Here is a 72,089-nt window from a genome sequence, read left to right on the forward strand (position 1 = left end):
ACATGAAATATAACAAAATATTAAGTACAGCAGACAACTTCAGAACGAACATGACTTTTTTCTCTCTCGCTCATGTGAAATCAGGTAGTTTGTAATGTTATGGTATGGTAGCTCAAACAAAGACACAGGGTGAGTTGTGTATCATGTACGGTCCGGTACAATATTAGGAAACTAAACCAGAGAGGGAACAAACACATGTGCACAAAAGCATAGTGGCATTACCACTGTAAGATATCAGAGTCTCTGTGCTTTTACTAGAAGTGATTGTTTCTGTTCTGCTCAACAGTTTGTCTACTACCAAAAAGCCATAATGTTACTGCAAAGGAATATTAATAATATTTGATTAAAATGTCGGAGTGTAATCTTTTAAAAATAACAATATGCTAACCTTCATTCCCTCACTTAGTGTAGCTACAGCAAACCTTCACAAAAGCCATGTCAGCGTTTACACACACAACCATCAGAACATGAGACTACAGGCCAGTATGACTCAAAGCTGAAGTAGATATGGATGGTCTAACCAACCTTTGTTGGTTCATTCGGCTGTTCATTAGTATTGATTTTTCATTTTATTTCAAGCAAATGACCAAAAGTGACATTAATCATGCTTTACAGGTATTTGACCAATCGGCTCACATAACAAAAATGTCCCTAAAAAAACCTCCATTCCTACCAAATAAAAATAAGTTAAATGTTTTTCAGATGAAGAAAATTCATATCGTTCTTGTCATGACTCTTATCAGCTTTGTTTCGCTTGTATACAGTAAAGTGAGACAGTACAAGGCACACATTAAATGTCTTTGAAATGTCACAGATGCATAAATTAACTTCATCTACTGTGCTAGAAATAGGGTTCCTAGTGCGAATGGCTGAAACTTGGTTGCTTCCGTGTTTTTCAGAAAAAGTATTTCATCTAATGCTGAACCACTAGGCCCGGTCAAGTTGGTTTTGAGGTTTTTTATAAGACTGTGGTCAAATCCATGCAACTGATGACCCTTATAGTTTGCGCCAACAGTCATAAGCAGCCCAGTCCTACTGATCTCTGCCACTTATCAATCCAAACTATTAAGTTCAGTGTGATATTTTCAGTGAAAGAGAATTCAATATCTAAATATTATGTTCTTAGACACCATGTGCATTAGATACTGTCAACAAAGCTGCCAGGAAACATTCCAGTTCGGCCGTTCCTCTGTAGTGTTCCTTTAAACCAGCCGTCCTCTCGTTTTCTGTGCACAAACACAATGTCTCCCTCCTTGAGCTCCAGCTCTGCTTCGCTTTGGGGAGGGTAGGACACCACCACACGGTACCTGGAGGAATGGTAAAATAAGATGTTTAGAAGTCAGGTAATGTTTTTTCTCAAGTTTGAAGTCTGAATGTTGATTTGTGGGTGTTAAGGACACTAAACACAATAACTTTAACGATCAAGATATAGTTTTAGAGTAGAGTCCACACAACTATAATGATAACGGCACAGAAGAATGATATCACTTTCAGAACTTTAATGCATACGGAGTAAATGTCCAGAGCTTATCATTATAGACACACCTTTTTTTCAACCTTGATATAATTTATTGCCCAGCCCTAGTATTATTATAGTTATCATTCTTAGTGTTTTTATTAAACATGCTTTTATTGTACCTTTCACAAACAATTGGTCGGCTGTCATGCTGCATGGAGAGGAGGGAGGAGCATGGCTGTCGTGGAGGCGGGGCGATTGGGGCAGGGTTGTCCTGGGAGCTGCTTCTGTGTGACACTGCATCTGTGTTCGATGAAGAGGAGGATGCAGAGAGCTCAGGATCCATCGGACAAGTCCCAGAACGGCCGTTGTGTCCTGCTGCCACTGAGCTGGCTGGAGCCATTTCAGGTCCGACTGCCCCCTGGGGCACTTCCATGGCAACAGACTGCTCCGCCTCCAGTGTAGGGGAGGATGGGGGAGATGGGCGGAGCTTCTTTTTATTAGACAGCAGTTTCAGTAGGCCTTTCTTTTCTCTCTGAAATGACATTTGATTCTGTATGAATGAAGAGATTAAATGCAAACAGTCTTTCCCACAAAACATGCAATTATCAGCACAAGATCTTTGAAGATCAATGAAAATGTCATCAACGGAAATCAAATGACATATTTGAAATATTTCCAACTAAAGTCTGTAACGCACTACACAAATTTTGAAATCTGAACGGATTTTCAAACAATAGGCACCGTACACAAATCTCCCAGAACTTTGAGCCAAAGTGAATAACATTCAGGGCTGTGTCCTCTGGGTTTGCAGAACAGTCTGAATCATAGACAAAAATGATGATTTCAGCTCTATATAACCATCCAGCTCAGCAAATGAGATGAAACTCAGAGAATTTCCAATTGCCAAATGCCTTACCACAGCACATTATAATAATACTGATGGGAGGGGAAAAAAAAGCTGTAGAGGGATCCAGGAGGCCATGAGACCTCATTTGTAAACGCTTCATTTCAACACCTTCAGTTCTTTAGTTCTCACCTTGCAGTCTTTATCCAGTCTACATGCAACACCATGATTCGAGGCTGAACCGAGAGATTTTGTGCTGCCAGGGTTCACAGGAAGTGCTACCACAGGGACAGGTCTCATAGCATCACTGTCCAAAGAAGCAGCACTAACATTAGGAGGGGTCAAGGAGGCGGCCGCACAGCCCATAGCCACACCGACCCTGACTGAGGAGGATCCTGGGCTGGAGCCGAGGACAGGTGACGCCTGAAGAACCACAGTTGTGCTAGGAAGGTAGGACACAGGATTGTGGGATTGGATGGGCATCACTGCTGCCGTAGGCCGGTCCTGACTGTGACACACAGCTGGTGGGGATAAAAGGTGGCATAAAAGAAAGATGATTTAGTTGATGACAAATTTGAGTGCCCATGATAAAGATGTTTTTTAAACTTGGTAAAAAGAAAAATAAGCCACGTTTTTAGAAGTATACTGTATGTGTATTCATGTTTCACTCTCTCTCTCTCTCTCTCTCTCTCTCTCTCTCTCTCTATATATATATATATATATATATATATATATATATATATATATATATATAAATTAATTAAATATAAAAAAATATATATATAAAAAATTCAATAATTAATTTTTTTTAATCATGCTTTTCAGGAGAGTTGTAATCTTTCTTTTTACTTTTGAAATATTTTGCGTAATTCCTCAAATGAATTTTAATTCAGAAGTTAAAAACATTTAAAAAACAACTATTTAATTATATCATGTTTTTTTAACTAATATTCTGAGTGCTGTTTGTTATTAAGTGTGTGTGTGTGCGCATGTAATTCTACCTGTCCTGACCGCACTGCGTGCCTGGTTAACGGTCATCTGTGACGTCACATGCATGAGCACTTTGGGGTGCTGTCCAGTGGATATATGTGCAGCTGATACTACAGCAGCAGGAAGTGGACAAGACGGGGTGGGATTTGGGCAGACTGGAAGGGATTTGCTGGGGTCGACACTCCCCAGGGTGGCTCCAAGAGGAACAGAGGAGGGGCTGATAATGGTGACACCACGTCCAGCCTGGGAGCAAAGGGTCAGGGGAACTTTTGGCTGACTGCTGCCAGAAACAGTTCTGCAATAAACCAAAGAAGTGTGAGCTTTTAAACTCTCTAAACTGACACTGCTATTCTTGAATCTTTTGACATTGCAACAAATATTACAGCAAATCAACAGAAACATCTGTACATAAAACATCCAAAAGAACATTTTAAGTGAATGATCATACTGTATATTTTCAGGTAATGCGTGACAATAACAAGTGAATGATTATATGTATGTAGTTCTCATTCCTGCCACAAGAGAGTGCTGAGTTTAAAGGAATGTCCCAAGTGGAAAAGAAACTTTATTGACAGCATTGTGGCCAAATGTCTATTAGCAAAAAAATAATTAAATATAAAAACATATATACACACACACACACACACACACACACACACGCACACACACGTATATATATATATATATATATATATATATATATATTTATATATATATATATTTTTTTTTTTTTTGACTAATCTCACATTTAACATTAGTTTTTTTTTCAGTTGGTAAATCAACATTATGATTGACGAGTTCTGTCAATAAAGTGTAAGTTTTATTGAACCTGAAACATTCCTTTAACAATTCCATGTGTGAACGTGACCAGCTCAGATTTATCTGTAAGTGGAGACTTTGTGTGTGCATGTGCCTGTAGGATATACTTCACTGGAAACACAGAGGACAATCTAATCTTTCCTTAGCTTACAGGGTGTATGAGTGATAACATGTACAAGAGTGTGTGTGTCATACCTGTTGACAGGACTCATGTAGTTACCAGGGAACACTCCAATCTTTCCGGTGTGCATGGATGTTCCTTTAAACCAGCCGTCCTGACAGCGCTCCAGCACCAGAAACATCTCCCCCTTCCTCAATTCCAACTCATCTTCTTTACGGGGCGTGTAGGGAAACATTGCCACATACCTGAGAGTGAATCAAGTTTCAAACATTGAAATAACACAAACCAACAAAATAAACCACTCATTTAATTCTGTTAAGTACTATTAACTGAATTATTCATTCATTCTTGTTTAATTTGTTAAAATTTACATTATATGCACATTTTTATTCAATTAAAAATGTATTTAATTTTTTTATTATGCATGTATCAATATTTAGTTGCCTATTATGCATCATAACAAATCTACTCTCAACACTAAACTGCAAAATAATTTTTAAGGACACAAAAAAAAAAGCATACAGTCTTAAAAAACTGCCTTGAAAATGACAATGTCATGAATTACGGCCATAAACATTCTCCACCCAGAGCACTATGGGCGACTCCAACAGAAATCAGGTGTGTTTAGGGCTGTGTTTAGTTGATATGCAGACAAAAGGTGAAAGGTGAGAAGTCAGGGCTCAGCTTAAGTCTCCAGAGACAACCCTATTCCCCTTAGACATGACCTTTGACCCCTCACCTGTGTGCTCAGTCACGCTCAGCTGGCATTGGGTAACAGCAGAGAGGTGAGTTAGAGATGAAAGGATCCTCTCATACTCTTTTTTTACAGTATGCATCTCTAAAGTGAATTGTTTGAAAAACAAAGTTGCATATTTAAAATGTGTGCATTTTATTTCATACTCACACTGTGGGTCTGTGACGGCCGCTCTGGTCACCCGCAGTGGGAGACGGCCTCTGACCAGCATTCAAGGCAGCAGCGCCCACAGCTGAAGACACTGATTGAGGTGGAGGAGGTGGTGGAGGAGGAAGAGCATCCTGAAATAATCAAACACACATTTATTAATATTACAACTGCAATAAAATGATGTATGCATAAGCAACAATACAATTAAAGTACATGATATCTTGAGACACTGCAGTTCTCATAGCAGTCCATATTCATTGTTATTTTGAAGTCCATTCAAATATATGTAACTCAGATGGATGTGTAGCAGGAAAGGATGTCAGAGACATCCATACAAAGTTCAGACAATGCCATAAAACCATAATCCCAATGACTGTGACTTTCCAGCTTGTGCGCTGGTTGCTAACGAGTGGGTACTTTGGCTGTGTTGGTTCCATATGGACCGAGGCACACATCTGCAAGCAGACTTTATGAGCCCCGTGGCACCACTATGAAAACAACTCACACACTGTAAAGCTCGTTTTGTTGCTTCAAGTCACCTTTTTGTTTGTTCATTTCAAGTTCTCCTAAAATGTTTTCTCTGCTGATGCTCTTGTTGAATTTGTATTAATAATTAATTTGTCTGTAATCAGAAAAAAGAAACTTTCAATCCTGTATATGAGATAAGAGAGGAAACTGATGCACACTAAGCCCACCATTACAAAAACAATGCTTTGAAAACAAAAGGAAAGAGTACCCACACAGCACTACATACACATCAATCTCAGAGAGCCATTAGTGTCCAGCCTGAGGACCACACAACTCCCTGAAATGGTGTGTGTGTGTGTGTTTGCGATGAGGGAGATGAAGGGCTATCAAATGGCAAACTGTCCTCGTTTAGCATTAGCATTTGAGTGTGTGTGCATGAGAATACAAATGTTTATGAGAATGTTAGAGGGAGAGCTGACATTCTGCTTTGGTTATTTGAGTGTGTGTTTTGACAGATTACTATTCAAAAGTTTGGGGTCAAGATTTTTTATTTTATTTTTTAAAGAAATTAATACTTTCTTTCAGCAAGGATGCTTTAAACTGATCAAGAGTGACCGTAAAGACTTATTTCATGTGACACCTGAAATGGACACTTTCATGGCTGCCGAAAATGTAGCGTTCCCAATAAAGGAATAAATTACATTTCAAAATATATATAAAAAAATGGAAAAAGTTATTTTTTATTGTGAAAATATTGATCAATATAACTGTTTTACTTTTTATCATCAAATAAATGCATCCTTGATAAGACTTATTTTTTCCAAAAATTTTGAACAGTGTACACAGATGCTCAAACTGAGGCAGTTTGCTTACCCAAGGAGAAGTTAATGTTGCATTCACAATTAAGGAGTCGGATTTAATAATGTTTTGCTGTGCTTTAAAGGAGATGATTGATATTCTGCTGCTACAGGCATGTCTGTTTTTAAGAGAATGCATTTAGTTAACTTAAGAAAATGATAAGATAAAAGTGTCAAGACTAGGACTGCCACAGTATAAGATTTTTATTACATGATTATTTTGGCAAAAAATGAGGGGGGAGGGTCTGGGGAATGCTGTTAGTCACATTCTTTTTTAACATTGTTTATTTTGTGTTTTTACACAAAATAAAATACAAAATAAAATAATGGTTATAGTCAATACCAGTATATAGTCAAGACCCCTGCATATTATATAGGGCTAAAACTTGATTCATCCCGACCCAAGAAGGAGCTTAATAATTCTGTTCATTCACTGGTTATCAATCAAACCAGAAATTCTCAAAATGGCCTGGCTGACATTTCACACAGTTATATATATATATATACACAGGTCAGAAGAATGTCATATGAATAAACTGGACAGGATGATGAAGATTTTTGACAAACTAAATCAATTTCAGGACTTTGTCAGACTCACCACTGGAATCGAGGCATAGCTGGTTTCTGGAGGAAATGTGTAAACTGTCGCTGTGGTGACAGGACTGCTGGGTGGAGGAGTAACAATGAGCCCTGCTGTGCAAATATGAACCTAAGAGGAGACAAATAAGAATGACAAGTTAAATCAGCCTTTCCTGAGCTATTCCCACTCCTATATCATCTGGCAAATGGAAGCACGTTATAAGACAGTGAAATTCTGCTTAAGGGATGACACAGAAAGGCACTGAACCGAGAGAAATTTGGGCAGATAGCCATACACTTATGTGCACCCGATGACTTCTGTTTAAACAAACAAACTTTAATAGAACAAGACAACTTTAGAGCCACATGTCAACCTACATTTGTTCTTCATGCCTGAAATCAGTTCAGCAAAAGAACAAGATTGACGGCCGTAAAACATCACGACCAATGAGAACCTGCCTTCGGGAAACTTAGTCAAGTGTCAAAATAATATACATCCCTAATCCTATCCAATACCTAAACGTAATAACTACCTTACTAACGATTAATTAGGAATTTATTGAGGGAAAAGTCTTAGTTAATAGTGAATATGTGTTTCCAATTCTAAAGTGTTACCACTGGTTGCTATTGCTATATATTTAACAGATAAACACAGCTGTTAAAATGCATAAGAGAATAAGCATAGGAGAAGCAAAAGAGAAAAAAAACTTTCAAAGGCTAGTGTAATCAACACAACTAAAAACAGAAATAAACTGTAAATTGCATTCCTTGTGTTAAATTGTAATTAAAAAATATGTGGAAAAAAAACAACAACACAGGCCTTAAAATCCCATCCTGCCTTTTTGAATGGTTCAATAGAACGGACTCATAAGAGTCAACTGTCAGCAAAACCAATAATATACTTAATCATTTCATATAGCAGATTCTTAAAAGTGTGACATGAACTTGTTTTTCTCTCTGCTGTTTTTGTTCAGTGATCAATCACATGGTATGTATCCATAACCAAATACCCATAAAACAAAGATGGCACCCTTCAGGGGGCATCCCTCCACCTTTGCAACTGCCAGAGTCTCTAGCTGTTTTAGCTTTCCTTCATGACTAACAAGAGGTCATACATCAGGAATAAAAACTGGAGCTTTATGCCCAGACTTTGTCAGAAAACATTAACAGCACATGGATAGACCACCTAGAGCAATCAGGAGTGTGGGTGGTGTATCTCGTGTATGTTATATTAGGCCCTCAGATGTTGGGATCACAGGGCTTCATACTGAAACCACAGAAATAAACACACATTTTCAGGATAAACCAAACCTCTGAGAGACACTACAAACAAGCCAGAATCTCACAGATTTGTAGGTTCAAAGGGACGCGCTGCTGAAATGTTCTGTGCTGTGACATTCAATATCTGGATCAGGTCCTGAGCGACTAATGTGCTCTTTTTGAGTGAAAACACTTCAGCTGTGCTACAGCAAATCAGACACAAGAGTCTTCAGACAGACATTCCACAAAAAAAAGAATGAAAAACTCTGCACCTTCTAATAGTATCTAGAGAGGAGCTCAAAATAGTCGTAGTCGTCATCAGAAAATATGGACATAATTATACAGAAATGATAGCATCCGTAATTAACTTTTAAGTTTGATTCAAATTTCTTTTATCTCTGTCTGAGGGAAATGCAACCTTTCTGCATATTGTACAAAGGTGGGTAGTAACGAGTTACATTTACTTCGTTACATTTACTTGAGTAATTTTTTGGGGTAACGAATACTTTTCGGAGTATATTTAAAGATGGGTACTTTATACTCTTACTTGAGTAAATTTTTGGGGAAAAATCTGTACTTTTACTTCGTTACTGTGGGCGACGCTCCTCTCGTTACTTTATCTTAATGCAATAAATGTTATAAATGCTTCAGTTTATTCCAAACGCGCCGTCTACTTTTCTCTGGGCAATGAGCGATGCCCATTCGCGAATGATTCATTCTTTTGAGTCAATTCTGTTAAAAAGGCTTGATCAAACCAATTGGCAAACGAGTGAATTGGTTCATGAATCAGTTTGAATGAGTCGTTCAGTTCCCTGCCGCACGCGCTGAGCGTCTGAAGTGGTTCACTCGGAGTTGTAACGTTTAACATCAGCAGCGTTGAAAACGTGGCTGGAACTGCACTGAATTGAAATCTGCAAAGGTTATTATTTGCTAGCGATGGAGATCCTTATTAGATGAACACCGCGTGTGCTGTCTACTGTTTAACAGGTAATAACTTGGGCTACATTCGATTACAGTACACGATACCACTGTGACATTAGTTTGTTGTACGTGTGTGGCTTATAACAGAGGGGAGTCAAGTTGAATGCAGCTTCCAAAAGACAAAACATAGCCGATTAAGATTTTATTAATTTTAATACAATCTCACTGATGCAAGTACGTTCAGCGAGTCATATTATCAGCTGCTAAATTCAGATCTGTGATTGCTTGCTGGCGCTGAGCCAGAGATAGATGCGTTTATACAGCGCTGCGCATTATAACCAATCACACATGATTCTTTTGAGCTGATTAAAGCATTGGCCAATCAGAGGCGTTCAGATGAGTCATCGCTAAAATACCGGTGCTTCCTTCACTCGCTCACTGACTGAATACCTCTTTCTGGCGAATTCTCTCGCAGGAACAACAAAGTGCAGATATGTGTACGAATCTTTAATTAAGATATTGATTTCACAGTGTTAACAGTTTCAGTGATTTTAATGGGAGTTTCTGAGAGTGATTGAAATCTAGACTGTCAGTGAAAATTATCTTTAATAATGTAAATGTTATTTGCTCTCTTTCTGAACAATGAAAGATTAGTAGCAATATTTATATCACATTAACTTTCAATGTTAAATTCACATTTAATATAAAGTCAGTCGTATTAAAAATATGTTATGGCATGACACCTATATCTGTTACTTAAGTAAACAGACAGGGTTTTATAATAAATTACATAAATTGGAGTAAAGGCTGATGAAATATATACATTTATACACGCACACATACATTACATACATTTTATCTATATATCTAAATAAAAATAGGCTCAGTATATATAACCCAAAGTAACTAGTAACTAACTACTCGAGTAGATTTTTTATCCGATACTCTTTTACTCTTACTCAAGTAACTATTCAAGACTAGTACTTTTACTTTTACTTGAGTAAATATTTCTAGAAGTACTTTTACTTTTACTTGAGTACAGTTATTGGGTACTCTACCCACCTCTGATATTGTATAAGTGTCCTGGGGTAAGATTTGTCATTAATGATATGACTTTCAACGCTTTTCACCTCAGGTCCAGTCCAGATTTAGATCTGTACTTCTCACTTCATGACCTGAACGTCCTCAAGCCAAGAAGCACAAACAACAGGCTTCTGCCGCTTAGTCTGCTAAATTCATTACCATGAAATGAAATGAACATGAAAAAAGGCCAAACCATTTACAATCTGAAAGAACTGACATAGCTCTCCATGCTAAATAACGTCATGTCATTTCACTGGAAGATTGAGTTATGATTAGAAAATTCAAAAGGTCAAAAAAAAAAAAAAAAAAAAACCTGGATAAATAGTACACAATAAGATCAATAACGTATTTAGAAAATAGGAACAATTTTTATATCATACCAACTTTAAGATACTTAAAACATGAGAATGTAATGACCACTGTGATACATAAAAATATCAAATCAACAAATTATGCATTTCTGCACTAACTTTAGCAGAAAGTGTCTTCTCCATGAGCATGTTAACCTGGGAGCTAAAGCGGAATGTTTTCTCCACAGAAATCTCTAAAAAAGTAAGTGCTGGAGGAGTGTGTTGCAGTACACGTGAATCTGTGTGTGTGTGTGTCTGTGCAAACAGCATATCTCCCTGCCACAGGCCCACTCAGCTTCAGGGTACATCTCCTCTCAAGTCGCACCCTACAGGTTTGATTGCACAAGGTACTGAGTGAGTCAATGTGTGGGATATGAACAAACTGGAGGGCTCACAAACTCTCACAAATACGGTTATTCTTGTTGACGCACCACTTCCTGCAGGTGATAATGACATCAGCGACTGCTGGATTGGATCAAATAAGCCAACAGCTGGATGATAAATCACAGCTGCGTACAGGCCTCCATTTCCACAATGCTTAAATCATGCATGTTTCCTTTGCCAAATACTTGTAGTAGTAACACACTGTAATTCAACCCCAAAAAGCCATATAAGATTAAAGGCTCAGTTCACACAAAAATCTAAATTCTGCCAGTATTTACTCACTTTAATGTGACTGACATTCTTCTGTGGTAAATAAAAAGAAGATATTGTGAAGAATGTTGGAAACCAAACAACAATTCCTAAGTTAATCTTTAATGATCCACAGAAGAAAGCCAGAAAACATGAGAGTGAGTAAATAATGACAGAATTTGCTTCATTTTAGAGTGAACTATCTCTTTGAGGTTGACAAATCTGAACATTAGGTATGTAGTACAGTATCTGTATTATTTTACATGCTCAATTCATAACTGAAACAATTTCTATAGCGCCGCAATTCATGACGTTCAGTCTTGCTGACCTTTTCAAATGTGTTCAAATGAACTTGACATTTAATTTGATAACTTCATTCCTACATCTGCCACTGTCAGTCCTGGGATTTTGTCTCATCAAACTGCAGTTTTAAGATCTACAACAATAACAGGAACATATTTGCATTTGTTCTATGATTTTTTTTTTTAAGACAGAAACTTGGAGGGCAGGTCGAAAACTGTGTGCTGAAGTGAACACTGCTGCTGTCGTTTTCTGCCACTGATGACAACCGCAATGACCGAGTAAAACATTAAAACACACTCTAACGAAATAAAAACTCCTGTTCAATAATCAGAGACACATCCCTGCTGTGTTTCATAAAGCAGTTGGGACAAAATCAGGCAAAAAGCGAATGTAATAGGCGCCTATGCTTCTTACTCTCTTTCATCACTAAACATCTACACATCCTCATCCTTCAAAATGGCCTCTTTCCCTCCAGTTTCTTTCCCTCAAACCAGAAATATATGAGAAAGCAATAAGTCTGTGTTTCATACATTCTAAATGCGTCACAAAAATCATGTAAATCGATACATCACTCTCATAAGAGGGCATAACTGCTGCCACATAGGAGGGGGATCACTTTACAGGCTTAAATAGGCTTTTATGAGTTCTGGATAATTATTAGTGCTAAAATGCCTAGATGGGAATGTTAAAAAGAGCGTGAGAGAGAAAACATGGGCATGCAAGAGAGGAACAAAAAGGGAGCAAGAATGAGAGAGAGAGAGCAAGAATGAGAGAGAGAGAGAGAGAGAGAGAGAGAGAGAGATACCTATATTCATACTAGATGACAAAAACAACAGATCAATTGTCATTGTGTTTTGCTCTTGTTTGGTTGCTTGACAACATTACTGGTGAAAAAAAAATGCAAGTAGGATGCAGGAAAAAAATAAATGAAACAATTTGCTGCAGTATGAAAAAGTAAAGGAAAAACTGGGACAAAAAAAAAAAATGTCCAATTATAGACTCATAAACAGACTGCAGATGATAAATATTCTGGTAACACATGCAGGAAATAGACTGGTTTCTTGTGCAAATATACTCACTAGGTGCGAGTACAAAACACAGTGCTGGTTACATATTAACACATGATTACGAATTCTGTTGCTTGAGAAACTGTCTCTCGTTCTTAAAGCGTTAACACATGTTCGCTAAAGCCACCACACATGCTTCCTCATTCCATCTGCACCAAGTATTCACTCAATCGGGGTCAGCTTTCACAACACCCCGTCTCAACCACTCCTTTATCACCATGAAAATGGATCCGAGAGCATACAGACAGGCCGAAACTAAGAAGACAGAAGTATAATGTGTCTTCTGTTGTGTGTTCAGTGTTTTGTCCCACAGAAGAGGACTCCAGAGACGTTCTTGGGCAGGTGATGATATTATGGGGCAAACATCAGGGAGAAACATTTTCCAGTTAGCAGCGTGCTTCTTATACTATCAAATGGCTGTGCTGATTTAAATATAGTGGTTCTTTTGTGTTTGTGTCGCAAGTTCACTGACGCAGGTAGTGACGATTCTTTCCGGCTAATCCGTGATCAGCAGAGTTTACACGTCACGTTTTGGTAATGGTACAGTTCACTTGGAACCTCAGCAGAGTTGGTACCAAAATAAGTACCAGGAACCAAGTACTGTTCCCAGTGAACCCCCCCCCCCCCCCAAAGTGAACCATACCGAACTGTGCTATAACATGCAGTGGGAAAGCACCATAAGAGCCCCCTTCCACAGCAGAACATCCACATGAAATGACACGTCTGTCTACGATCTCCTTGGAGACTGCATTGCTCAACAACCAGTGAAACAGCTGTGAGTGACTGCCATTCCAGGGTTGTGAGCGAGTGCTGGGGGAGTGTCTGACGTGGTTGGAGCGCTGTCACACATCAGTGGTCTCAAACGCTTGGACAGCATGTTGGACTGTGTGGAATGAGAGAGAGTAACTGCTGACAGAACAGGAGAGAACAGTAAGCTGGTGTGGACAAGCATCAGTTTGACAAATTCCACCATTTGTCATTTTAACTACTGTTGCATATTCCCTCATTCCTGCCATTTCACTATCACTCAACAAATATTGTCAGCTGAAGTGATCTTACTAAAGCAACGTACAAAAAGGGCAGATATCTCCACCTTTGAAAAGCACAACAAATTTCTGTGACTCAAAGTGTTTCGAAATCAGACAATCTTTTACAGTTTCATCAATCAGTATAAAGTCTCTCTCTGATAAATTAATTTGAATAAGTCAAGATCAAGTGCCACATTCAAACTACAGTAAGGTGGGGCAAGACACTGAATGTTTCTGGTTTAGTTCTCGCAATAAACATTTGCTGAAATGATGGTTTATCTGAATAAGGGAACAAAGAACAAAAAAAACAAATAAAAATCACCCTTTTAAACCATGTCAGAGCAAATGCATACCCTACACTTGAAATTCAGTTAGTTTTATTTTAAAGAAATAGAAACATTTATTCCGAAAGGACACACCGAGTTAAAAGTTGTAGTATCCATCTTAAATGCTGTTATTTTAAACTTTCTAATCAAAGGATTTTGTATAATGTATCTGTATAATGTATTTTTGTATAGTTACTGTATTTTTTGATCAAATAAAAGCAACACTGTTGAGCATAAGAGACTAATTCCAAAGACATGAAAAACTCATACTGACCACAAACTTAGTACAGTAGTGTATACAACGACATTTATAGAATACTGAGAGTAAGAGATGGAGAACTTGGACTGAGAAAACTTTTAGAATATTATCAAAATGGATACAAATATTTAAAAAATAATAATTTCAGCTACATTGACCAGCCCAACAGAAAGTTATTTTTTTCCTTAAATAAATCATACCAGCTATACCACAACCAAGCATACTATCAACAATGGCACCTAAAAAAGAATGGGTAAATGGGTAAATTTGAACAGCGTACATTAGCCTAACAAGACAAACTTCAAGTATATGAGAAAGCCTTGTTTAGATGCTCATATCACATATGCTTTTAGATTAGACTTCAAGATGTCTCTAAGGCAAATTAAGGCATTAGTGGGAGTCAGACTTGAGCCAAACTTTCTTCTTTCCTCAGTCTATCTTTAAATACATAAGTGCAGATTCTGCTGTACTGGGAGTGTGTGTGTGTGTGTGTGTGTGTGTGTGAGAGAGAGTTAGTGAACTTATCAGGCTGTGTAACCATGGACACAGCTGAGAAGCTCATCTCCAGTGAGAAATTACCACCACTCGGTATGAGTACTAATCTATATATAACATGCAGAGAGAAAAAGTGGATGAGGAACAGAACATTTAGAGGTTAGTGACCATCATGCTGAAATAATCATCATCTTTCTCTCCTTTCTTCCATAACATCCATAACCCGTTTCCCCATCACCAGATCTCTCCATCCATCACATGGCTATATGGTGCTCTGACATGCTGCATGAGTTTCAATAAATTGATCATCTCTCACCTGTGAAGGTGCACTGGAGGACAGGCCTCCGCTGAGCTCTCCGATTCGTGCCGCTGCTGTAGGGTTGGAGGAGCTGATCAGAACCGGGCCACTGATCTCCATGGAGTGTCTCTGGGGTGGAGGGGCCAGGCAGGGCTTATGGGACATAGTCAGAGAGGTGAAGGAGTGACGCTTCTTACTGTTCTTCTTCTCCCCAGTGGCTTTCTGGGAGCCGTTGGCCTGGGGGCCCGAGGAAGAAGAAGATGGTCCTTCACTGGAGTCTCCTCCAACTTCAGATGGCTTGTCAAGTTCTATAAGTTGTCGTGCTGCACTGTTAAACTGAAAGTAGAAGAGAGTGTGAACAGAAATAATACTTCACACCACATATTTAATTATTGTATCAAATTTTTGACTTTTGGAAATGTTGCGAACCAGATTCAAACCCACAAAGTCCATATGAACACTATATGCATGTGAATTAATTGCTAGGCCACATTTCACACACTTTCTTTAAATGTAATCTAACAGGAGTGATGTACTTGTAGAGAATGAAAGAAGCAGGAGTACACAGAGAAGGAAATCAATCTTTAATCAACAAACTGAAAAGAGAAAAGAGACATACTTTACATAATAGTGATTTAGTTGACTTAATGAGAGAGTATTGGATCTACATAATCTAAATGTGGCTACTTTCACCATCTACAAAAGGAAAAAGTTACGAAAGAGTTCAAAGACTCAGTGGGGCGGTGGGTGTGCTGGGACTGCAGGCCATGTCTGATTTCATGTGAAACTGAAATCAAAGGCAGATGAACAGGGAGTCTCCAGCTAATGACAGAGCAACACCCATTACCTTGAGCAACTGCCTCACTATCTACACAAATGACAGCAGCCGATAACATGAAGAACCCTACACAGACATCTAAACATTCACTGATCTAGGTCACGAATCATGATGAATACTGATTAAATGCTGCTATAGATACTAAATACAGTTGTAGAGTACTTAGGTGCAGTCTTTGAATGGATTCATTTATTCATACGCAATATGATTTTTGAAAATGTTAATAAATTGAACAATATGAGAAGCACATCGGCAAGAAATTAGACATTACGTTTAAAAAAGCAGATGTGCGGTCAGCACCAGTGAAATGCTTGATTTCTTATGAGGAATCAGGTGTCCTCAAACTTTTGACTAGTAGAGCAAACTATACTAGACCTGAAGCTACAGCAAATCCTAGAATCAAAACAAGCGGTAATGTCATATGATTCACCTAACATGAACAACAGTAATAAAATGCAATAAAATTTCAAGATCAGCTCATCATATGTACAGTCGTGGCCAAAAGTTTTGAGAATTACATAAATATTAGTTTTCAAAAAGTTTGCTGCTAAACTGCTTTTAGATCTTTGTTTCAGTCGTTTCTGTGATGTACTGAAATATAATTACAAGCACTTTATACGTTTCAAAGGCTTTTATCGACAATTACGTGACATTTATGCAAAGAGTCAGTATTTGCAGTGTTGGCCCTTCTTTTTCAGGACCTCTGCAATTCGACTGGGCATGCTCTCAATCAACTTCTGGGCCAAATCCTGACTGATAGCAACCCATTCTTTCATAATCACTTCTTGGAGTTTGTCAGAATTAGTGGGTTTTTGTTTGTCCACCAGCCTCTTGAGAATTGACCACAAGTTCTCAATGGGATTAAGATCTGGGGAGTTTCCAGGCCATGGACCCAAAATTTCAACATTCTGGTCCCCGAGCCACTTAGTTATCACTCTTGCCTTATGGCACGGTGCTCCATCGTGCTGGAAAATGCATTGTTCTTCACCAAACTGTTGTTGGATTGTTGGAAGTTGCTGTTGGAGGGTGTTTTGGTACCATTCTTTATTCATGGCTGTGTTTTTGGGCAGAATTGTGAGTGAGCCCACTCCCTTGGATGAGAAGCAACCCCACACATGAATGGTGTCAGGATGCTTTACTGTTGGCATGACACAGGACTGATGGTAGCGCTCACCTTTTCTTCTCCGGACAAGTCTTTTTCCAGATGCCCCAAACAATCGGAAAGGGGCTTCATCGGAGAATATGACTTTGCCCCAGTCCTCAGCAGTCCATATCACTATCTCATTCACTTTCTGCAGAAGATCAATCTGTCCCTGATGTTTTTTTTTGAGAGAAGTGGCTTCTTTGCTGCCCTTCTTGACACCAGGCCATCTTCCAAAAGTCTTCGCCTCACTGTGCATGCAGATGCGCTCACACCTGCCTGCTGCCATTCCTGAGCAAGCTCTGCACTGGTGGCACTCCGATCCCGCAGCTGAATCCTCTTTAGGAGACGATGCTGGCGCTTGCTGGACTTTCTTGGACGCCTTGAAGCCTTCTTTACAAGAATTGAACCTCTTTCCTTGAAGTTCTTGATGATCCTATAAATTGTTGATTTAGGTGCAATCTTTGTAGCCACAATATCCTTGCCTGTGAAGCCATTTTATGCAACGCAATGATGGCTGCACGCGTTTCTTTGCAGGTCACCATGGTTAACAATGGAAGAACAATGATTTCAAGCATCACCCTCCTTTTAACATGTCAAGTCTGCCATTCTAACCCAATCAGCCTGACATAATGATCTCCAGCCTTGTGCTCGTAAACATTCTCACCTGAGTTAACAAGACGATTACTGAAATGATCTCAGCAGGTCCTTTAATGACAGCAATGTAATGCAGTGGAAAGGTTTTTTTGGGATTAAGTTAATTTTCATGGCAAAGAAGGACTATGCAATTCATCTGATCACTCTTCATAACATTCTGGAGTATATGCAAATTGATATTATAAAAACTTAAGCAGCAACTTTTCCAATTTCCAATATTTATGTAATTCTCAAAACTTTTGGCCACGACTGTATGTTCGTGTTACCCTTGCCAACTCAGGCAGACACTAAAATAGTGCATAAATGACTGCCACAAAGAGAGACACATGCTTGATTCCATTTCCACTCTTTGAAAACATATAAATTAATGGTGGCAGAAAGTGGCATGGGATGGGATTTTCTCCCCCATTACTCTCTTCCAAGCACCTGTGTGAATGTCACTTTTGATGTCACCGGTATCAGAGATTACTTTCTCAAAAGCATTCACTTGGGGAAAAAGTCTGGTTTAGAGAAAATTGCCAGGGCTTTTGTGTAAGCTCAAAGCCTCCGCCCCTCTCCTCCCTTCTCCTTTCACTCTGCGTGAGAAATGCTATTCAACAGAAACTATTTTTGAATATCTTTAGATGGTTATTTTTTCTCACTGGTTAGACACGTGGCTGGAAGAGAGCTCACACTGGCTCTGCCAGGGTTCATTAAGGTGTTTGCCTATGTTTATGAGTGGACGGACATGAGGTGTTGTGTGATGTAAGCTGCTGAAACGTGAAGTTAGCCATGATCATTGTATCTATGCTTGTTTGAGGGTGACCTAACACACACAGTTTCACCCAATGTCATAAAGAGTTTTTTTTTTAAATTAGAATATTTTTGTGTTTTGCTTTGGTACCAAGAACCGTGGATTTTCACTGGTATCGGTACCGAATACTGAAATTTTGGCACCGTGACAACACTATCTGGGACCCCTCAATCTTTCAGTACGAAAGGATATGCTAATCCAGCATTGAACTGGGCCTGGTTTATAAACACACTTGCAAAACTCTGTTGCTAACCTGAAAAAAAAACTGCACCCACTGTTTATGTAACGCTGGGTTCTTCGGGAAGCTGAACAAGGCTATCTTTCCCTTACAACCAAAAACACACTTCTTTGGAGAGATTCTTCCCCGAGCGAGTCCCGTGCAGCACTGCCGAACGATGCGCATTGATGGCCGTTGATCCATCATGTAATGATTCATTATGTAATGAAGAGCCACGAAACTTGTAAGAAACCCAGAAGTGTGTATTTGACACAAAAATACAATGTTATACGTACAAATCATTTTCTGATACTTTGGCAATGCTTAGCATAAGAATCCAATTCTTTTTGAGAACATATCACTGCCCGAAATCGGACTTTAACTCGCTATTGCGAGTTTATATCTCACAATGCTTAGAAAAAGGGCCAGAATTGTGAGGAAATAAAGTCAGAATTGCAATTCAAATTACTTTATAACTCGCAATTGTAAGATTATACCACACAATTCTGAGAAGAAAAGTCTGAATTGTAAGATAAAAAGTCACAATAACCTTTCTTTTTCAGTGACGGAAAAGGGCTTCCTTATAATACAGCTCAAACAATCAGCATCAGTTTGAAGGATCTCATGTTTCAACAGGAGCAGAAACACAGAAATTGTGTGGGTGAAAGACTGGCCAACAGAACAGGACATGACAACAACAAAAATGGAAACAAAGGATACTTTTGAGAATAAACTCTTAAAAGAGTGGAGAATACAAATCTGAAGAATACTGAAGAGTACAAATCTAAATATAAAACATTAAATGAGAAAACATCAGGGAACAATGATAGTTTTAAATGCACTGATATGACTCACCTCTACATAAGATATGGGGAAGATGCCAATCTTATCTCCCAGCATGCCTTCTGCCCAGTTCTCATCCACACGACGAATCACAGTAAGAATATCATCCTGAGGGCAGACAGAAAAAAATAGGTTCCTTGTTATTCAGCAAGAAGCCCTCATAGCAAGTTGTTAAAAAGTTTAAATATGTGCAACTCAAAGGCATCAATGAAAGCCAGACATTTTTTTTTTTTTATAAAAATCTATCCAAAAAACAAATGGCTAGAAGGGATCAATACTTATGTTGCAAGCACCAGAAAATGTTTTTACTTCTCCAACATTAAAGCAGTGCAGTTAGCTCACCCCAAAAGTATTCACCCTCACCTCTTTCCAAACCTGTATTATGCTCATTTTTAGTGGAACATACAAAAAAGAAACCATGCTTTATTTTCCATGCAAAGTAAGAATATTGACCATGGGTGAATCTAAAAAAAGCTGCAAAAAATTGTTACTACAAATACATTGTTACTTTATGACACCCAATGCATTAACTAATGGTAAAGTACTACCATTTGATTTTGTACTTGAGTATAGCAGAAGGTATGTGTGAATGAGAGAGTAAAGATAAAGATTAAGGTTTATACAGTGAGTAGATGTCCAGCACCTTTGAAAATGGCAAGCAGTCCTTGTCAGCCTCCTTGTCTTTCAGCTCAAAGTCATACAGGGCCTTACATTGAGGGGGTGGCTGTGGGAGAGGTTTTATGACCTGGACAAAGTTGGTGGGGAAGAATCCATGGACTCCACCCATTTCTCCATGGTACCAGTTTTCATCCACCTGTCGGCGCAGGATGATGATGTCACCCTTGCTAAACTTGAGATCTCCAGGTTCTTTGCCATCATAGTTGTATAAGGCCTTTGCACAGGGTAGCTGAGGAACACCCTGTAGTAAAGAGAAAGAGAGGTGGAGGATTACTAAAAGTTGGAGTTCAGGGTTTCCAAAGTAACTTGGATTCATGGATAATGCAAGATCAGCACTCGAAAGCACATTCATTTTTCAAACTCACAGGACAGGTGAAGGGTGACCGTGATAACCTCAGCCAGCTTTTATAGAGTGTGACCATGTGTGGAATGGAGGAGGGTGTTAAGTGTAAAGTGAAGGCAGAGATTGTATAATAAACCCTTTGCTGCAAGGTTTTTTAAAACCTATACACTGCTAACTTTGGAGCCTATCACATACTATCCATAACATGGACATCTGCAGCATGAAAAGAAACAAACAACCACATATATACAAGTCTTTGCTCAGCTATACAGTAGGGGAAACATAACATCACATAAGCTCAATGCTAGCTTTTTTGCTGCATATGAGCAAACAGTCTGTCTGGCTTGTCTTTCAGCCTGACCTTGTAGGCTTGTCTCTCTGTTTGACTGTGCCGGGCTGCTTTTTCTGTCTGTCTTGCACAGTCTGTGTTGCTTAACTTACTGACTGCCTCCTTGTCTGACAATCCCAAAAAGCCCTGGGATATGCCAATAGTTTCACAACGTTGTGGGGCAAGCCCATTTATCAATGTGTGTGGAGTTTTATGGTGCAGAACCAGTCGTCTGGAACTGGTGAAAGCTCCTTTCAGGCCTGACAACAATCCACAGCCAGAGAGAGGTAGGAGGCAGCAGACACAGTCCTGCTCAACTGAATGAGCCCTTTTCAGGCAAACGGTTCAAGAGCCTTCTGTACAAAAGACCCCCCACCACCACCCAGCATAAAGCCCCATGGGCTTCCTCCACTGTAGCATGCATCTCCAGTGCAGTGAGGAGAAGGATAATCACAACACCAATGAGAAAGAGAATCAGAATATGCTCATGAAAGACTGGAATATGCTGGAAAAGAAGAAAAGAAAGAGAAGAGGTGGACAGTGGTGTGGGCTCATAGGTAGTTAGGTAAGAAGAAAAAGAAGGTGGAAGAATAGAAGCAAGGTAGTTAGGAAGGTACGTTGGTAGGAAGTAAGGAGGGTGACTAGGGAGGTAAACAGGAAGGAAGCAAAGGAGGAAGGAAGGGGAGTCGGCAGACAGGCAAGATGGAAGATTAACTAGGTAGGTAAAAAAGAAAAAAGAGGCAGATACCGGTAGGTAAGGATGAAGTAAGGGAAAAAGGAAGTAATTTGTGGTTAGGTGGTAGGGTAGGTAGGCTGGTTAGGTAGACAGATAGATAGAATTGAAGTGTCTTATGAAGGCAGGCTGAAAGGAAGTAAAAAAGGAAGAAGGTAAGTAGGCAGATAAGTAGACAAGTAAGAAGGAAGTTAGGGAGAAAGAAAGGAAGGTTACTGTAGGTAGGTATATAGGAAGGAAGTTATTCTCGCGTAGCCATTCATGGCAGCTTTCATTGGCCAAGGCCCGCCCATGAGGTAATTTGAACGACATGTCCAACAACCAATCAATCAAAGTTTGTTTCGTTCAGTATCACGTTTCAAGGTGTAGAAATGTTGCCACGATAACAGACCGGTGTGTAAAACTCTGACATATTTTAAAGATTCTATGCCGCAAACTTTAAATATTCCACATGCTATTGAAATACAGCATTTATTTGATCCTGATAAGCACTCGTCATCACGGTTGTAAACATGGCGGCGGCGTCTTTCGTGAGGGGGTTAATGGCACAGCATCTTTGTTTCCAGGCGGAACGTTAAAGAAGGCGACACACATGTCTTGCGGAAACCCTGTAGAATTCTACCAATCCGATGACGACTTCGACACTCCTGAAGTGTTTCCACTTTTGTGTCCCATATGCATCAGAAGTTTCGCCAACGTTCTGTGGACATGACGTCTGAGGTTGAGAACAGAAGGAAGTTGGCAGACAGGAAGAGAGGTAGGTACACAGAAATTTACATTTAATCAAAAATCAGTATGGAAATCAGTAAGGGCTTTATTACCAAATGTGTTTACACAAACAAGGAATTTGTCTTGGTGACAGGTCAAAGAAAGAAAAAGTACAGACATCCAGAAAAATTATAGACAAAGAAAAATTATAGACAGAAAAATTACCGACATAAGAAAAAGTACAGAAGGAAGTAAAACAGGCAGGAAAGTAGGCAGAAACAAAGGCAGGCAGGAGGAAAGGATGTATGAAAGAAAAAGAACATGGGAAAACAAAGAGAAAGAGAGAGTGAGAGAGAGACAGATGTGGTGCTGTTCAGTCCAGAGAAGGATCAGACAGTGACTAAGTAGCACTCACCGCAGAGAGGACAGACGACCAGCCAGACACCGAGAAAATTAACTAGAGGGCAAGCTGACCTTTCAGAAACCACATCCTTTTCTCATACTTAAAAACAAACCAAACAGGAAATAAAGATGAACTTAAGAAAGGTTATTTGCTCACAATTCTATGTAATTTGTGCCGACAGCTTTATTTGATGTAATGTAATGCTGTGCTTAAGTCCACAGATTTGAAACAACTCAAAAATCATTCGTCTGTGCACCTCTGTGCTGTTTTCGTCCCCCCTTCTTTGGGCCTCTCTCAAAGGCAGCTGTCAGCAGATCTGCAGATTTACCCACTTTGCTCAGCTTAGACCATGAAACAGACAGAAAGAGTGAGAGAACAGGAAAGACACGAAAGAGCAGTGGATCAGATGGAAGGATAAGAAAAAAAAGAGGAGGAGATCAAGAAGTTAAAGGAGAAAGAAAGAAAGAAAAAGAGTTTGATCAAATGAATGTTAGGACGGCCTGTGTGTGTGTGTGTGTGTGTGTGTGTGTGTGTGTGTGTGTGTGTGTGTGTGTGTGTGTGTGTGTGTGTGTGTGTGACCTCTTCTGGTCTAAGCCTTGCTTGTGGAAATGAAGGGCGCTAAAGATCGCTTGAACTGGATCGACATGAAAGAACCGCATTCAGGCTTTTATCCAGTCCAAACAGAGCACTGAAGGTGTGTGTGTATGTGTGTGTGCTTGCCTGTTTGTTAAGATTACATGAACCTCACTGGTTCTATTAAAAAAAAAAGTGAGGCCACTCGTTGCCTTTAAGGCCTTCCGATCTCAAGACTCATACCGGTCCAAGAACTCTTTCATGGGACAGGATGGATAAACACCAGCCTGTCTCACTGAAGATGTGAAGAACAAGATGATGACATGGATGAACCTGGATCAGAACTACACAATATTAGACACTAACGCAAGACAACTCTGAGCATACATTGGGCAGAAATTACTCACTGCTGTGCAACTTCTCTTACTCGAGGGAAAAAAGCAACACCTTTATGTTGTTAAACACTCCCCATTGCTGAAGTAAATGAGATAATAATGTAAACAAGAGACCTAAAAATACCTAGTAACAAGAGAGAGTCTATACACTGCAGGCATGCTGAGGCACCTAATTTGTCATTTTGTAGATTCTTTCCAGTGCCTTACAGTACAGTACAAATCAGAGGGGAAAAAAGATTCACTCAATACAGCAATTGTTTCTCAAATCTGTTGTAATTTTGCATCATAGTAAAGACCTGTTCACACTTACAGAAATTAAATGGATAGTTAACCCAAAAATGAAAATTCTGTCATTTATTCACCCTCATGTTGTTCCAAACCTGCATGAGTTTCTTTCTTCTGCTGAACAAGAATATATTTTGAAGAATGTTGGAAACCAAAAAGTTGCTGTTAGCCATTGATTTTTTCATATGGAAAAAAATAATTATGTCAATAAGTCAATGGCTACCAGCAAATGTTTGGTTGCCAACATTCTTCAAATTTGATTATTTTATGTTCAACAGAAGAAAGAAATGCAAACAGGTTTAGTACAACATTGTGAACTATCCCTTTAAGTTTAGTGACTGAAATTAATCTTTTATTCTTTTCATTCAGCCAAAGACTGAAAAAAAAAAGTTTAATTTAATAAATTTGAGTAACTGAACTCTGTACAGTACAGTATTTAGGCAATGAGATGCGTTGAATTGAATCTTGAATCAAAACTCTATATCACAGTTAAATGTCTTGCTCAAGGGCACAATGGTAAAAAATAAAAACTGAAGAACAAAAAAACTAAATAAACGGGATAGATTCCATCACAGTTTGTATGGAGGCGATGTTTGACGTTTCTTAGCCGAGTGGGACCTTCCTATAATTTGTCAATCCGTGACAGCTAGATGTGCCTAATACACCACTAATGAGAAATGTGTAATCCAATACTAATGAGCTCTGCCAGCCACACGCCATCAATCACTATTAAGACACTAATATCCACAAACATCTCCAACCATCTCTAAATCACTGTTTCAAGGCAATCTAATGTCGTATCATACAGTCTTTTAGCTCACTCAATGAAGATTCTTTCTAGTGTTCCAGTGCTTCCCTGATGGTTTTTAAAAGAGCTTTTATAGGAGTTGGGTGGGTGAGACGCCCATCTAGAATAATTCAACTTAAGAAATCCCTCAACACATTAAGAGATGACAGGAAAAAGAGGACAGCTCCCAAGAGGCACAAGCAATCAAGTCCATCAAAGAGCAGTGCTTACCTCATAACCCTAAGACCCTCAGATTCACCAAATGGAGATGACGTAGATTTATTGACAGGAGTGTGTGTGTGTGGCAGCCATGTTGTTTTCATTATGTCTAAATTAACTGAAATGGGCTGCTAATGGCTCCGTTTTTGACAACTGGGAAATGACCTGACCCGTCCCTCATCTGTGTCCTCTGCTAAAAACGGACTCCCACCTGCAGCTGCTGAAGCCTCATACGTCTCAACTCGAGAGTAACGGGCCTCCCTGCTGAAGCTTTAGAGGATAATTACTTTGTAAAGCATGATAGATCAGGTTTGGAGGATGCTGAGTGTGTGTTTATGACTGGGGAAAGGAGGGAATTGATGCAGTCGATGCAGGGCTGAGGTCTGAATAACAAAACAGCAGTTTGGCCAGGCAGTGGGAACAGATATTTGTCTACTGCAATGATTTGAGCAAAAGCTCATCAGACTGCAGCAAGACCTTGATGAGGAACAGAAAGAACAGTGTTTATGTTAGATCAGAAAGAGCAAGAGGGAGGGAAGAACAGTTAGAGAGCTAATCAGGTTATATACATGTACTTCCTATCCTGTCTCTCTACATTCAACCCTTGACCTTTATCTCCAGCAAATGAGCAGTGTGTTCCCACAGTCAAAAGAGAAACGAAGTTTAGGTTTCCATGGCAACATCTGCAGAAGATCCACAGTTCCTTCTGTCACCCTCACAGCAGAACACAACAATGAGAGGTTTGGGGAGGTGGCGAGATACAGAAGTTGAAATCTTTTTTTTTTTTCAGGAACCATGAACCATCCTTGCATGTGATATTAAGTTACATATACATATAAGTATACAGTCCATAAATGTCTGTATAATCAAAATTTGTTGTTGGTCATGACACAAAGATCAAGAAAAAAAAAGTTTTCAATACCCATTAATCTAGGTAATCATAATTTTATGATATATATATATATATATATATATATATATATATATATATATATATATATATATATATATATATATATATATATATATATATATATATACACACACACACACACACACAATAATACATTATAATTACTTACACTTTCACAAATATAAATCTATATTACTTATATTTCTTAAATAAATGCATGTGTCTATTTGTGTGTGTGTGTGTGTGTATATATATATATATATATATATATATATATATATATATATATATATATACACACACACACACACACACACACACACACACACAATAATACATTATAATTACTTACACTTTCACAAATATAAATCTATATTACTTATATTTCTTAAATACATGCATGTGTCTATTTGTGTGTGTGTGTGTGTGTGTGTGTGTGTGTGTGTGTGTGTGTGTGTGTGTGTGTGTGTGTGTGTGTGTGTGTGTGTGTGTATATATATATATATATATATATATATATATATATATATGTATGTATATACATATATATATATATATATATATATATATATATATACACATATATATATATACACACACAATACACATATTATGTAAACAAACTTTTATTTTAGAAACAATTGTATTTATTTTTTACTTCATTTACATTTGCACTTTTAAATTTGTTATCTGATTCCTTTATATTTCTAAGTGCTACTCCTAGTCTTCCCCTTTCCTCAGCCTTTCAAAAATTTAGATAGAAACACACAACACGCAAATGCAATCTTGTCAACAACCTTGTTATTTTTATTTTATAAGATGCTGAAATAAAGGGTTGATTGCTTACATTTACTTTTAGTCTTATTTTATTAGCGCACATATAAATCGAACACACAGACATCACACTTTATCACGACACAGCTTGAATGCCTGAGAGATATTATCTCAAAACCAATAAACCACAGAACAAAAGAGAGAATCACAAAAAACAGGAGGCAAAGTAAAGCTCAGAAAACACATGCGGCTAGCTGTCTGGAGCCCAGATGTGCATCTGGACCACGATCACAGATGAACCCGAGCAGAATGGCTTTCTCCTGATCCCTCTTTCCCAGCCCTCTCCATTTGCCACCTTCCTTTGTTAGGGTCACTAGTCATACACTTGTGTCTATTTAAGCCATGTGACCATCCCACCAGACATCCACCTCATTACAACTCGCACCTGTTCCACAGTCACCAACCTCCATAAAACCTCTGCATTTCACCTTGCCGTGGGGAACTAGACTACACTTTAGGGGCTCATGGGAACCAGTTCCATTACAGCTAGATTGAATAAATATCCCACAGACCGGTGTGCAAAGTCTCATGGGAGTCCTTTCATGAGATCAAAGCTGCCCAGCCTAAATGTGTGGACAAATGAACCATGAAGCAGGCATGTGTAAAGCTAAACATTGAAAACTGGAAGCAGAGGCCTATTTAAGAGGAGAAGAAAAGTATTTTTCATTAAGTGAAATACTAAACATATGGGAGTACAGCAGAAATGTTGCTGAGGCAAGACTTTTCTGTAAGCTACAGATTAGTCATCAAAAAGAAACTGTTTAAACATGGAGGAGGTCTGGGCTTTATAGTGGAATTATGGGAAAGGAGCATGTGGTTTTCATGAATGATGTGCGTATGTGTAACTTCCTGAGAAAATAAATCAAATTTGTGCTGCTATTTTGTATGCAGAAACTTTTACTCTCACTGTGTATGTGTGTGTGTGTGTGTGTGTGTGTGTGTGCACGTGTGTATACTTGCCTGACCTAACTTACTACAGTAAAGACAGGTGATTTGGGGTGTGCTGAAGATCACAGATTGTGTATCTTAACACTGCATGGGTGGACTAACTCAACTCTCAATCTCCAGCACTGGAGAAAAAAGGCCACACAGACAATGAATAATAAATTTAATGTTCAGTTTTTAGCCTCACCACATTTGTTTTATTCATCGCCGCATATAACTGATTATATAAGCTGGTGCTTGTGAAAGAGAAGGCGCTATGTCAGAAAGCACTCAGAGAAATAACACAAGAGTTTGCTAAAGTAGGGCTTCAACATGCAGAAAATTTGAGACAATTTTAACTTCTGCTGCAATGGCAGTGCACTCAAAGGAATCCACTGACCAATGACAATTTCAGACAGGCGGATTCAGTGCTTTCAGAAATCAAAATTGCCATATTTACGATATGTTTTCCAACTAAGCCACCTCTACTTACACCCTTAAAAGGACTGTATGGATCTCTGTCCATCAAATGCATCATCAGCTCATTTTCTAGTGTGTAAATATCTTTATTTCAAGCAATGTATTTGTTATTTCAAGAAACTGTATACTTTTATTTAGCAAGGATGAACTAAATTGTTCAAAGGTGACACTAAATCCATTTGTTACAAAACATTTATATTTTACTTTTTTTTTTAAACTTTCTATTCATCAAAGAATCCTGAAAACATATATTACAGTTTCCACAGCTCAGCTGTTTTCATCTGTGACAATGAGAAATGTTTCTTGAGCAGCAAATCTGCATATTAGAATGATTTCTGAAGGATCACTGAAGGCTGGAGTAATGATGCTGAAAATTTAGCTTTACCATCACAGGAATACATTACATTTTAAAATATATTAAAATGGGAAACAGTTCTTTTAAATATTTTACAATACTGCTGTTCTGTATTTTTGATCAAACAAAAGCAATCTTGGTGAACATAAGTTTCAAAAACATTAAATATTTAAAATAAAAAGTAAAGAAATCTTAGCGAGCCCAAACTTTTGAATGATACTGTTCTTAAAGATGCAATTTTTACATAGAGTAGTGGATAGTGTCTGCGTGTTTGGAACCTACAACCGTTCACTCATGAGCCCAAACATTAAAGGTACAATTTGTTAGATATTTGCAGTAAAATATCAAAAAAATCACTAGGCTAGTATTATATATTTTGTCCAGCTGATTACTAACAATATATCTAGTGTTTTCAACTACTTGTAAATCATGAGAAAATTCCCATTCTAAACAGTGACACTGGGCAGTGCAGTCGCCTGTCAATGACGTTAGTTACCCTTTGTTACTGCCTTTACTGACGTAGAAACCACATGACAACAGTGTTGTGGACAAATGTGAAATCCCGCGCGAGGATGCGTCTGATCCATAGTCTGATCGCGTCTTTGCATTGACTTTGTATGTAATCTACTCGCGCAAATCGTTAAACTCGCGTTAAATCCATGATTCATCTTTCCATCTGATTGATGGCCGTCAGCGGTTGGGTAGAAAACAACAAATCCCATCATTCCACGCTCCTCCTTAGCATCATCAAACAACGCGATTGTTATTGTTTTGGTAGTGCGCCCTCTAGTGGCAGGTCCTACAACCTGTACCTTTAAGCACTAAGCCTCACCACCCCAATAACACTGTCCACAATAACCTACACTGCTATCTTCTAGTCTCTGTGTATTCTGCATCTCTCAATCACTCTTTTCTATCTCTCTTTTTGTTTCTGTCCTTCTCCCCACACTCTTTTGTCCTCTCTTCTTCTCTGTATCTCTCTTCTTTCCTGGCTGACAACACTTCTGGTCTTTATGCACACACTCTCTTCACCACAGCATGAAGTGGTTATGAATGCAGCAATAATGATGGAGGTGTGGTGTGAAAAGATGCATATGTGTTTGTGTGTGCATGCATTTGTGACAAGACAGAGTGAAAAGAAGGAAAAAGATAGAGAGGTGATTGGCATCGGAGAGTGCACTCTTTTCTCTCTTTTCCCTCTCACCAATCTCTTTTAAAGCTAAAGCTTTTTGTGCAGAGTTTCTTTGAGTCAGTGTGAAAATGGCCTGAAAATTCTGGGGGGTACATTTCTTCATGTATTGATGTCTGGGGTACAATACATCTGTATCTGTATTTTTATGTGCTATCTGTATGCACCAAGGGACTGAGAGTAATGCAATTTCAATTCTCTGTATGTATGTGCTGTACATGTAGAAGAATTGACAATAAAGCAGACTTGACTTGTTTTCTCTGGTATGTTTTAAAGTTGGAATGAAATCAATCAGTTGTAAAAAAAAAAAAAAAAAAAAGCTACTGATGATGTATAATTTGCATCTTTCATACTTCTTGTCACACTCATGCTATAAACACATTTCATAAAGCTTTTTATATCCGTATAAATTGTCTTCAGAGCAGCTCTCATTTTTCGCATCTCCTGCATCAGTGGCAGAAAAATGAAAGTACTGTTCTTGGTATGTAAAATTTAGGGCTGGGCATATCTAACGATATGATCAAGCGCATCTAGTCAGTAAATCTGGTTCTGTAATTACCGCTAAATCGCCATCACCTGCTTATAATTGGAGCGGCATTTAAAAGACAGAGCTGTAGATCACTGACAAGCTACACAATATCGTGTTCATCATCCCAGATGAATCGCCTTCGATAATGAACGTGATATTGCGTAGCTTGTCAGTGATCTACGGCTCTGTCTATTAAATGGCGCTCCATTTAAAAGCAGGTGATGGCGATTTATCGGTAATCACGGAACCAGATTTACTAACTAGATGCGCATGATCATATCGTTAGAAATATCGCCCAGTCCTAGTAAAGTTTTGTCGGAAAAAACAATGTGACAAAAACATGAATAAAAAAACTTCTCGGTTCTAAGTTGTTTATACTAAGCGACCCAATGAAACTTGAAAAAAGCCACACACTGTTTTCAATATCTATGGGATGTTTTTCCACCTGCGCTCCCAATCCATGCAGTTCATCTCTCCTTCTTAAACAACCTTCCCTCAGAGACACAAAACCCCTTTCTATCTCTCACATGTCAAATCTCTCACCTAACTGTCAAGCTTTTGTTTCCTTGGCAGGTTTATGGAAGCACATCGGACCCAGAATGCAATGCTCTGCAAGCTAGGTGACAATACAGCTAGAGATCAGCTAAGTTTTAACACGAAACAAGCTAGGTACCTGCTCCCATCTTTTCAACAAATCCGGATAAGTCTGGATAATAGAATATCCTGTTAAAAGTTTGCTACAGAGATTAGTAACATGCCTGTAATATCTCCTAAATCTCTTCCATAACCTGGTATAAAGTTTAAGTAGAGCAAAGTTACTTGGTTACATGTCACATATCATATCGCACTTCCATATCAACCTCAAACATTCAGCTATCATAGGAAGAAAAAAGAAGAACAACAAGGAAAAACATTGGGCTGGTTGCCATAGTGACAGGAAAATGTCTAATGTAATTTGGCATGGTTCGAGAGGGAGGAGCTGATAGAATGAGACTAATGAGGTTAGCATAGCAAGCTTTATTAAAGCACTAAACACACGCTTGCACTTTAGTGCCAAGAGCCAACAGCCAAGCTGAAAGAGAGCGAGATGAAAAAGAAAGAAGAGCAAGGACAGAAATGCGAAAAAAGAAAGCAAGAACAAAACAGTCACAGAATGACCTAATGAGTAAAAAAAAGAAAAAAAAAGAGCAGGATTGAGCAAAAAAATAATGAATGAAAATGGAACGAGCAAAATAATATTCAGTAAGAACAAAAAAGAAAAATAATGAGCAAAAAAAAAAAAAAAAAAAAAGAGTAAAAGAAAGAGCAAAAATGGATAAGAATGAAACAGCACAGTAAAGAATAAGTACAATCTAGCAAAAGAGAGAAGAAAAGAAAAGAAAAGAGGGAAAGGGAAAAGAAAAAGAACAAGAGGAAAAAAACGGACAGCAAAACAAAAAAGCTTGCTCGCTCTCTCTCTCTATATCTATCTACACATACACACACTATACAGTATTAGAGCCCGACCGATATGGATTTTTGGGGGCCGATGCCGATATTAACTCGAAAAGAGCCGATTTATAAGCCGATATTTTGATTTTAAAAATAATCTGGATATTAGACCCATTTCCTATAAACTGCATTTACACAACATTCAATAGCAAAATATCTGCCTGTTCTATGTATGTGGGCTGTATAAACCATTTTCCAGAATGGACTATGTTAAAAAAAAAGCCTTAGATTACAGTCTCAATGACTAAACAATTGCACATCAAAAGTATATATTTTTTAATGATCAAAAAACAGTCTGGTTTTAAACATTTAACACTTTTACTTTCTTCCAGTTGAAGCTGGTTTTAACAGTCTGTGTGTTTACTGTAAATAAATTATAATACTAAAGTTAAAGTATTCGCAGAAGTAGTCCCACACTTTGCTGCTACAGCATTCATTTTCCAGCCATCTGTAGGCAGAAAGAGAGACGGAGAAAGAATTAGCATGTGTATTAATAATATCACCATGTATCATTACTCATGTCATCATTAGAATTATAATAATAATAAACTGGGATCTCCTACATAGGCAAAAATGAGAAATATATATATATTTTTTTATTTGTCAAGCAATGGTTATTACCTACTTATATTTAACAATATTATTTCAACATTTTCCTGTTATGTCTGTAAAGCTGCTTTGAAACAATATGTAAAAAAAAAAAAAAAAAAAGCGCTTGTTCAGCTCACATTTATTTACATGTCCCCTCTGGTTTAATCATTTCTGACGCACCTACTGTAGTTACTGTAACTACACTATATTTGCTCTCACAGACACATTCACAACAGACCCGTATATCTTCCCCTCTTCTCTTTGTGCAGTCTGAATCAAAACATCGTCTTGCCTACTATTACCGGAAGATTACGGAATCAATTCGAAGTTGAATGGTTAACGTTAGTGTCATGAACACACCGCTGTCAATTTTGAGAAGAACCACCTTCAAACAAGTTAATAGCAAGCATTTAAGGGGCCTGCTAAAAAGGAAGCTATTAGCGTTAGAGTAACGTAACCAGCCTGAATTCACCAAATTGTTCTCTGGACCTGAGGGTAGCCTCTTCTTCCTTGCTTCTCTCTTAATTCTCATCAGCAGGACTAGCGCTATCGCTCGCTTCTTACAACGGGACAGATACATGTTTGCTGCTGACCGAAAGGAGGAGGAACAGACTATGAAAGAGCTCCCGCTAAACGTTTTTAAAACTCCGCCTATGCCATAGCGCAGCGCAAATCGCGTTGTATCTGAAGGGCAACGCTGAGCCCAGCGGCAAGCGCAGTGCATACCGCGTCCTGTGTGAAAGTCCCAATTACGCGGTCATTATGTGGGAAACACACCGCAATAGAATAAGAATAAGTTAAACGCTAACGTTATAGTTTGACCTCCTATTAACGTTCGCGCTCTTCCACTGATAAACATGGTATTAGCTTTGTGGCTAATATAATATAGCAATGCATTAGCGGCTGTAAGTGATGTTACAGAATATTTAGAAGTAATAATGATAGGACCGTTAGCTAGAACTACCACACAGTTTTTATATACAGGGTATGAACTAAATCTACAATCATTTCACATGACGAACGACAGACTCACCGTCAAAACAGTTGATCGCTTTCTTCTGTAGTGGACTTCTGGCGCTGTTGTTAACTCTGGAGCTGCAGAGCTCCCTCTGGTGGGCAAACTATGGAACACTCATAACATGAGTGAAGCATGAGACTCTGTTTCTCATGTTTCATCGGCCGTTATAAATGCCGATGCCGATTTAAATGCAATTAGCTTATATCGGCCGGCCGATATATCGGTCGGGCTCTATACAGTATGTTACAAAGTATACTGTATGTCAGACCATTGCCCAAAAAGCTATCATATTAAACTAAGTTTTTATGATTTAAATAATAAGCTTGTTCCTTCCTTCCTGTGGTTCCTTCAAAAACTCTCCATACAGCAAAGGCACGTCCATCATGAAAGTATACAGGTTTAGGGATGAGGAAGGGAATGTTTGGACACGCACACAGCCACTGGAATTTCTCAACAATGTGCAGCTTATTCTTTTGGGTCAAAGGTAAAAAAAAAGCCTATCAATCTACATGAGGCAGAAGACCATTCAATGAATCACACATTTAGCCATCAGCATCAAGACTGTGGAAGCGTCTCGAAGGCTAAACACACCACAGAGAATCTCTCTTCAAAATACTCTTCAAATAGAGCTCTTATTTATAGACCATTTAAACTGAAGATCAGATCAAAACCAACACACAAATGGTGTGATAAAGTGAATCAGAAACGCGAGGCCACACACAGTGATGTGAAGATTTGTGTGTGGTTCAGTCCAGGTTGGCCATCACAGGAGTGACAGATTTAATACAAAATAGCAGCACCAAAACACAGCTGTCAGGAGAGCTCAGGTGTCTTACAAACATGCCACCCATCCCACACACACACACACACACAGAGTGGCGTGATGATATGTGGATGGGTTAGCACTTATTAATTTGTGAATAATGACCAGATGTGCTTTAGCTGGTTAAGATGCAGTAGGCAGCAATAAATGCAAAAAACCATGTGTGTGTGTGTGTGGAGCAGATGTTAATATCACCAAATGCAATATTTAAGATTATATTGGTTTATTCTCAGACTCCGATAACAAACCTACAGATTAAGATTGCCAGTTTTTGAGAATAAGGGCATTAATCAGACCGCCTGAAAATGTCTTTATGCGATCCTGACAGTAATACAGGAATCATTTTAATTCTGTGGGAAAAGGAAGAACATGAAGTAAAAACAAAAACATTGGTTGGTCACGTCACATCAGATGTTGTCTTTCTGACTAAGAAGGTGATTCTTGGCCAGAAAAAGTTGAAAGAGGACATAATACTGACCAAAAACTCAAGAATAATATCAGTCATATACGCACTTTAACACACCACACCAGTAGTAAAACTGAGAAAACAAACACAGCTGAAGCAAATCAGAGACACATGTCAGAACTGAAACTTCAATTAGTTTAGTTTCAGATGAAATGACATGAGTAATACCTGACACAGAGGTTACTTAAGCACACAGAGACAGAGAAACACACACACACACACACACACACAGTCTCCTTGTTTATGCTTTTAACACCTGATTAGGTCTTTTGATCCCTATCCTGAAATTATGCAACCTCAGCGCAGAGAAATGGACAGTCATGCCCAAAAGAGCCACACCATACACAAACACATCCAAAATACAACAATCCAAAACACCTGCCTGTGTCGGCACACTAACAAACACACATACGTCCGAGAGCACAAATACACTCAAAACAACACAAACTCACAAGGCTTTTCATAAATCATGGGCCAAACTTTAAAATACAACTCACATCACCCTCATTTATTGTTAATACACACATACACACGCAAATACAAACCATCTGGAGGCCTGTGGGAAACATTACACTGTTGAGAATGACTTCCTGCTATCATCTAGGAGAGAAATGAGGGAGGGAATCAAAAAAGTAGAAAAGATGAGAAGGCAGAGAACGAGAAAATGGAAGCAAGGGAGTAATGGGTAATAAAAGGAGGGGAGAGAGGGAGAAATGAGCTGATATGCTTGCAGAGAGCACAGCGGGACAGAAAAGAGGGGACAAGACTGAGAAAGGGGGGGGGGGGTCTATGTGCAATGAGATCTGTAAGTACAGGCTTAAAGGGCCTTAATGAAGGGGTTACAGGGCACAGGCACAGGTCAGCAGGAGCATATCATCATCAAAAAAAAAGGCCCAGTGTGAGTCAATGCGGGCCGCTCTGGCACAGGGCAGTGGAGGGGCGGGCCATAGGAATGTCACTTTTATGTGTGCCAGGACGCAATAAACAGCATTCCTCGTTCCTAGCGTAAAAACGGCCAAAGAGACACAGAGAGGCAAGCACAAGCAAATAGACTGCTATGGGGAGGCAGGGAGACAGGAAAAGCTTCATACAACAAGAGGAGATTTTAGATTTTAGGGCTTTCGGGGTTAGGGAAGGTTTCCGTCAAGGTCGCACTCACGAAACTCCGTCACTGATGGACAAACACTCAGGCTTTGAGATAAACAAGCAGTGCATGTGGGTAAGAGACCAGATGAAATGTTAAGGATTTCCCTTGTAATCTTTAGGGTAAGTGGGGCAAGGAGAAAGGAAGTGAACTTTGTTCATAGCAAATGTGGTCCTGCACTCAGACAGACATCTTGGGCTGTTGATCTCGCACCTGATCAATATATGACCAGCTACAATTTTTCACATGCTATTTAAAGTCATACAGAACTTTGAAATCAATCAAAGACACAAACACTGGTAAATCAAGCATCTATTATTGTTGTTCTTCTGAAGTGGTCATTGCAGCAGTCTGGGAACAGTGCTTCTCGACCTCCATAGGTCCACTGGTGTTAAGCCACTCAATCAGATCTGAGCTTGCTATTTTGATTAACTCCATGCAATTTTTATGTACAAAGTGCACCACGACTGCACAGTTACACAAGATTACAATTAAAATTGCACAGAGCATACGTCACCAAAGAGAAGTCTGAAGTTACTGGAAGATCTAAGACGTATTGTTTAAACTATATGAGGTCAAAAAAACAACAACATTGAAACACGGATGGATCAATTATTGAAAATAATATCAATAATATGCATTGAGAAAACAAACAGAATGATATTTCATTTAATGTCGACTTAAAGGATTCTGTGATTTATCATGGAAATTTAAGGTCTGCTTCCACTGCATCAAAATGTTGTTTTTACAATGTGTTTTCCACAGCATTTGAGCACTGCGCCAAATTCCAAACATGTCCGTTGAACACATGAATTCAACTGAGCATCAGCACCTTTAAATTAGTCTTTGGGTTGGTCAACAAAAACAACTAGTTGTATTGAATAAGTGTCTTTATAAACAAATCAGCATTTAACTACTTTATTGGTGACACAAAGGTGACAATAGAAGAAAATGACGTGTAGATTCATTAGTATTGTGCCACTTGTCTGCAACAAAACTAAACCAACCATTTGACTCAAGGCTTAAATGCACTGTAAATCGTTTTTGATGCAGTAACAATAATAATACTGATTATGATTTTGAGGGAAAAAGCTGATAATTGTGAATCTATAGGCATGCCGTCTTTTGAAGTGACCCCACTCACATGACCTCTCACATCTGACCTACGAACCCTGAGCTGTTTCTCTGTTTCATCTCTGACAAGTGGCAACCCAGCTGACCTGCTGACCACAGAAAGCCGAGTCACGTCACCTCAGAACAGGAGGAGAAAGTGATGAGGTTAAACCATCATGTTGGTGATCAAGACAGCAGTGTTTCCTACTAAGACGTATTTCCGCTGAATGTACACTGCCATTTCAAAAATTAGGGGTCAGTAAGATTATTTTTGAAAAAAATAAAAATAGAATTCTTTGAAACAGCAAGGAAACATTAAATTAATCAAAAGTGACAGTAAAGACATAAGACTGATTTCTGAGGGATCATGTGACACTGAAGACTGGAGAAATGAAATATACAGAGTAGATTTTAAAATATATTAATATTAATCATATTTCACAATATAACTCCTATTACTTTATTTTTGCTATTATTACCCAAAACATAGCCTATATTTACACGTTTTCAGTAAAAAATTAATTTGTTTAGAAATATTAAATATCATTTAATACAAAAAAATATCTTTCCAACCAGTCAGTTTTACGAACCATAACTATACAAAGCAGAACTTGTTTCATTTGAGTCAGATATTACTGAAAGACTTTAGAAATAGAATAAGACATAACTGATTCAGAGAGTTCTTCCAGTGAATGATTCATCTGACTGATGAGATCTTTTTGAGCAAATCATTAAAACAATCGGTTCACAATAAGTAATTTTTCTACACTAATTGAGCTGTGTGTTTCTGATACATTACTTTAAATTTAAGATTGCAAATTCCCAGTTTTGCCTTAGATGAAGCAGCAAAAGAGCGATTTGAGAAACACTGCGAGACACAGATCCCATTAATTCAATCTAATAACCAGTACAATGAACATTCTGTCTCCTACACAAGCTGAACTCAAGCCTGGTCTCAAAGACTGTTCACAAAAAGGTGAAAACTAGACGGCATTCAGGCAAGTCATTTACAAACACACAAATACATATGCATCACTTGCACAATAAAACTGCTTGTGGTTAGTCAGAAGGCGTCCCACTGAGTTGTTTCAGTGAAGTGGCTTTTGAAGCTCTGCGGTAGGGAGATTCACCATAAACAGCTGACATTCAGCCCATCACCGTACATGTCCACTGGTGCGGAGTGAGCAGAGATGAGCAGGTCCTTTCAATTTATTATATATATGGGAGCTGAGAGACAGACATGCACAGGGGATTGTGGGATTGACAACAGATCAGAGCTAGCGGTAAGAGTGTCAAGAAGTTGAGAAAAGTATGACTTTATGTAAATATTAAGCAAGAAAAGCAGAGAGCTTATCGCTGTGAGGTGAAGGCACTGATATCTATAATAATCTGCCAACAGTGGTAGAGTTTCAATATTTAAATCACATCGTTCCATTCAGATTTCAAAAACTGTTGGACACTACAACAACAAAACAAAGACTAATACTTCAGCAAGATGCATTAAATTGATCAAAAATGACACTAAAAACACTTAAAACATCACAAAAGGTTTCTATTTCATATCTTTCAACTTTCTATTCTTCAAAGAATCTTGAAAAAATATATTTATCACTTTTTCCACAAAAAATATTAAGCTGCACAACTGTTTTCAACATGATAATAATGAGAAATGTTTCTTGAGCACCAAATCAGTATAAGAATAATTCCTGAAGGATCATGTGACACTGAAGACTGGAGTAATGGCTGCTGAAAATTTAGCTTTTTGTCTTCATTTTATTCTTTTACTGTATTTTGGATCCAATAATTGCAGACTTCGTGATCATAAGAGTGATGATCAATCTAAAATATCAAATCTAAAAGATTGAAATAAAGTTTGTGCTCCCCACGCAGACACACAGTGTCTGTCAGATCAGAGGTGGCCACTAATAAGAAGCTGTTGTGCATCTGTCTGCTTGACCACACCTCCTGCTATTCTTCAACACTGATAGAAATCGTAGGAAGAGAAAAAAAAAGAATTAGAAAGAGAGAGAAGTGAGAGGCAACGGCACCTTTTGCCCACTGGGACTCATGGGTATCAATGTGTTCTTTGATCTTTGGCTCTTCAGCAGCTAATGGAGTCCACCTGCATGTCCCCCTCAGAAACACTTGAACCCCCTGGATGAGGTCCAGGTATGGCATGGTTTCAGTTTCAGGCGGCGCACCCTCAGACCATCCCATGCATCTCACACAAAAGCTTTCAGTATTGTGCTCGGGACAATTTGGGGTATTTGTGTTTTTACTGATTAAATAGCTATAAAATGACTTTCGGAATTATCAGTTTCCGAATTTGGTTCTGATTCATTTCAGTAATTTTCAGTTATAAAAAAAATATATATATAAAAATATAAAAATTGTATGTTTCTGATTCACTACAGAGAACCAGCTCAATAAGGGTCATTTGTTAATGAACCAGACTACACTGGTCAGACTGTATGCTTCTGATGCAATAAAAAATGGCCCATCAGATTCATTTATTTGTGAATGGACAACATTGGTTACACAGAATGTTCCTGATTCAAAAAAATAATTGGCTAATAGGACTCATTTGTTGATAAATTTGACAACACGTTGTTGCAATGTATGTTTCTTACTCACTAAAAAGAACAAGCTGATAAAATTTAATTTGTTCATGAATCTGACATTTGTGACAACACTATGTGTTGGATTCCCTAAAATGAACTGTCTCGCAAGAGTCATTTGTTCGTGTACCAGACTACAAATATCACACCAAGTTTCTGATTCACTAAAACGAAACATGTCATAAGAGTCATTTGTTTGTGAATTTAACTACATTTGTCTCCCTGTACGTTTCTAAATTATTATTATTTTTTTAAACACAGGCTCGTAACAGTTATTTGTTCTTGAGTGGTCTACACTGGCAGCTCTGCATCACATTCAGTAACTTCATCTACTTCCTGCACTCACTAGTACGCAGATGCTAAAACAGCCACATAATGCAACATCTGACAACTCAGATCTCAGGGGTGTGGATGTCTTGATGTGTGTAACCCTGAACTAGGTAAGAATTCTTCTCCTTAGCACCAGTTTGTTTCCCTACGTGAGTGTGTTTTGTGCATCCCCAAAGCACAGCATATCATGTGTCAGGCTTAACAAAAACCCTCTGAAGACCTAAATAACAGACCACTCACACAATGCTCTGTTATCATGTAGTCTCAAGATGCATTCCTGGTCTTAACACCACCACCTAGGAATCACAGGCTCTGTTTGAAGCTACAACCTCAGCAAAAAGCCCTTTCCACCGGCAGCAAGGCTGTTTATACCGCCACAGATACACCCTTAAACAGACTGATGCATGAAAACACAGCGGGCACAAAGAGAGAGAAGATAAGAAACAACCACTGCCAAGTCTGCTCGTGAGAGTTTTTTTTTTTTTTTTAGCTCACAGTACTGATAAACCTTATATGCCTCACTTTACTGGATTCAGTCGGCTCTGGCAAACAGCCTAATGCTAATGACTGTGTTCCTAAAGCGTGATATTTCCATTGATGGGCTAATTAGAAAAGACTATGTGGGAAGAGTTCATCAGATTTGATCATTTTATGTTCTTGCGGTAAAGGCACTTTGGGATAGGGAGGAGGTGTTACTGTAGTGATGCCAACTAAAGGAAGAACAAGTGTAATCACTTAGAGGATTTAGTCATTCCAAACAAAGGCAAATTGAAAAATGGTGTGTTTTGTTTCTGGTTTAATGTGTGCAGAAATAGAAAACAGACTAGAAAAAATGCATACACACACACACAGACTGCAGAGCACATGAACTGAAAATAGATGATATATTCAGAAAGAGAAGATTCATAGAAAAGAGGTTGTGTTAAAAAGTAACTATTTAATTATTTATTTTATTTTTTTTATCCGTTTATAGGTATTGGCTAGAATTGTAATATCTGTCGATTCCTAAAACTACAGTTCAGTAACAGTAAAATGGATCAATGTACAATTATATTCAAAAGTTTGGGGTCGGTAAGATTTTATAATAATTATTAAGAGTCTCTTATGCTCACCTAGGCTGTATTTATTTGACCAAAAACAAAGTAAAAACAGTATTCTTAAATATTATTACAATTTAAAAATTTAAAGAAAAGAAAAAACCTTTATTTCAAGTTGAGAAGTTTTTTTTTTTTTTAAGATATCTTTAAACTTAAGTTGGTTTAATAGGAGAGAGACAACTAGCTTATTAGACCAATCCAGCTGTCATTTCACAGCACTGATGTTTATGAACAACAAAAGAAGGATATTAAAAGATTATAGAACGGAGACGTTTGACTTGGAGTGTCGCCTCCCATCATGCTTTGGGTGGAGGCCTCTTTCTGTCCCACAAGTCTGTGTGAGCGAGATGACAGAGGGCTTGATTGTAGGGACACCTGTGTTTTGTTACCATGCAAAACCAAAAGGTGGAACATAACAAAACACACAATCACAAAACTGCTGCTATGACAACTATCCTGATCCACCGGGACACTTTGTTTGAAAGTTACACTAGCAGAAACGTGTGTTCTTTCACTCAGACACAAACAGCCACAAATACAATAGTATCCGCTTGCAAAGTTTTTGATTTTTTTATCCCCTCTTGCAAAGAAAGAGAAATAAAGATCTCCAAATACACAAGACAATAAAAAAGTGCTGGATAAGAGGCAGTTAATGCAGCTTTTTCCCAGCAGGGAAGGAGGCTTACCTCAGCTGCTTGAGTTGCTTTAGAAGAAGCACAATGGCCTGAGCTAACAAGATTCTCTCCACCATCTGCTAGCACTAAACGATTAATCGAACTATACTGAAATTGCAACATGGCTCAGTGTGGTTACACAATCGCAAAATTTGTGATTAATTAAATAACTATATGCACTCCCTGTTTTAGAAGTCTCTTGCCTATCAATTACACAAGAGCAACTCATGACCCGTCCAATTTGCATTTGCGATGCAACATATATAAAGCATCTTACCAGACATCTTACCAAAATTCATCAACTAGTCTATTTTACCAAAATGAGAGTCTTATCCACCTTATTTTTCAAATTAGAATGGCTATGGCCATTTGTAAATTTAATGGGTCTGGCTTCCGGTGTTAGTCCCTTCCAGTTATTTTCAGCTGTACAAAACAGCTCATTATGCTGCTTGAAACTGCAAACTGGTATTTTTTACCATATTATTTTAATGTATTGACATACAGTTCTACCGTTTACTGCACATTGATATTCTTCTCGTTATTTCCCTATAGCAGCTAATGAATCGGAAGTCTCACATATTCACAGAAAACTGCTTACTACCGCACTGAAAAAAAGGGTTAATAAACCGACTGGCGAAAAAAAGCTTGACAGTTTTGAATTTGAAGAAGTTAAGACAGCCATTAATATCAGTAATGTACTTTTACAGTTGTCCCATGATTTTTTTTCTTAAATAGTCTTTTATTTTACAGTTAAATATTAAACAGTAATTCCATTTAAACCACATTAATGTGGTGGCCCACCACACTTTCATAATAAACCTCAAACTCCTCATTATATCATAAAGTTGAGTTTTGCACCATTGATTTGGCAAAGTATCTGTCAAACTAAAACGAAAATCCTCTTATCAAGCTTGTTTGCACTGCGTGCTTTAAAGCGAAGCACACACTTTTTCACACAACCAGCACGTGATCCAGTGTTTTCAAATGATTATAGTATTTCACTCGATTTTTAATGAGGCGCATTTTTCAGATTTGTCTGACTTATGGGACTCACCCTAACTGGAGTGCTCTTGGTCTGGACCCTCTGAGACTGTGCCCCTGTGGGACCTGGATCTCTCTGGCCTCCTCCAGCGCCCTGCGCTCGGACTCCTGCCACTGCAGATCCATTAGTACATGTGCCATGCACGCTTCCTGTTCTCCTCGGTCTCTGCTTCATACCGTCCAGTAGCCGTACCAAGAGGATGTTACTAGGCAATTCATCCACGCCACTCTCCACTAGCGTGCGGCACTCTGGGCAGCGCAGTTCTCCACGCGACCCCACGATTCCAAGCAGGCAGCGCCGACAAAACGTGTGCTGGCACGGCAACACCTTCGCCGTAGCATCCAGCCGTTCCAAGCACACTGGACACTCCAACAGGTCCAGGAGCGCAGACTCGTCCATTTTCACACTCGCACAATCTTTCTCAGCGTAGTCGTTCATTCAGTGAGTTTTGCCTCTCCGAAGAGAGAGGCACATGATGTGAGTGTGTGGATATAAGGCTGTTTGGAGGGAAAGTCCAATCTTGATGTCACGTCACTCCCATGCCGCAGTCATGATCATGTCTCTAGCATTCACTGTAAAAAATCAAAGAAAAATATATCACATGACACTTCTGTCTTATAAAGCATTATTCATGTGTCATTTGATGGTTTCAATGGAAGGCACATGAGCATACAATGAGGATGTAAAAAGAGAGTTTCTCAAGAAAACTGACTCTTCAGTATCCAGGATTTTCAAAAAGATCTAAATTGGTTTTCAAATGCACAGTAAACTTGGGACAAACTGCAGAAACACTAAGAACTGGACCAGTAAATAAGCTACAAACATATCACTAGGAATGGGAATTATAATGAATTAAATGATTCTGTTTCAGATTTTGCTTCCTCAATGATTTTAATCCAAAACGTTTCTTTTTATACTTTTGAGAAATAAATACTTCAAAAATATAATTCTTACTGCATTCACTTACTGCAAGTTGTATTAGTGAAATACAGTAATGTGTGTTTTTAATTCAATAAAAAGAACCGATTCATAAGAATCATTCATTCGGGAATCAGACAACACTGGTCACGCAGTATGCTTGGTACTTCTCTATTCACGCAGTTATTCACTCTTCTATGTCATACTGAAGTATACAAACGGTATACATATACATAATAAAAGTATACATAATAAAAAGCGAACTCCCGGAAATACCGGGATGGGAACCTAAAAACAAAGTGTGGAATGTTGGACACCATGAACTCAACTGTCGCAGCTTTACTTACACTTCATAACCTTATAAAATTCATAGACTGGATGGAACAGTACAAAGTGCATAGCTCAGTGTACAGTGAGGATCATTTAGCACACAACTTGATTCTTTTAGTACGGTATTCTATTCGCATTTGGAGAAAAAATAAAATCACGTCCGAGATTGACTGTTCAATCCTCAACTGGCTGGCAGGAGCCGCCACTGACAGGTCACGTGACCCGCCAGTGGCTGATGGCACCTGCCAGTTTGATTCTGGCAGCTTTCAGTTGCTGGTGGCAGCTGCCAGTCTGATTCTGGCAGGTCACGTGACCTGCCAGTGGCTGGCTGGAAGCGACAACCAGCCAGTTGAGATCACGGCCATTTGGGCACTTTAATTGTAATAAGCTTCTATAAAATGTCAAAAAATTAAAAGACAAGACCCATGAGAATATATTAATAATCATAAAATAATATATTTCGTTGTAGAGAGAGTGGAAGAGAACGCGTTAAACTCGGAGCGCTCTCGTGGCTGTCTGACTGAGCAGTGGAAACGACAATCAGCCGCCAGTTGAGATCACGACTATTTGGGCACTTTATTTGTGAGAAACCTCTATAAAATGTCGACAAATTAAAAGACAAGACCCGTGAGAATATATTAATGATCATAAAATAATATATTTCCTTGTAGAGAGAGTGGAAGAGAACGCGTTAAACTCTGAGCGCTTTATTTGTGCGAAACCTCTAAAGCATACTGCCAGTATGCCTTAAGCCATTCCCTATTTAATGTGAAGTAGAGATGAATATTTAAGTCAAGTTGACGTAGTCTTCTCCCTGCTGCTGTCACCCTCCATTCAGCATTCAAACTGCATGTCGCTTTCGGTCACTACAGTCAAAACGTTGAAACAGAGTGATTTAAAACCATTAAAAGAAAAGGCTCAAAATATTGCACAGACATAGACTATACACATGACATCTCTTCACTTTTTTTATGTGGAGTGCTCCTGACTTCGCTCTGTATTGGAGCCATACCCTTTCGTATTATACTTTCATGTAATGAAAGATAGAGTCTTTTTTGTTTTATTTTATCATCTGTTGTAGCGCGGTTAAGGTAGTTTTAGGTCTGATATTCGTTGGATATTCGCCTAGGCTGCTTTAGGGACCGTCTGCAAATTTACCTCTCAGTTCAAAACGAAGTCCAATAATTAATACAAATGATGTTATTAATGCCATAGTAAATGCATTGTGAGCAACTAACAGAAAATATTTAACCATTTAACATGTCGCTACAGACAATATCTCCCTTACTGTATGTACCGTACACAAACTACATTCTTTAAAAAAATGACACAAAGGTTGTAGGACATTTGTAGTTACAAGACTGACTTACTACAGGTGAAATTTTGCCAATATCTCCTTTACTGTACATACAGTAAATAATTATTCTTAGAAAACAATTACTGTAATTGACCAAAATAGTTTTTTCATGGTCCAAAGGTTGTAGTATGTTTGTAATTTAAAGCAGGGGTTCCCAAACTTTTTAGCCCGCGACCCCCATTATAGATGCGTGCTGCCCAGCGACCCCGCACCTCCCCCACCCAACCTAAACGACCCCTCCCATCTCATGAAATGTACAGCAAATTGATTTTATGAGATATTTTTATTCAAAATATTCACAAATTTGTTAGATATGGCATGAAATAGCTGATATTCCGATTGTCAAATATATGCAAGTGGAAGTGTTTTGTTTTTAAACACCTTTATAACGATCGCGTAGTTGAGCTGTATGCGCGATGGGTGCCGCCATCTTAGTTTGTGCCGCAGACGTAGTTCAGAGAATCGGATCTGTTGGATTTACAACATGTGAATTCATCCACTTCTCCTGAAATACATAAAAGTAAGTGGCTGGTGAACTGGGAGAATAATAGAGTAAACTTTAAAGTTACTTACACAATGTGTATCTGATATGAATAAAACGTGTCTAATTATAATGGAAAGGATTATTATTGCCTCTTCCTTTGACATCAGTGTGTATTTTACAAACTCTAAACGTATTGTTTTTATGGTACTTATATGTCTGAAACCTAAAATAAACATTATATGGTTGAAAACAAAGAAAAGTTGTGATGACAGCTCTGAACGCGCCTGTCTCTGGCTCAGCGCCAGCCAATGTGTGAGAGCACATTTGAATTTCACGTCATGCACTGACCGGTGTGATCGTACACGCCAGGGACCAGTTTAGACTGATCATACCGGTGTGATTGATATAATTCAATCTTGTATCTAGGAATGTACTACAACCTTTGGAGTGTGGGAAAAAAGGTAAATTGCTATAATTGTCAAAATATTTTTGTACTGTACGTAAAAAAAGAAGGTATTGGTAATATTACACCTATTGTAAGTTATTATTGTAACTAGGAATGTACTTTGACCTTTGGAACATTAATAAAATCACTTATAGTGAATTACAGTATTTTTTATGAAAATATTTGTGTACTGCGCAGTAAGATAGATATTGGCAAAATTTCAAATGTAGTAAGTCACTCTAACCACTAGGAATCTGCTACAACCTTTGGAACATTGTTTATTATGAACATAATTGTGTACTGTACTGTATATATGAAAGAAAGTATTGGCAAAATCCCTCCTGTAGTAAATCATTTTGAGATATACACACCTTACAGTTTGGCAATGTTATATTTTAAATGTTAGAAGTCACGTTAGTTAAAATACATCGGACGTTTTAAACTCAATCGCTGTAATTGTCAGAAGGTCCCTTACGCATCAAGCGCCACTATAGCATGTCAAAACTTTATCCGGTTTAAATTAGCTGCTAATACACTTAGGCGGTTTTTAAATAATATTTTCATGTTGATATCAAGTTGTTGCATATTGTTAAAACTAATCGTGGTGGTGGTATATTTGTAGGACTGTCATCTCGAAAGCGAATGTCTAATGAATTTCGAACCTAAAACCAACTTTATATATGTATATACTTTTAATATAATTATTGTGCACTCTTAATCTGCTGCTGAATTATCCATTAACCTAGTTTATTATATATATAAATATATAAAAAAAATTCTCACTTATTAGGATTATATATTTTTTCATTTGTTATTTTTCAATAAAATTAAGTTGTCTATATTTAGTAGATTGTGTTTAACACACAAAACTGATGATCAGGTGAACAAAAAAATAGTATAGAAACAGTACTATAAGAAAAACAACTGAGTTGGCAGTGATTCTGAAAACAAAATAGTATCTTTTCATCCCTACTGACAGGTCACATTACCTAATCAGACTGGCAGCTACCAGTGACCTGACTGGCAGCTGCCACCAGCCACTGGCGGGTCACGTGACCTGTCAGTGGCGGCTCCTGCCAGCCAGTTGAAGATTGAACCCCAACTCGAGATTGAACTGAACGGTATGAAAATTGTTGTTTTGTTTTCTAGTTCCACACACACACACTGACACAGTCCACGCCGGTAATGGCAACAAAAATAACGCTGAAACAACTAAAGAGAGTTTACCGTCACGTTTGGTCGGTTGGCTAGAAGAGACTTCGTGTCTAAACTGCAAATATGCGCCCAAACGAGACTGTAGTGGTCTCGTCAGACCTTTCCCTCCTCGAGCCTCATCACTATCCTTCCGTTACCGGTTATCCCGACTGACACACTACCACGTTCCCAATCAAAAGACGAGGATACATAAAGGCAAGCAGAACAATGAATACAGACTAAATCAACGTTATAAATCAAATAAATATACTTAACATATACAATTAAAGTACATAATACAAAAGATAATGTTAAGCAAATTGACAGCCTCAGTCACTGTTCACTTATATTGTAAGGGGGAATGCAGTGATAGTGAAAGGTGACTGAGGCTGTGAGTCCCTAACATCTCTTTTAAATGCATTTAGTTTTATAACAACATGAGGGTGAGTATATGATGAAGAATTTACAATTTTGGGGAAACTATCCCTTAAACCTTCAGTACAAACACTCAACCTCGCCCTCTCTGTCGTTAAAGCCTCGAATAAAACGAACAGTCTTGTATTTAATAAATACAGAGCCAACATTAGCCACATTGTTTCCGAGTAGCGGTACAAATACATCAACCTTAAATTACAGTATGTGAGTCTGTTTAAATAACTCCTGGAACTAATTAACCCATCATCAATCGTGTTTTGAAAACTAACCACAATTTTAAAAGACGTATAAAGTGTCGTACGTGATGTAACAGTAAAGGACAGACGCTTTTATCTAACGTTTCGCGACTGTCTGTAACTCGTGTTCATGTTGGTTGTAACCGCATAGCTTCACAAGATTTGATTCGATGTTTACATTTCATTTTATTGCGGTGATATTTGTGAGAGCACAAAAGAGCTACCTTAAATAAGGGCCCCTTCTCACTACTCCTCTTCTTCCAGAAAAGTTTCTTTCCCCGAGTTCCTCAAGCTTGGGAATTCGCCCTGGAAACGGGATCCTGAAATCTTGATCGCCCAAGTTGGACACAAGTTTATATGTTCAGATCTGTATATCTCAGCAAGGAACAGGTCATCGCTCTTGAGTCGTTCGGTCGAAACAGCAAAAAAAAAGAAATCAGAATAAAACCCGAGTCCGAGCAATAGCCTCACTCCGAGAGATTCAGGTAGATTCAATTTAGAAGAAAGCGAAGAAAAACAGGGGAAGCGAGTTCCTGCGTCCGAGCGCCATGACGAGCCCTGTGTGGATACTGTGGGACACTGCAGAGGACTTGTAGTCGGGAGGGAGGATTTTCTAAATGCTTAGCTAGAAAAATACATCAACCGTTTTGATCTTAGAGTTCGTTGTTACGAAATGTTAAATAAACAACAACTAAAAAGCTGCCGTTTTGATCGCCATAAATAAGCAAATTGTATTTCTAAAGCTGATTTAGTGGGTAACGTTGTTCATTGACGAATAGTTTGTTTACAATCTCCGCGTGCGTCATATAGTTTCACAAATGACGGGAGTCACTGCAGGGGAATCGTTTTTAACTTTCCTCTTGTAGCAGGTTAAAATGGGTAGAGAGATCAAATTTCACCAGATGAACCTCGAGTATGTTGTCAGTAGCACACTTATTGTACTACACTTACTATTTATGCAGTATATAGTATGCATGTATATAGTATTGTTATTTGCATGCACACCCAGATTATCTAATTGCCAAAATGTGCAGTAACAGAGAACAATGCGAGGAATACTACCGCACAGTTAGTTCAAACTGCTCAACTTCTCCTTCCATTTTAAGAACTGCAAGAAATATATATATATAGAAGATAGCTTAAATATGCACATAATTACATCTTGTCACAACAATATTCTTTGAAACATTTAGCATTGCATAATGCTTACTGGTTAACATATTTGTAAAAAAATATATAACACATGATAGGTAAAAATTGATAGCCTGAATGCACTGTAAGTCGCTTTGGATAAAAGCGTCTGCTAAATTCATACATTTAAATTTAATTTTTAATTTATACAGGCAACATTCATATTATAATACCATGAGGTAAATATTATTGCTCTCAAACACATTCTCTCACATCCCCTTGAAACCTTAAGGTTTTGCATCTCTCCTCCAGCTTGTGGCTCAATTTCACATGCACACTGGCACACACAAAGGTTAACATGGAGGTGAGGTTGTTAGAAGATCGACCAGTTACATCACTGGTGTGTAAACCTTGCAAGAGACACACAGCCCCTCTTGTTCATCAGACACAAGCCCCCAAGGCTGGGATCAAATGCATCTTTGTTACATGATTATGTTCAAATACCTCATGGTTTATAAAACTGTAAAAGTGGGTTTTATTTTACAAAGAGAAGCCTTTACTTTAAGGTTTGAGGATCTAAGGAATGTTTCAGTGATTTGTGAATAAAGGTGAAGGTTTGGCGGAGTTTCGCATGAGGGCGAAAAGTTTGCCATGTCGATTTCACTCATGTTCAACAAAAACAGTTCTTTGAACATTCTTCGAAATATCTTCTTCTGTGTTTCACAAAATGTTTGGAATGAAATGGATTGCGGAACGTTCATATTCATGAGACCGGTCAATTTCGAATTAGATTTTATTTTTATACTTTCTGATTTCATTTGAAAGTTTCAGTAATTTTGTTTCGTAATTGTTCTTGTCATGTTTTCAGTTCTTTTAGTTCTAAATGGTTTTTATGAAGTTTTAATCTTTTTATGTTTAAGTTATAATGCTACTTAAAATTAAACTAAATCAGAATAAAAAATATATATATTTTTTTTTCAATTAATGACCTTTTTTCATGATTGGTGAACACTCTTTAAGATAGCAATATGCTATAGTCATTTCAGCTGAAGGCAAAGTTCTCAAGCCCTAAAGTCAACAGGAATTACATCATCAGCTTCCTACCTCACTGGCTCTTATCATGAAGTAATATACAGTATCTTGTAAGAATTTATAGCATATGGCATAAACAGAGTAAGTCAAAGGCAGTACATGTAGCCTGCTTGTTCAAAAGCTTTTCAGTTCTGTTTATTTACAGTCACGCATATATTTCTACACACCATAAGAAGAAAGCTAACATTTTATGTATAGACTCATCTGTTTTACAGAGCCCACAGAGAACGATAGTACCAATAGATAACGCAGATATGATGAATGTGCTATGACTTGATTTGGCTTGTACTTTGTCTGCTCCAGGAAAAATTACAACACATCGTTGTGAGCAATTTGCACACTTAACTAAATCGTGCCACTATAATGGCAACATTTGGTAAGCAAGCGTGTGTAATTGAGCTGAAACAGTTCATGAAGGGCTCATTTGAGTGCATATGCATGTGTGTGCAGTGTGTACTGTCATGACTTGGCTAATGAGAACAATAAATCAGAAAGAGAAAATAAATATGTATGGAACACAGAAAAAAGTTAAGAGAGGAATAGTATTGCAAACAGAGAGTGCGAGAGAATAATAAAGAAGTTAGATTTATGGTGGCACAGCTCTTGGATGTCAGAATTGATCCCGCTGGAGCTGGCAGCAGCTCTCCGGTCATATTTCACCATTACCGGGGGTCATTAGTCCACCCCCTGAAGGGAGGGGCAGAGGCTGTAAAGCCTGGTGCAAATTTCTTGGATAACCCCGGAGGAAAAGCTTTGATTTATCACTGACCCAGTCATGGCCCAGTCTGAGATGGGATTGTCCTGAACTTGGAATAACAGTGCATGTGATTCATAATAATTACAAGCATATACATGATTTTTATACTTTTATACATATATACTCAAAGTGGCCGAAAAAGTTATATTGGCTTTTTTTTTTTTCAATTCTGCCACATCTGAAGCACCAGCTGTGTATTATATATGAAACATATTTGAAATTATAGAGTTTACAATTTTTATTACAATTTAGAACTACTTTATTTATTTTAATATATATATATATATATATATATATATATATATATATTTCAGGATTCTTAAAAAGCTCAGATGAGTAGAATGTTCAAAAGAACAGCATTTATTTAAACTCTAAATACATCTCTCTTTTGATCAACTGAAAGCATCCTTGATGCATAATTCATACATACTGCATTTATACATATTCACGTTTTCATAGCCTTATGCATCATCATTCTTTATGCAAAAGGAGAATATAATGGCGTTATACTCGAAGTGCTAGAGTTATGTTATTTTGGCTTTTAATTTATATACTTGAGTGAGTTTGTGATCAGCAATTTGCCTCTATGCACACATTAAAGAGCACACGATTTTGCCACGTCTGAGGCGACAGCTGTGTCACGGGCAATAAAAAAGTGAGGAGGGTTTGAATGAGAGAAACAGATAGAAGAAAGAGAGAGAGAGGAGATATGACAAATGCTTTTTCCTCAAAACATGAGAGCCAGTCCTGACAGACAGAATAATGGATTCAGGGATCCTTTGCAGCATGAAGGCATCTGTTTTCCAAGGCAGTGACAATCTACCACGACCATCTGAATCTTCAAAACTGTGAATTCATGATGTAATGTTGGACACAGAATGAGGGCTAGTGTGAGTCGGCCGGTTTCATTTTAGGAAACACCAATTTGATAATTAAAGTATAAGTGCATGTTGATTCTTGGCTTGTTTCTAGTCATATAGTTGAAGCTCTCAATTAATAATACAAGGCTTTTACATAACCTCCAAGTTCTTGGTCAACCATCTTCAACTTGACATAATATTATTTCCACTGCTACCAAGTGTCATTTTGTCAGTCCAGAGTTTAGCAATGCATTTGACATTAGGGATCATTCTTACACCCAACTGTTTTAGTGTTATGAGGGGTGTTGATGGGGGTGTGAAAGCTCCTTTCAGTCCCAACAGTTCAGTGCAATGATGTCAAATAGAAAACTAATCAGAATGATTGTTTTATCATTTAAAATTATAATCAGTGAGACAAATCTGAAAATATCAGAACCATATTTGCCAATATTAAATAAATATTAATTTATTACTAAATTCATATTAATATAAGAGATATTTGTTTGTGTTGATCAACACTATATATGTATACATACATACATATATACACATACATACTGTATATACACACACTAGTGTTCAAAAGTTTAGGGTTGGTGAGATTTTTAATGTTTTTGAAAGTCTCTTGTGCTTATCAAAGCTGTATATATTTGATCAAAAATATAGGAAAAACAGTAAAGCTGTGAAATATTATAACAATATAAAATTACAGTTTTTTATTTGCATATATTATAAAATTTAATTTATTCCTGTTGTGGCAAAACTGAATTTTCATATTTTAATATGCTGATTTGCTGCTTAAGGACCATTTCTTATTATTAGTGTTGTGCTGCTTTATTTTGATCCATTTTTCAGCATTCTTAAAAAATTTCTGAAGAACACACAAAAAAAGACCTTTCTGACCCCAAACCAAAAATAATTATTTAGACAAAAGAGTACAAAATTATATATATATGATGAACACAATCAAATTTGAGGCATTTTGCAGGTTATGAGGGTATTACAATACAACATGTTTAAATTGTCCATGTTTTCTATGTTTCTGTTTTCAGTGTTAAAAACCAATCACGGTGTGGTAGCTCATAACAACAGCACTCTTTGTACTTGACATTAATGTACACAATTTAGGGATAAATTCTAGATTTCATTAATTTATAGAAGATAAATATGGAAACATTATATAAAGAGCTGACACATAGTAGAAACACTGAGTTTCTTTGAAGCAAAGCGTGTGACAATGCTCCCTGATTCCCCCACATAAACACACTTTGCACCAAATGTTCTCTGCAGTTCATCATCTAACACATCCTGCCTTTTTCTTTGCCTCTCTAACTCACTCAAATACTGTACATCTATCAATACACGCTTTACAGCTCATGCCATTGATAATCTAACGCATTCTCATCCCAAGGCGTCATAATCTCATGTTCCTGTCTCAGCAGGACTAAAACGGGATATTGAATGTCTGTTTCCACACCAGAGATGTTTAATAGCGCAGAGGCTAATGAAAGAGCAGTATTAATCTGCCTTAAGGTGGGGGAGGTTTTTAACTCAACCTAACCTACGTACTTTAAGAAGCCTACTGAGAGAGTGTACAAATAAACCAGATCTGTGTTTCAACTCCCATGGAGGGAAAGACTCTGCAAAATTATACCTTCGGGCAAAACACTTGTCAGATTAGGCACAAAGCCATCGATGAAATTAGTGAGGTCAGATACGGGGCAAAAACGATTAATTCATGTGTGTGCATGGCAAACAGCGTGTGAATATGTATGTATTGCAAATATACATAGAAGATCTTCCTCACTGACTCACATATTGCCTTTTGGGAACTGAACTCAGGAAGTCAATTAACTCAACCCCTGGGATTTGATAAATGGGTAAAAGATTTTAGAGGAAAGGAGGGTGAGACGAGGATAACAGCTTTCTCTTGCTCAATCCATTCTGCTGTCTTATTGCCTTCTTCCACTCACCCCATCCGTCATGAACATATTAAACATTCCCACAGCATCCACAGGCCTTGATTAAGAATCCTCCCTAACTCCATGACTCCTGACCATGAATATTGAATATTATATCAATCCAATGAATCACTCAAATGTTTATATCATGAGCCCAAGTTTCTTTGGCGATGGTAAATGTGTATCCTCATATCTGTAAGCAGTGATTTAGATGATAAATAATTACATTGCCTTTTTTAATTGAAAGCATTTCAGATGCATTAACCATACTAATTTGATTAATGATGCTCCGGCGTTTCTAAAATTGCAGTACAATATATAAGCCTTGCTTGAAATGAAAAAGCATTTAAAGAAAGCAAAATGCTGCCATGATAAAGATAATAAAAACATACTCTTCCATCCATCAGTGCATCCTTGTATGGTGTAATGGTTAGGGGTTGGTTTAGGGTAAGTACCTAGTTATTACATAGTTATTGTAATTACTATAATAAGTACATAGTATGTACATAAGGAACAGGACTGTAAAATAAAGTGCTACCGGTGTAATTTATTCTCCCACAGGATCAGGTGTATTTACATATAACAGAGCTAAAGCTCAAAGAGGCATAGTTAACTGTGACAATGGATATTAAAACAACACACAACTGAGTTTGTGCTAAACTAAGCATGAAACAGAGTGAGAAACCAAAAGCTAATTGATATCATTCACTGAAAAGTGTTTGCTGGTAGTTGAGGACAAAATGCTTACATTTATATTTTAGCCATCACCTGATGTTGTCTTCAGTGTCACATGATTCTTCAGAAATCACTCTAAAACTGATTTGGTGCTTAAGAAACATTTCTTATTATTATCAATGTTGTGCTGCCTAATATTTTTGTGGAAACTGATAAGTTATCATGGTTCTTTGATATAAAGTTCAAAAGAACTGTTTTTGAAAAAGTATTTAATATGTCCTTGCTGAAAAAAAAAAGATTTTATTTTTTTCCTGACCTCAAACCTTTGAACAGTGTATTTTATTCAGTGACAAACCTTTGTGGATGTACAATTATCTTGGTTGGAATACACATTAATGAATTTGTAGAGGCTTACAAAATATGACTCAAGATATCTGGCAAAGATACAACTAATACACACACCCACAACAGTCTGTGGTTGTCTGAGAATGTACTGGTGTTCTGTGATAAGGGCAAACCCCACACACTTCCAGCTCATTCCTGTGACAGCTGCACGGTTGTTGCTGACTGACAGCTCGCTGGACCAGTCAGGTTACAGATAGGTGAAGATCTAGGTAGCTGAAAATAGATATTGGCAACTGATTTCACCTCAGTTGTTTCACATCTAAAACGTACTGTTTTACTTCCAAATACTCACACACACAGGCACATTCTTTGAAAAAAATAAATAAAATAAAACGTTTATTTCTCAGTACGAATACATACATATTCTGACATGCCAACAAACAGAAATGCTTGCAAATTATTTAACAATTTTCTGTACACTTGCAAGTATTACATTTTGCCAGCAACTAAAACAAAGAGGTCATTTAATACATCCCAGTTGAGGTGCAGCTGCGTACATGTAATGCTCTTATAGTGACAGTCATCAAATAATGACAATTCTATCATCATGTACTCACTCTCATGCGTTTCTAAACCTGTATGTCTTTTTCTTCTGGAGAACATACAAATCATATTTTTTTCTATACAATAAAATGTTATTGTGGACCCCATTCATGTTCACTGGATGGACAAAAATGGTTTAATTAAACATTTTTCTGAATATCTTCTTTTACGTTCTACAGATGATCACACAGGGTTGGAATCACATGAGGGTGAGTAAACGATGACTGAATATTAATTTTAGGTGAACTATCATGCTAAAGCCCCCAATAAGCACTTTATCTGCATAGTAACTCTCTAGACAATCTTCCTAAATAACAGTTTCGCCAAAGTCCTGAAATAATGCTTTAAGATTTACCAGTAAGAAATCCTGAAAGAGGCGAAATCATTTAAGCACGTTATGTTAACGATGTGTAAAACGTAGAAAAAGAGGTTCAGCACAAAATCAGAATACTGGTATTTTCAGACAAGAAGTTTAGACTGATCTGTTGTCTGAGGTAGACAGCTGGTTAGAACCCGCTGCCTGTTGTGTGCAAGCACCTGATATTGGGCAGATAACTGACCTCTGACCCCTGAACTAGGCATCCCTCACCAATCTAGATCCTTAAAAAGCCGTTTCCATGGCTTCAGCTGTTGTGAATACAGCATGAGCAGCATTTTCACATACAGTCTGTCATCAGCTAGGAGGACACACATGTACATCTCTGTCTGAGACTTCTTACTTCTCTCCTGCTAACACTCGGCTACGCTTTGGTTAAATATTATTATCCACAACACATTTATATGCACACAATTTACAAAGTAGTGCTTCGGTGACTTGGGATATGGAAGTAGAACTAAAATCAACCGTGGACTTTAAAGTGCCCATGCTTGAGTGGCCCATTTCTCTTTTTACCCCCCCCCCTCTCTCTCAATCCCCCCTTCCTCCACATGCACCTCCTCAGCCTGTCAGAGTGCATCATGGGAATACTTCAGCCTGCCAGCAGATTGTCCAAGGCTGCCAACGGCACGGATGAATAACTTCTATTCATCATTATCTGAGAAAGAGCGAGAGAGAGGGGCAGAAGGGACAGGAACTGTTAAAGGATAATCAACTCACTTACGAGACCGAGATCTGAAGAAAACTTCCAGGCTATATTCCTGATGTCAGAGGTGACCTTAAACATTAAAGTCCATTATCGGGGTTAGCCTTGAACACACAGTGTAAATGCCAGAAATACCCTCACATCCATCAGAGGCTGCTACACACACAAGCAGACACATGTAGGGGTATACATGTATATAATCCAAATGATGTGACCTGACCTAAATGTCCTGGAACTGCTCAGAGATTTGCACAGAATGTCTTGAGCACATTCTGCAGGCACTGCTTATTTAAACACTTACTCTATATTTCACTCTTACCACGTCTGTTTGGACTAGTGAATGAACTGCACACATTAAGACATTGTTGTGTCGTGTGTGTTGTGTTCTTCTTATCACCATCTTTATTATTATTGCTTATAATAATAAAGATAATGATAATAACAATAATAAAAATAAGATTTTTTTCAGATGCACCTGTATACTGTGAAAAAATAACTGGGGGAGATACACTCGCAAATATAAAACAAATGTTTTATGTAATGATATAAATTATGAATGTGTGTTTTCAGGGAATTCTCTAAAGTGCTCGATTCACTGCACTGAATGACATAATTGCTCTCTTCTACACCCATTCATGTTATACTGCTCTATTTCTGCAAAGATCTGACTGAATGAACTAGTACGACTATATGAACATCGGATGAAATGGTGTATGAATGAATCAGAGAGTGAGAATGTGTGTGCAAACACTTTACCTTCCTGGTAAGCTCCATCTGCCATCACCAAATGGAGGATTTTAGGATACAAGTGCTGGTACTCAGTTCCCGAAAATACTTTGCACCATGCTGGAGCCCACAGCAATGTTCTCATCTTCATCCTCATGAATAGCCTAAATAACAAAACAAATAATGTATTACTGATGAAGTCAAGCAAACCAATGAAAAGTCCAGTGCCAGATGCAACAACATTCTAAAAGGGATAATTTACCAATTGATAAAAAAAAAAATGTATTTCATAATTTACTCATGTTGTTACAAACTTGTATGACTTTATTCTTTTGAAGCAAACAAAAGAAGATATTTTGAAGAACACTGGGGACAAACAATATTGGACACTATTCAATTTCAATTTAATAGTATAGACAAAAATAAATTCAGACATTTTAATTTAAATATCTTTTTCTGTGCTCCACATAAAGTCATTCAGGTTTGCATACAGGTGCAGATATTTAAAGGGTCTCCACCCATAGTTCACCCAAAAATTAAAATTCTGTCATCATTTATTGTTCCAAACCTCTTTGACTGACTTTCATTGGTATTACAAAAAAGATCATAAATGATGAAGGAATTTCATTTTCGGGTGAACTATTCCTTTAAGTTAGGAATTATAAAGTCATTTTCATTACAGGGTTTCTTCGGTGTTATGTTTTTTTTTTTTTTTCGCAACCAGCAGCAAAAAAAAAAAAAAAAACAGCAAATCACAGCAGTTTATTGCACTCCCAATGTGACAAACTATATAAAAAGCCTCCTAAGGCAGCACATTTAACATTCTTAAAGGTTAAGGATAACATCTGTATCTAATTCCCAGAATGAACCCGAAGGCCGAAAACAAAACTTAGTGTTTAAAAATGTATGAGTGAAGTACATGGCTGCATTGTTATTGGTGGTGTCTGACCACTAACGACCTTTTAGTTTTGCAGTATTTTCACCTGGGCACAAAACCACTTCATTTCACTGGAGACATGGTGAGAGTTGACATTTAATGCAAAATCGAGGAACTCCGACCTTGATCTTGTTGTAGGCTAGAATGAAGTTCTCAAAGCCCATGGCCTGCTCTAGATGGATCCGCAGCTCCTCCAGACGACTGAAGATGCTGTCCTGTTGCTCTAGGTCTTCATCTTCCTCTTCCTCACTGTCATCTGCATTCACATCCATGCACAGAGATAAAGCATGCACTACAATCTATCAAAGTTCACACAGTGAGAGTGTATTGTTGTGGAACATTGGTTGATACTATGCTGACCTATGTCAGTATTGAAAGTGTCATTTGCCAACGTCATTCCACACTGTAGTCATACAAACCCAATCCATCATCAGATTTAATTAGCCACAACAATATATTTAGCTCAATAAACACAGTACTTCATTTTTAGTGAGCTTAGCAACAATTTAACATGTTTGTTGCATTAATGTTATTGTTCCATAGAGATGTGTTTGCTAATGTAATTGTTCAGAGTTGCTTTAAGTGTAGTTAGTTGTGTATACACAATACACGAGGTTAGCTGTCGTGTTTGTGAAAATGATTAGCTATTGGGTTGCATTTAAAGAGTATGTTAGCATCTAACCTGTGCTTGCAGACACAGTTAGGTATCTGTTATGCTGTGTTGACAGATGCAGTTAGTAATTGTGTTGTGTTTGTGTATGAAGTGAGCAGTGTTGTAATTCGCTGTTTTAGTGTATTTAGTTAGCCACTCTGCTGTGTTTGTGGTTGGGGTTAGCTGTTGTGCTGTGTTAACAGAAGAGGTTAGCTGTTTCACTGTGGTTACGGTTAGGTGTTGCATTATATTAACGGTTATGGTTAGCTGTTGCACTGTGTTGACAGGTACAGTAAGCTGTTTTGTTATGTTTACAGATGTATTTGCGGATAAAGTTAGCTGTGTGCTGTGTTTGTGGATCTAGATAGCCACAACGCTGTATTCATGGATGCAGTTAGCAGGTGTTCTGTTCTGTGTTTGTGCATGCATTCAGCCCTTGTGATCTGTTTGAGGATAGGGTTAGCATCTGCAGCTGTTTATGGATACAGTTGTGATTGCATTACCAGACTGCCACTCCTCATTGAGCTGGCCTTCACTGCTGTTCTGCTCTTCATCTTCCTCAACCTCCATTCCGTTAGTAACTGACCCTCCAGGTTCTTCTTCACCATGCCTAACATGATCATCTTGCTCAGCCATTCCATTAAAACACTCCTCCTCTGGACTGTGTTTGTCATCACCAGCCCTAGCCAACCCATCAAGACCAGCTGCCTCTTCATCAGCTGGGCTGCTGTTGGATCCACCACCATCTTCCTCCTCTTCATCATCATCATCATCATCACTGCGCTGCTCCTGGAGAATCCTCTCCATAGATGCTCTGAGCTCCCTCAAATCATCATCCTCATACACACTGAGAGAGATAGAGTGATAAGTCAGTGTGTGTGTGTGTGTGAGAGAGCATGTACACACGTGAGTTTTGTGTGTCTTACTCCTCAGATTCAGACTGCTCATCTGCTTTATCCTCCAAATCTTCAATCTCCAGGTTTCTGTCAGGAGCGACTGCATCTTCAGCTTCTGCAGCATCACTGAACACTTTACTGAGGTCTGGTCAGGAGCACGTCCTCAGCATCTAATAGAACACACACAAACAAGTGCTCACAAACATCAAAAAATCAAATACCCTAAAAGAAATTGAAAACAGACATATTCATGTTCTTCAGTAGCTGAATAACTCTATACATTAACACTCCAAATGCAAAGCTCCCTCCTCAGTTCTCTTAGACTATTTATTAAAAATAAGCTGCAAAAATGGCTCAACCTGTAATGGTATTTGTGCTGTATCAGCCATGAGCATGTAAACAAGTAACATTTAAAAAAATCATTAAAAAAAATCATTAGTATCTAGAGGTGCAGGAAGTTCAGCAAACATTATGCAGAGACACAGGTGTTACCCCACAGCACAGACAGAGGGATCCTAATGTTAGAAACAAGCATTTGAAGTTTATTTTTGACAACAACCCTGATTATTTCAGTCTGGCCTACAGAGTTTGTGCAGCATATTTCGGTACGGATTGTTTTGTGAACCTGTCACAATGTAATGCAGGCTGTGCAACTAGGTTGTCATTGAAGGATGAGGCAGGGCCAACTATGTTGCGCCCAACAGCAAACTTAAATAAGCATTGTTTTTCATTTAATCTCACATGTGAAAAGGGCATATGCATGTCTTAGAGTCACAGCAGCAAAAAGCATCCCATTTAATTTATGCAAAATGAAGTGTATAATGATTGTTTTAAAAAGATTTCCAAACACATAGTCCGGTCTCAAACTTGCAACACTGGTTTAACCAACATTTTGGGCTGGTCAGGATGTTCAAACTGCAAAGTTTTGATACTGTCACATAGCTAGTATTAACACTTTTAAAAGCTGGATGTCACTGAAATAGCATCAGATTCTTTCTTTCGTGTGATGTACTTCCAAAGTGAAACTTGGAACTTGGTTCAGTTCAAGGATTGTTGATTAACTGATGGAAGATCGACACAGTGCTCACATTCTCTCGTTCATCGTCGTTAATAGTTCTGTCTAATACGAATAGACATCTGTCTAATAATCATATAGAATGGTTAAAGGGGGGTTACAATGGTGTTTCATGTATTCAGAGTTGTTCACAGTGTTAAAGAGATGGATTCTCATGCTAAACATGGCCAAAAAAATGTAGAAGAATGACTGAGAATTTCTTTGCCGAAAATCTTACTTCCGGGTTGGTACAAGTTTCAGCTGATTTTTTTTCGATCGTGGATCTAATGACATAGATGAGAGCGGAAGTCCTTATATGAGCATTACTCTCAGAAAAGCGCGCCCGCGCACACACATTGACCAGAGGAGAGCAAGACCGCGCACATCAACACGCTTCAAAATCGTCTGCAGTGCTACATAGGATTTGTTTGAAAATGCTTCCAAATAAGTGCGTTTTTGGATGTGAGGGGAAAGTTTACCGTGTTCAGCTTCCCAAAGAACCCAGCATTACATGAACAGTGGATGCAGTTTGTTTTTCCGGGGCAGCAACGGAGTGTATCAAGTGCCTTTGTGTGCTCTGGTCATTTGAGTGACGAATGTTTTATAATAATATAAGTCGATGCTGGATTTGCACATCGTTTGATATTAAAACATGGAGCCGTCCCTGTGATAAAAGACTCCATTCATGTAAGCAATAGCATCAGATTTCTGTATTTTGTTGGAAATCAGCACATAAGTGAATATGTTAATGGAAACAACACGAAACATCAGTATTATAGCTCTGCCCACCACACGCCTCCAGGAGCTCGGCTTTTTATGGAAAGAATCGGAAAGCTGTATTTTTCTTTTATAAATATGATAAAACTAGAGACTTTTTGGATATATGAAGGATGCAATACTACTCTATAGGTACTCAAGATTAACATGAGATTGGGTGAAACGGTGTATGTTATGTACCCTTTAAACTAAGGAATTAATGTATACAGAAAGTATTATAACGATCTTATTAGGCCTATTAGTAATAGAAATGCAAACATTATAATACTTTCTTGTTCGCCGTCAGCATTATGCAAATATGCATTTATATAATTTAAACAAATCTTTGAATGACTAATGGAGATTTCACAAACCTTGCAAACTCAGTCGAATCCAGCTGTGAGATCTTGTGAAGTGTGTATGTGTATCCAGCATGATCGCGTGTTCTCTGTGTAACTGGCGATTTGTGCGAATTAAATGCTTTAAACTCGTGATTACAAATTATGCTGCGCTTTATGCATTTGCCCACTGTCATATTCTAATGCTCATGTCATTTCACTGTGTGCTATATGTAAAATGAGGGTTACCCTGGCTTTATTTGAAAAATATGATTCCCAATGCACACAAATTTCCCAGAACACTGAGTGCCGTGGTTACAGTGTTTACTTTACTTTTTTTTATATTATAATTTTATTAAATATTTATTTGTGAAAAATATTGTCATCTAAAGTATAAGTATGTTTCTTTTACACATTTATTTTTTAATCCATTGTCAAATGATTAAAAATTTCTTAATTATTAATAATAATAATTAAAAACATTATATCGTCTTTTTTATCGACCCCCCTACTTACCAAGATATTGGCATCGGCTGTTAAATAACACATATCGGTCGACCACTACTTACAACTATTGTTGGTGTAAGCATTTTTACTGGACTACAAAGGTATAGAATATGGCTCTTTAATCAATATGAATTGGAACAAGAAATGCACAGTCTCTAAGCTGCAGTTCGAAGTTATTCGTTTACAGGAATAACATGACACCCATGAGGGACTTAAAACTGTCTCCACAGAGCAGAGGAGGGCTTTAATAATGGCACAATCATCCATCTCCACCACAGCTGTCGGTACAGAGATGCACTGTGTTCTCGCACTTGAGTGGAGAGTAGTGCTAAACTACTGATTAAACAGACTGACAGCCTGCGCTGAGAAAGACGGCATTTAGTGTGTGTGTGTGTGTGTGTGTGTGTGTGTGTGATCTGACTGTCCAGTTGTCCAGAGGGTTGGGTGCAAACAAGCCAAAAGGCCAAATGTGCGTGCGTGTTTGCAAAAGTGTTGGCGTGGGTGTGAATGTTAATGTGCTTTTGTGAGGGCAAAGAAAAGTATTTGCGTATGTTCGCCTGTGGGGTGGGTGAAAAAGTACACAGGCCAGCGCAAAGTCCTTTGGTTTACTGGCATATCAAGGATGTGGAAGAATCGCATTAATAACGCTCCACTCAGGAGCTCAAAAACACACACACATTCTGCCTTCCAGCACTGCAATGGCCCGAGGCACATCCACACACATACATATGCCTATCCTTGCATACACACACACCATTATGTGTGCACAAATTTCAGTCTGTGGGAAACAAATCACCCCAAACAAAAACTTGACTTCGAGATGCAGTGCTACACATTATCGAAGGCTGCCATCTGTTTCTCCTTCTATAGTGCCATAACTTTCTTCCTCATAGTCTTTCTCTTTATTCTTTTTAGTTATCTCTTTCTCTCTTGCCTTGTAGTATAAGAGATTCTGCTCTAATCAGTGTGATAAATGGCAGCAGTGGAGTCCTCCATTATTATGCTGTGTAATAGTCTCATATCTTTCCACTAAAGTTGGGCTCACACTGTGTGGTTTTTAAAAGTCCTTTAGGATTGCACTTGTCAGACTGTACAAACATGATGATCATGTCACACTGTGGGATCTCAGTTGCCATTAATGTCAAACTGTACGACAAGACGCATTAAAAACAGCTGCACCCAAGAAAAGATGTCCGGAGTTCTACATGATCAACTCGTACACGTTCAGTGACTGCAAGCTGCATTGCACGGACTATAATGTTGGCTTTCATTAAAAGTATATGAATGGTGCCAATAGTGGCGTATTTAAGAAGAATAGTGAAAGCAGCAATACACACCCACATGAAACAGTGGTGCAACTGGTGTTTATCATAGCAAAGGAAACGTATCAGATGAATTTGGCCGGAGTTATGTGGTTAGAAGAAATCTGTAGCCTTAATTCCAATCATGGCTTGTCTTAAAAAAAATGAAGACAGTTTGACGTTTGTCGTAGGAGAAGTCATACTGCAGGACTGTGCGTCAAATCTTCTGTCAAATTTTATCACAAATGGCCATCAATCGGCTGTCTGTGAACATGTCAAACCGGTGATCAAAGACTACAGATTTTAGCCCAGGATTATAAGAATCTTTTATGATTTTCAAAATTTGTCTCATTTGACCAAATTGTGGCCAAAATCACACAGTGTGAGCCGGGCTTAAGACAAACACATACATACACTCACCTGAATTTCTTCAGTCTTTTGCAGAGTTGTTTTGTAAACTAAAATCGTAACTATTAAATGGAAACTAAAGCAAAACTGATACATAGCTGAAACTAATTGCTGAAACAAAATGGATATATATAATATGAATATTAGTTGAAAAACTTGATCAACAAATATTAGAAAAAACATTGAAGAGTCTTGTCAACTGAAATAAGTTTGGGTTAAAGGGTTCATATGTTGCTAAAAATAACATTATTTTGTGTATTTGGTGTAATGCAATGTGTTTATGCGCTTTAAGGTTAAAAAAACAACTATTTTCCACATAATGTACATTATTGTTGTTCCTCTATGCCCCGCCTTCTGAAACACATCGATTTTTACAAAGCTCATCATTCTGAAAAGCGAGGTGTGCTCTGATTGGCCAGCTATCCAGTGCTTTGTGATTGGCAAAATCCTCAATCGTGTGATGAAAATGTTATTCCCCTTACCATACCCTGTCTCCCCTGGCACGACGAGACAAACCCAATAAAACCCATTACAAACGAGGCATTTGTTGCATACAGTGGGGACATAATTACTGATTATAATGACTTATACTGTGTTTTTACCAGAGGTGGAAAGAGTACAAAAATATTCTACTCAAGTAAAAGTACCATTACATTAATGACATTTTACTTAAGTACAAGTAAAAGTACCAGTCTAAAAATCTACTCAAGTAAAAGTAAAAAGTAGCTCATTTAAAATTTACTCAGAGTAAAAATTACTTAGTTACATTTTAACAGTGGGAGGGAGTCAAAATGGGACAGGCCAAGAGTGTCAAACTCAGTTCCTGGAGGGCCACAGTCCTGCACAGTTGAGATATAACCCTAATTAAACACACCTGATCCAGCTAATCTAATCATTTAGGTTTATTTGAAAACTACATGATATGTGTGCTGGAGCAGGGTTAGAACTAAACTCTGCAGGGCTACGGCCCTCCAGGAACTGAGTTTGACACCCCTGGGATAGATCTATTAATCTCGAACTAGTTGTTTTTAATTAAAGGAATCAGTTATTTAAATAATAACTGATAAATAATAAAAAATAATAATAAAACATTTGGGCTGTTACCAGGCAAATCAGTATCAACAAACTCATCTTTTAATGCAGAGGAAATGCAGAAGATTCATTGGAAGTGGCATTTAGATGTATTACACTGTTTAGTGCAGGACAAGAATGCATTTAACCTGCAGTTACAAATGCATGAATAATGTTTTGATATACAAGACATAAAATGTTGAATACTCATTTGAAATGATAAGAAATTAATTATTTAAAAAAAATCAAAAGATACTTTAAATGTGAAATTAAAATGGCCAGTATGTGTCAGCAAGTCACTGTTAATAAGTGAGTCATTGCGATTGAACCGAATCATTTAAACGGTTGTGTTTGGAATTATTTTCTATTGTAGAAATAGAGCTAAAAAAGGCAATATGGTGTCTAAAACGCAAGTCTCTTAATTAACTTGTTTACTGAACTGTTATATATATGTATGTATATATTCATGATGATTTTTGGAGGAAAAGATGGCATTCTTTGTGTGATTTTGATTTAATATACGTCTAAGTTGTACGTTTTTATGTGCATGAAAACGTAAGTAAATGTACGTGTGGTAGAACCACATTTAACGTAAAAATAGACACGTATTCTCATGAGATCACGTTGCAACGCAGCATGTGAATTTTCTGCCCCTATATCTTAAATTTTGTGATCATTCTAAATGCATTTAGGAGACTGAATCACACAGTGAAAGAACGCACTATAAATGCGCGCGCACATCATTAAAACAAAAATAGCACACTCCTCACCAGTCTTTTTGGCTAATTTGTGCAAAACCTCTTGCTAAAATGTCAAAGCTTCATTTTAACCACCAATGCACCGATGCAATTATTTAGCTTACCTCTACATTCTTGCGAATGGTTTATGTCTTGTCGAGATTTTATAAGCTGCTAGTTTGGTCTTCCTAGGCAAGTACAGCTTACACTGCATAATAGAGCATACATATGGCCAGGGGTTCACTTCATTTCCTTCGAGTTCAACTTCAGAATATGACGGGGTTTCGTTTTCAGCGGTGTCTGCACCACTAACGCCTGTTTTGTCCGTCTGCATCTTTCTTGTGATTTTAGCGCCAGTTTTCCCTCCTGCCCATTATTTACTGCCGTAGTTTCCAGGGAGCGATTTATTTTTTTTATTTTTATTTTTTTTACTCAGTAATTAATGTGTTTTAAAATGTAGCGAAGTATACTTCAAACAAAATATACTTAAGTAAAAGTAAAATTACAGATTTAAAAAATTACTTTAAAAAGTATTAGTACACAAAAAAGCTACTCAATTACAGTAACGCGAGTAAATGTAATTCGTTACTTTCCACCTCTGGTTTTTACACATTTTGTTGTGTATGGTGCCATGTAAACATAAAACCATGTCTTTATTTGTGATGATAAATGTGTAAACAAATGTTTAAATAAAGAGATGGCACATCTTTGAGTTTGATAAACACCAAAGTGAATATAGAATATGAAAGGCTGTTTGAAAACATGTAAATATGACAAACAAGCAGGTGTCAAAAGTTGCACTTGCATGCTCTGCTTTGTGTAGAGAGGTAACCATGGTAAAGGCTGTATTTCTGCTGTTCCTAGCATATATGTGACCATGGACCACAAAACCAGCCTTAAGTGTACATTTTTCGAAATTGAATAAATTAGCTTTCCATTGATGTATGGTTTATCTGGTTTATCTGACAATATTTGGCCGAGATACAAATATTTGAAAATCTGGAATCTGAGGGTGCAAAGAAATCAAAATACTGAGAAAATCACCTTTGAAGTTGTCCAAATGAATTCTTAGCAAAGCATATTATTAATCAAAAAATAACTATTCATATATTTACGGTAGGAAATTTACGAAATATCTTCATGGAACATGATCTTTACTTAATATCTTAATGATTATTGGCATAAAAGAAAAATCAAGAATTTTGACCCATACAATGGTTTTTTTAACTGGTTTTGTGGTCCAGGGTCACATATACGTATATATTTCTCCCAGGGGGGAGTGCTGCCACATAGAGTGCAAGCCTGTGGGAAACACTGATGTTCATTACTGTTGTTATACTGGCACAGCGTGTCCTCAAAACTCTCGCAGCACGATGCAGAAACTGCCATTTCAACAATATATTTCCAAAATCCATCACTTACCCTTATCTTGCTCACTTTCTTTTCTCTTTTTCCACTTCTCTGCACCAGTTTTATAGTGATGCCTCTTCATTTTCATACATTAACATCCAGGACTGAAACTTTATCAAAGCATTACTGTCTGAACCCTGACATGGGGCCCTATTGTAGCCGCTTATAGCGCTTATTAGGTCGGGCTTATACTGTATGTAAATGTTTTGATTCTTTATTGTTCAGTCCCACTTTACATTAAGGCTCCATTAGCACATCAAAAGTTGCTACTGTGTTATTTAATGAACTCGAGCTAACATGAACTGAGTATTTTTTAGCAAAGATTAATAACTTCTGTAGCAAATGTAACTAATATTAATAGTTAATTTTAGTGCATTAACTAAGGCTAATTAATGAGAAAGTATTGTAAAGTGTTACCTTTTGGTCTTTATAATTATTTTGCACTTTAATCTTTAAATCTGAAATTATTTATGTTATACTTCTTTGTGTATTGCTTTATTGTATTTAAATGTTCAGTTTCTTTTTGTTATAAGAAAAAAGTTATTAAACCTGTTATACTTCATTATGACAGCACTTCTTTTAAACTAAATTTCAATATCATGATATTACTGTATACCGTGATAAAAGCATTAGCAATTAATCACAACATGAAAATTTGATACCGTCACATACCTAGCAGATCTTGTGTATAAGTTGAGTATAAGTTGTATAAGTTGACAGAAAATCAGTGTTTGATGGGCATAGATTTTTTTTTTTATTATTATTTATTTTGCTCAAGACTATAATTCTATCCATTTAGGGGATATTAAACATGTTTGATATTACAACACAAATTGTCTACATTTGTCATGCATTTGCTAGCAACGAGGTCCAGTTTGTTGTGTTCAGAAAGCCTGGTAGTGTTTGACACTCAGATGTTTAGTGTATGATGCCCTGTTTTTTTTTTCGTTCTTTTGTAACCATTTACAAAGTTGGCAAGTGTGTGTATGATGCCTTTAATTTTTTCAACCACTCCAGATTTTAAAATCATGTAGTGTGTTCCCGCCTTTAACATTTGATTATTTGGCCAGGGGTTAGCTCCACTGATTTGCCGTCAAAACTCACATGTGAGAGAGAGAAAAGAAATATAGACTAACACTCGGTACCAATGGGGTTCAAGTGATGACGCTCACCTTTGGGTTGTTTGTGTCGAAGAGGCCAGTGGAGAGGCCAATGAGAAGTGTGTCATCACACCGGTGGGAGCACAGTGGAGAGACAGAACGGGAACGTGAGGTGACAGAGGAAGAGTCTTCCAGTGAGGACTGAGCAGACAGGATGGCCAAAGCTACTGTACGTCTGTGAGCTGGACTACTGCTTAGCTTCACAAACAGAGACTCGTCAACTGAAAAAAAGAAAAGACGATGTAACAAAAACTTCATGTTAATGACAGGATTCACATTGTTAGAAAGTAAACAAAGTGTAAAGAGGAAGCCTGGAGCACTTTGATACGGTGCATAATGAGACATGCTTGTGTGAGAGGGAGATAAGGTGTCTTAGCACTGCACTTGAGACTACCTGCAGGTTCAGGCCGTTTCTCTTCTCTGCAGGTTTTCTCTGTGCAATCTGCTTGTAATACTCTGCCCTCTGCTGGCCTAATAATAAAAAATTATAATAAAAAAAAACAATGACTAAAGGGATCTTTCATTGCAAATATGAAAGATCCCTTTAGTCATTGAAATATGAAAGTTGTGTTATTATGTGCACTACTTTTAGATTTTTTTTTTTTAAAGACTTCAACATTTCAGCATCAAATGCATTAGACTGATCAAAAACTACAGTAAAGACATTTTACAAAATATTTCTATATCAAATAAATGCTGCTTATTTTAACTTTGTATTTATTAAAGAATCCTGAAAAAAATGTATTACGGATTCAGTAAAAAAAAAAAAATATTACAGACAACTGTTTTCAACATTGCTAATAATAATAAAAAATGTTTCTTGAGCACCAAATCACTATATTAGTATGATTTCTGAAAGATCATGCGACACTGAGGACTGGAGTGATGGCTGCTAAAAAATTCAATTTGAAAAATAAATTAAGAAATTGTCTTTAAAAATATATTAAAATAAAAAGTAATTTTAAATTAAAATAATATTTCACAATATTACTATTTTACTCTATTTATTATATAAGAAAAAACACCCTTGTTGACCATAAAAGACTTCTTTAAAAAACACTGAAAAAGAAAAAAAATAATTGTTCCAACCCCAAACTTTTGAACAGTAGTGAACGTTCCACACCTGTGTGCAGTTACGGTTTCTTTAGAACACATTAGGAAAAAAGTGAATTGTAACATAGCTTTTGTCATTCAACGACTGTTGTGTGACTGTGACTAGGACTGTCAAGCACTATAAAAAAATAATAATAATAATTAAAAAAAAACATTATCTGTGATATGTTTTTTTCTTTGCCCCTGCAAATTAGGAGCTGATATCGTATCACAAGATTTGTAAAGCAATTCTAAAAATAATTCTACAAGTGTCAGGCAGTTTTAAGGTAAATATGTTTAAAATACAGTAGTCTGAATGGTAATTTGATTTTGAAAAAAAGTTTAGATTTTTTTTTTAAATAATAAAATACTAATATATAGATCAGCTATATACTAACTGAAGTAAAAGAGCAAATTGACAGGTTTATGACAAGTTTGAAAACAACCTGTATTAAATTTTAACAGTGATAAAGATATTAATGCCAAAACGATGCTATCGATTGTCAAATTCTGTGGAAAAAGGCTTACGTAGACACTGGAGTGTCATTTATCCATGCTTGCATTACATCTGCTGGGGATGGCTTTGAGGGTTGCTGAGAGGCTTCTTCCAGAACTACTGACTCCATATCATCCATCACTAGAAGGACAGAGAAAATGTTTGTTACAAACAAAAGTACAAATTAATTGGAATTTCTACACATTTCTGTTCTCCTTTTCAGTTGAATTCTATTCTCACCCTCTCTCTCACTTTCTCCAGACTGAGTCTTTTTTATCTCCTCTGGTGTTGGTGGGATTATTTCCAGACGTTTAACCTCTGCAGTGATTGGCAGTATCTCCTGACATGTCACTTCTTGTTTTGCAAGGCTAATGGCAAGCTGGCGAGGCTGAGGAAGAGGCACTTGTTTGGTTTCAGCAGTGACATCTAAAGACTCTTCAGTGAGATTAACGCTTTCTGGGAAAAACACCACCACAGGAATTACAGGAAGCTATTGTCAGTAAGACTGAACTCATCACACGTATGAAAAACACTCAAAAACTTACCAGTCAGTGTGTGGTCACAGGTCCCGGCGGGATCTAGTTTCGGGGTAAAAGACTGGAGCTATGCCTTTTCCAACACCTTCAGAACCTTGCCCCCAAGCCTTCCTTAGCCCCTCCCCCTGCCAAGCGTCCATGCAAATGACTTCAGCTGCTGTTTTTTCTGAAACACGTTTAAAAAAAAATAAATAAATGGATGTTACTGCATATAAATAATGCATTTTATTACATACAATGGAAATGACATGATTTTGCTCTCAGAGCAAAGAATACTAGAGATCTAGCAAATAACCAAATGCCTGTTTAATAACTGTTTGTTATTAATCTGGTTACTGTAGAGCAGCTGGAGTCCCAGAGCATGTAACGCAACACACCTTCCATGGTTACACAACAAACCACACTGTTATACATAACCCATTCACTCTGGAAGTAATAGGGATGTGTATAATTCATTGACTACTTTTATTCTTCATCTACTCAACTAGCAAAATCAAATGTCAAATTATTTAAATGTGCAGCCTAATGTATCCACCAATTTCTCACTGTAGCTCACCTAAATGTTGCTTTTATAACTGTATGTAGTTTTATAACATTATGAATATGCGATGATGATGTTATTAGAGCTGATGGCGTGTGCTTTTAACTGCTGCAATATTTTGATTCTTGCCTCATTTATTCATTCATGTTGGTACATTCACTACTCAGAGTCATGCAAATGCAAAGTGCTACAAGAAACTTTTGTTCTGAACCACTGTTCTGTGTTTCATCAAAAACTATCAATTTGAAAAAGAAAAAAAAAACAGTTCAGAATCTCAGGATGAGGAAGTTTACCAGTTAGCTGACTTGCTGTTGTAAAGCTGGTTTCTTACAGAGTCTGCTGAGCCACAGACAAAAGAGGGCTAGTATCAGTTTGCCACTTCTTCCTCTCTGCACTCGTCTCTGGAGATGCCAAATGAGACATTGAGATAGGACAAGAGAGAGAAAAGAGCGTGCTTATGACACAAATATCTAAAATAAATTCATTTTATCTTCTTTTTCTGAAGTAAAACGCAAGACAAAAAGCTAATAAAACTATGCATGTTCTGATCTGACTGGTCTTTAGTAATTACACAGAACAGAATGAATAAAAAAATATATATCGTAAACAGTATCAAATTTAGGACCATAAAATGTCTTAAATATGTTAATTAGTATAATTAAGAAATAATTATTGTAAAAGGTATTAAATGTTGGGATTGAAAAACAGGAATTGTGATACGGCCTATGCGATAATTACAATTCAAAATGCTACGGTTTAATTAAATGTGAAATGTCTCTGCACATTTCAAACTAAACTTTCAAAGAAGGTTCAACGTAAATCCTGGTCATCCTATAACATATATGTTTTGACATATGACTAACCGCTCCCACATCCTTCAGAGCTGCAGTCATGGAGATGGCTGGAGTGGTGGGTCTAGAGGAGGGTGTG

General features: G+C 37.7%; 1 protein-coding gene and 1 pseudogene across 2 annotated transcripts; both read right to left on the reverse strand.

The window, feature by feature from the left end:
- Positions 1–557: 557 nt before the first annotated feature.
- LOC132092518 (E3 ubiquitin-protein ligase SH3RF1) lies at positions 558–48,615 on the reverse strand. 2 transcript variants are annotated; one of them, XM_059498779.1, is made up of 12 exons: positions 48,260–48,615; positions 42,649–43,208; positions 20,197–20,472; positions 19,566–19,661; positions 15,083–15,400; positions 7,061–7,171; positions 5,138–5,268; positions 4,308–4,478; positions 3,305–3,588; positions 2,496–2,824; positions 1,639–1,991; positions 558–1,307 (listed from the first exon to the last, which is right to left on the reverse strand). In XM_059498779.1, the coding sequence occupies exons 2-12, from the start codon at positions 43,072–43,074 to the stop codon at positions 1,139–1,141; spliced, it is 2,664 nt and encodes an 887-aa protein (XP_059354762.1). In that variant the 5' UTR covers positions 43,075–43,208; positions 48,260–48,615; the 3' UTR covers positions 558–1,138. The 2 variants fall into 2 exon arrangements, with proteins under 2 accessions (XP_059354762.1, XP_059354763.1); XM_059498780.1 differs by lacking the exon at positions 48,260–48,615 and adding an exon at positions 47,398–47,532.
- Positions 48,616–56,479: 7,864 nt separating this feature from the next.
- The window catches only part of LOC132091722 (serine/threonine-protein kinase Nek1-like), a 19,846-nt pseudogene continuing 4,236 nt past the window's right edge, over positions 56,480–72,089 (reverse strand).

The sequence above is a fragment of the Carassius carassius genome, chromosome 18 (genome assembly GCF_963082965.1).
Source record: "Carassius carassius chromosome 18, fCarCar2.1, whole genome shotgun sequence".
Taxonomy (NCBI): domain Eukaryota; kingdom Metazoa; phylum Chordata; class Actinopteri; order Cypriniformes; family Cyprinidae; genus Carassius; species Carassius carassius.

Coding starts and splice junctions, on each gene's coding strand:
- LOC132092518 (XM_059498779.1), bottom strand. CDS start 43,074: ATGAACGACTACGCTGAGAAAGATTGTGCGAGTGTGAAAATGGACGAG. Junction 4,479..5,137: donor GGCCGTCACAGACCCACAGT/GTGAGTATGAAA, acceptor ATTCACTCTCAG/GTATGTGGCAATGTTTCCCT. Junction 1,992..2,495: donor GACTGGATAAAGACTGCAAG/GTGAGAACTAAA, acceptor ATGTCATTTCAG/AGAGAAAAGAAAGGCCTACT.